General features: G+C 37.6%; 1 protein-coding gene, 1 long non-coding RNA gene and 1 other non-coding gene across 6 annotated transcripts; 2 read left to right on the top strand and 1 right to left on the bottom strand.

The window, feature by feature from the left end:
- Positions 1-18,550: 18,550 nt before the first annotated feature.
- TRNAE-CUC (transfer RNA glutamic acid (anticodon CUC)) lies at positions 18,551-18,623 on the top strand. The gene has a single exon. It is a non-coding gene; the product is annotated as a tRNA-Glu (tRNA).
- A 55-nt stretch (positions 18,624-18,678) lies between these two features.
- Positions 18,679-20,811, top strand: LOC145101948 (uncharacterized). Of its 4 annotated transcripts, none has more exons than XR_013705941.1 (4): positions 18,679-18,794; positions 18,856-18,950; positions 19,566-19,672; positions 20,494-20,811. It is a non-coding gene; the product is annotated as an uncharacterized LOC145101948 (long non-coding RNA). The 4 variants fall into 4 exon arrangements; XR_013705945.1 differs by having other exon boundaries at positions 20,451-20,811; XR_013705947.1 differs by lacking the exon at positions 20,494-20,811 and adding an exon at positions 19,858-19,887.
- A 400-nt stretch (positions 20,812-21,211) lies between these two features.
- Positions 21,212-29,018, bottom strand: LOC145101938 (Rho termination factor). The gene is made up of 3 exons (XM_079039255.1): positions 28,774-29,018; positions 25,469-25,783; positions 21,212-21,655 (listed from the first exon to the last, which is right to left on the bottom strand). The coding sequence occupies exons 1-3, from the start codon at positions 28,871-28,873 to the stop codon at positions 21,366-21,368; spliced, it is 705 nt and encodes a 234-aa protein (XP_078895381.1). The 5' UTR covers positions 28,874-29,018; the 3' UTR covers positions 21,212-21,365.
- Positions 29,019-72,089: the final 43,071 nt, after the last annotated feature.

Raw genomic sequence — 72,089 nt, 5'->3', positions numbered from 1 at the left:
TTCTTGACAAAAATCGGTGACTAGAGTGTGAGTAATAGAAGGGCTAGCCGATTTCATGAAGTGTAGATTTCTCTCAAGTTATTCCAAGTGTATTTGGTGTTGTGTGAACCATTTGAGGTGTCACACTTGGGGCACTAGGCACTCAAGCTTCATGAAGACTTTCTACATCAAAGAGGTATGTATTCTATCTTGTTACACTCATTGTTTTGTATGCTAGATTAGGATAATACCTTGGAAGTTCTTATTTGCATGTATAATAGAGAAAACATAGATCCAAGGTATTTAGGGTTGCATGTAGACTTAGGAGTGTTAGAATGCTCATAACCCAACAGTGGTATCAGAGCCTAGGCTTGCTTTCTTGTTATACTTGCAAAACTGCTTAAAAATCGAAATTGTTGCTGTCTGATCATCAGACTCGGCGAGTCCATCAGGAGATTCGGCGATTCCATGCCTAAAAAGTGATCAAATCGATCCAACTCGCCGAGTTGGTTCATGCACTCGACGAGTTGGACCCCCAGACAGCATAAATTCGACTTTTTTGGTTGGAATTGGACTAAGAACATTATCCTAAGATGTTTTTGAACTTATAAACTTGTTTTTGATTTGGTAATGTTCATGCTAATCCAATTTCAAAGATAATTGTCAATAGATTCATGTTTTGTATTAGTTTAAGGTTTAGACTAATTACATGAAAAAGTTTGATTTGAATTATCTTGTTCTTATGAGTTGCTTAGATTAATAGAAAAGTTGAGTGAAATAGTTGTTTTTAATCCAAATTAATCTAAGAGTTGATTCTAAAATGTGTTTTTGTAACTTGTCCTCAAGTTATATGAAAAGTCACATTTAAGTTTCATAAAACTCATAAAAGTTGGCAAAGGTTACAAAATGAAGAGTCTAGTTCTAATTAAATGGTGTTATGACTCCATAATTTGTCCTCAAGTTATGGAGGACCAAGAGTCTCTTCATTAAATAATAAATTAAAAAAAGTGTAACCTTAATTAATTCCATAAGCTATAAAATAAAGAAAAGTTAATTCTTTTATTAGTTTAAAGTCTTCCATAACTTGTCCTCAAGTTATGGAACTTGAAGAGTTTTTGGATTAAAACTACTTTAAACACATAAGTTATGGAATTAATTAGTTTTGAATAGTTTCAAAACTTGCCCTCAAGTTTTGGAATTTGAAAATTTTTCACTTATGAATACTTTAATTCCATGTTAGCCCTTAGAATTTTAAAGAGTTAAAATTCAACCCTTATACTTTATAATATTATAAGTTAATAATATATATATGTATAAGAGTAAAGTCAGTCTTACCGCTAGTACGCCTCATTCACGAAGTCGGTCTATAAGGTGGGTATAAGATTGTTGCCTATAAAATGGCAACTTAATGGGTGTCCACTCTCACCCACCGCTTGCTTGACTAGTGGAGGGTCGTTAGCCGAACTGGTTTGACAGGACTAGAATTCTCCCTTCATTAAAAGTATTAATAATAAATACTAAGTAACTAAACTCTTAATAATACCCAATATTAGTTACTTAGGAAAATGTGAATAAGGTGCTAATCCATGAAACTACACTTTGCACTTTTTTTAAGTCGGTTAGTGGAGCGTGTGTGGTTAACCGGCACACTAACTCGTATTTAACAAGGTAGGCAAGGGGTAACTTAATGTTTATCATAGTATCGATGGAGCGTGCGTGGTTAACAAGCACATCGATTAATAGGTAAACACTTAAGCGTACCAAGTAATTTGCATGGTTACTTCACACCTTGTTTTGTGATCCTCGGCATCCCAGTCACAAAACCTAAAGGGCACACTCGAGTTTGAAACATGTCATTGAACAGTTCAATGAATCTCAAAAGATCTAGGAGTTTCAAAACCAATTAAAACCTAATAATACATTTCGTTTATCTTGGTGGAAATTGGTGAATCGTCATTCACCTACCTTCAGATATTTTATAGCTTGGATTACGACATACCTCTTCTAAGTTATAAAATAGTTTGTTGGGTCTTAGCCTTAATATTTCATATTGGGTGTCATATTAAGGACTTAAGATCAACTATCTTGAATATCTCCCAAAAGATGTCTGCTTTAGACATTTATGATCTTCCTAAATCTCTTGAAACAAGCTTTCCTAAATGAAGATGATGTCCCTTGGAAATCATACTTCATTCACCTCCTCCAATTATTCTCCCCAACCCACAAGTTCTTGAAAAGTTCAAGGTCACTCAAGCCCTATTGGCAAGGTCTAGGTGTGATCACATCTTGGAGATGTAGTCACATATTGACAAGCCGGGAGAGTTGGGTGTCAAAGTCTTGAGAAAGTTGGTGGTTCAATCACTTTCTAAGTCACATAGTGAGTTCCTTTAGGACACCTATGAAACAGACTATGACAAGACCCTTAATGATCTTATCTATTTGTTAAGATCAACTTCCTTAAAACTTGATGGACATTGACAATAGCGACACAGGAAATCCAGAAAAGAATTCTCTTCCCAATGGAAAGGGATCGTCCATAGTCAACTCGGTTGACCAAATCGTAAAGAGAAAAGCTAAGTCTGTGATAGTCCCTATCAAAGGGTCCATATGTTTATATTGCCAAAGGAAGGGGCATTGGTTGCGAAGCTGCCAAATTTACCTAAGGAGGTTAAAGTCAATAAGTTTGACTTTACTTCAGCTAAAGTCCACTATCTAACTCTGCTAAGTTTCTAATCTGAGATTCTTGATACATGATGTGACTGGGTCACATGTTGATGTTTTAAGAATAAAAGAAAAGTAAAGAAACTTAAAGAAAGAATATGTTGAATCTGATCGCATAGATGGATTTCTATCGCGTAGTTTGAAGATTGGATTCTTGAGCTACTTCTTAGGAGTTATGAGATATTGCTTAGGAATAGATGACAACAAGTTTTCATATGGATTGTAAGGATAAGTTTTCCGCAAAGTTTAAAATAAAAGGAAAATTTTGATTTTATTTATTTTAAAATATCCTTACAATGGCATCTGTGAAAATTTTTGTTTCTTATAAGATTCCATTAATAGCAAGAGTGGAAATATGAAATTGATTCTTTCATCTGTGGTAATGTCTAAATTTACCAAATAAGGAAAGATTCTCATCACCCAAGTTTCAATTGGATCGGAACTTGGAATCATGCAAGTTGTATAGCATGATGAATGAGAACTTTCAAGTATTGGAAAATTAAGACTAACTACTTGTTCACATGGATGTGTGAGTCAAGTAACGGACTAAGGGATCGAGTACACATGCTTGTGCACTGATTAAGTCCACCACAAAAGATCGATAAGATTCTTCGTCATAATTTACTAAAGCTTAGTAAATATGATTATACTTACAAGCTTAAGTGTAACTCTGAGACATTGGAAAAAGGTTCCAATGTAAGGCAGAGCGAATAAAAAGAATCAAATTAGGCAGAACGATAAAAGTTTCTCAAATCTGAAAAGATGGGAGAGTACTTTAGTATCATTTTTGTGATCATCTTAATGATTAAGAAACCATATATCAAAGTTAGTTCTCTAAGGAAGTCTTAGTGCATTCTTATGACTAAGAAGAGGGATCTTGAATTGTTGAAATGGTTAAATCAAGAAGATGAGTCATACTTCGTTCCAATACAAGTCTTAGAGTCATACTCCAAGATTGTAATGGAACGAAGTATGACTCATCTTCTTAAAAGGGATGCCGTAATCATAATCAAATTTTAGAACGCAAATAATGGACCCATATCCTTGACTAAATGATTAAAACCTCACGATCTAAGCTTATAGATTTGAGATGAAGTATAATTTCCTCTCCCTTAATTATAGCAAAACAACTCTTTCCCAATTGAAACTTTTGTTTTCTATAATTAACATTGCTAACTTGCAATACTTATCATAATTATCATGCTCCCACTAACATGATGATTATTAGCATAACACTTATGCTCCCACTAGCTTTGACATGTACTCAGAAATCAGCTAACTTTCTTACCAAAGTTTAGATTTCTGATACTAGATTGTTTTGATAAAACTTTATCAAAATCATACACCTTCCCTTAGATAGCACACTTGTGTGTCTAAACAATTATGAAGAGGGATTCCGTAATCATAATGGTTAGACCTTTTTGCCACTTCTCACAAGTCCAGGTTAGTCTGCCGGTAAACCACACACGCTCCACTAACGACTTTGAGAATGCAAATATCACAATTGCTATCTAGCTAAAATCTACTTAGTGAAAGTGTTTCCTCACCATCGTTTTCATGAATCGGAGAGAAACCTTGAGTGACATGTCTTAAAGAAGGTTTAAAACACTTGTGAAATGTAAGAGTAAAAGTTTTCTACTCTTGTACATTTGAGATTGGTAAGTTGTGATGTTTTGGATAAAACAAAGATCAAATAAGGCCAATTGTGTGAAGTGTTTGTCCTGATTAGAATCTGCACTATCTCTTGGATGTTTGACAAGGGAGGCTTATATGTCAAGAGGACAGTGGGTGTCTTAAAGGTCTTGAAAGTCTCAAGAACTAATCAAGAATAAAACCTGAAGTTCTTCACTAGCACACGACTTGAGGTTTATAACCTATTGTGTTGACATATTCTGTGCCCATTCCAGTTAAAGTTGGCTTTGCATATGAGTTCTTAGAGTTCTCAATTAGTTGCACAACAGCTTGGAAGCAATGGCAGGCCCTTGAGCTGCCAGGTGGCAAGAAATTAAGATTGAGTTCAACCCATATGAGTTTGGATTTGTCATTATCCTTGTCTTGTGACTATGATTTTGACAATTCACATGGATAAGAACACATACACCAGCAAATCTAAGTGTCATAAGGTTTCTCTCCGATTCATGAAAACAATGGTGACGAAACACTTTCACTAAGTAGATTTTAGCTAGATAGCAATTGTGATATTTGCATTCTCAAAGTCGTTAGTGGAGCGTGTGTGGTTTACCGGCACACTAACCTGGACTTGTGAGAAGTGGCAAAAAGGTCTAACCATTATGATTACGGCATCCCTCTTCATAATTGTTTAGACACACAGGTGTGCTATCTAAGGGAAGGTGTATGATTTTGATAAAGTTTTATCAAAACAATATAGTATCAGAAATCTGAACTTTGGTAAGAAAGTCAGGTGATTTCTGAGTACATGTCAAAGCTAGTGGGAGCATAAGTGTTATGCTAATAATCATCATGTTAGTGGGAGCATGATAATTATGATTAAGTATTGCAAGTTAGCAGTGTTAATTATAGAAAACAAAAGTTTCAATTGGGAAAGAGTTGTTTTGCTATAATTAAGGGAGAGGAAATTATACTTCATCTCAAATATATAAGCTTAGATCGTGAGGTTTTAATCATTTAGTCAAGGATATGGGTCCATTATTTGCGTTCTAAAATTGGATTATGATTACGGCATCCCTTTTCATAATTTGAATTATGAAAACTTGGCAAATAGAAATGGAAATATTATAGCAAAAGACTGATTTAGTCTTTATGTGAGACATCATGAATCGTGTCCTATATGCTTCGGATATAGGATCGATTACATGTGTTATATTCATCCATTCTAAAATTTTCCAAATGCCTGGGGCATTAAGAAGGGAAAAGGTTTAGAACTGGATATGACTAAATGGATTAAACAACTGTCGAGGACAATCTAAGGTTTACCAAAGATTGGTTGCTCAAGGACAGTTGGAAGTATAGTGATAATTCTGGAAGGACCATATTGACATAGTCTGTAAGGAGGCAACTCTTGTTCAGAAGTGATAGTCAAAATGGAATCTGGAAATGTTTCAAAGTTAGAATTTTCAATCTGTGTAAGATTAAGGAAACTTAATGCAAGAAGGATGTTTCCAAGGAGTTGATCTCCTTTGGAATGATCTGTAATGTTTGTTGTCAAGTCTTTATGACTTTGTGCATAATCATTACAAGAGGATCAATGCATATAAGTTTAGAATCTAACAGATTTCAGCAAATGGCATGAATTTGGAATTCTTGCATTTGCAGTAAGGATTTGGGAGTGTGAAAAGAGAATCATTGAAGTTATGTTCAATTGATCTAGTTCACAAAGTAAAGATCATAGACAAACATAGTATGCATACTTGGTGTGTGGCATGACTAGTGTTTAGAAAACATAGTGTACGTGCTTGGAGCATGGGACGACTATTGTTTTAAATTCAAGAATAAAGTTGATAGCTGAAACAGTATACAATGAATAATGTGTAATCATATGGTGATAAATAAAAGGTGTTTTATTTATGTTCATAGGTTTTGATACCATATTGGATTCAATTATTATTGTGTTTCACTTTGCATGTTTTGACTTCCCGAATAAACTAGGTTATTCTTCCGGAATGACTAAGTTATTCAAACCATCCACAGTCGGTCATATGTTGGAAGTAGATATGAATTAAGACTGTCATGGGTTGGCTTGTAGAGGTTTAAGGTGTTGGAAAAAGGGCTACAACACTCATGAGTGCTCATAAGCTCTGAGTATTGGATTCAACCCGCGCTCATTGGAATCACTTCATGGATTTTATCACGAGTGATCATGAGACGATAATATCTTATATTCTTCAAACCTAGAGATATGAGTTGTTACTATGAGTTGATAGTACATTGATTGCACGAAAACACATTTGGTAACTCGGTGCTATAAAACGTGTCTTTGTGTATGATTCAACAAGTAGTAGAACAAGCCATATGAGTCGAAGTTTATCCTTTCCTTTTACCTTCGGGATAAAAGTGATATATGTGGGCCCCTCGATGATTTGATGATGACAAATGGAAGTGCTCGGCCGGGCCAGGACTGATTTGATTTGTTCAATTAGTCAGTCATCATAAATCGGAAATCGGGAAACAACAAATGGACAGAGAGAATGATTATAATCCATGTCTCAGTCCATATGATATCTAGAATGGAGGAATATATGATCCCTTATCTAATGGACAAGTCACTGACAAAGGTCAGAGTTCATCTACAAGGTCAGAGTTCGACAGAAGCTTTTGAGAGCTACGATTGCCAGTTGGTTCCTGAAGTCATACGCAATAATAGTTTTAGACTTATCCAAGTGGGAGATTGTTGGATTAATGTCTAAGTCCATAACTATAATTGGTAAGACTTGACCTGACCCGGCATGGTCCATTTGGGTTGCATGGCATCATGCATTTGGATAGACTATAATGAGAGAAATAAGACACTTATGGTTATTAATATATTATAAGTTCTAGTATATTAATAATAAGAATAATAAGATTATTTAATTAGTATTGATCAAGAATTAATCTATGATTAATTAAGTGATCAAAAGAAGACTAATTAAATATATGGGTTGATTGTGTAAATCATCCATACTTGTATAGTGGGCTAATGCTCCATGGATAATCAAGTTGGGCTTAAACCCATAGGATGGTCCATGGATGCTCCATGGTGTATTTGAACCCATGGATCCAAGGAAATGGAAAGTCATGACAATTAGGGTTTACCCTAATTGTAACACTATATAAAGATCTTATTCTTGACAAAAATCGGTGACTAGAGTGTGAGTAATAGAAGGGCTAGCCGATTTCATGAAGTGTAGATTTCTCTCAAGTTATTCCAAGTGTATTTGGTGTTGTGTGAACCATTTGAGGTGTCACACTTGGGGCACTAGGCACTCAAGCTTCATGAAGACTTTCTACATCAAAGAGGTATGTATTCTATCTTGTTACACTCATTGTTTTGTATGCTAGATTAGGATAATACCTTGGAAGTTCTTATTTGCATGTATAATAGAGAAAACATAGATCCAAGGTATTTAGGGTTACATGTACACTTAGGAGTGTTAGAATGCTCATAACCCAACAGTAATATCCATCTAGTCTTCCATGTCTCAAATCTCAAGAAGTGCTTATCCGATAAAACCCTAGTGATTCCCTTAGACGAGATCGAGATTAACGAAAACCTGAACTCCGTGGAGGAACCAGTCAAAATCATGGATCGAGAGATCAAACGTACAAAGCAAAGCCGCATCCCGAAAGTGAAGGTTCGCTGGAATGCCAAGCGGGGACCGAAATTCACTTGGGAGCGTGAAGACTTGATGAAACAGAAGTATCCGCATCTCTTTTCGAATCCATGATTTGTATCTTAATTTTTGAATTTCAGAACGAAATTCCCTCTAACGGGGGGATAATGTAACAACCCAAAAATTTGTACCGTTGCTTGTAATCCTTATCGTAACCTATGTCGATAATCCATTCGCCAATTTTCAATTCGTTTCCGATTTCGCCATTTAATTAAGTCATTAATTTGAAATTATCTAATATGACTTAATGGGTGTCTAAACATATTTAGAACACTTTTTAACACCCCATTTTAGTAATCGGGATATTTTTAGAATCGACCATATCAGGTTACGGCAACTTGATCGGGTGCGACCGAAAGCCCCGTCTAGCATCGGTATCGGGTAGAATTCCACTGTGTCCAAATCTCGAACACTATTTAAAGTGGTCTAAGCTTTCATTTGATGCTTTTGGCCCTCTCTCACTACTCTCTCTCTAACCTCTCTCCTCAACCAAAGATTCAAGGTCCAAAACATTGATTTAAGGCTCCAAATCTTTGAGGTAACATCCCTAACTTGTTGTTCAACCTCTTAGGCCTTCAAATACGTGTTTAAACATTGGAAAAGGACCATCTTCATGAGTTTACGGCCAAGGAGCATGCTTGGGCCGTAAACTCAAATAAAATGGGTTTTCAAGCCTTAAAACCCCTCCAAACCAACTTTGGGACTTAGATACGACTATATGGCTTACAAATTCGGACTTAGAACACCCTAAACATGAATTTTGAGGAGCAAACCTGAGTTTACTTCCCAAGAACATGCTTGGGCTCATTCATGGAGAGTAAACTCATTTTCAAGTGTTAAAAAGCCATGTAAACACACCATTGGCCTTGGAATAAATCCTAGAACAAACCAAAATTAGTTTGGGGACCTTAAACATGATGAAATCCTTCCATTTAAGAGTTTACGGCCATAACTCCCCAAGAAATAGTTCCAGGGCCGTAAACTCATAAATACATGTTAAATGGTGCCCAAAATTCATCCCAAGGCTTGGAAAAATAGTTTGAATCACATGTGATTGTCCTAGCATCACCAAATAAATCAAGGATTGAGCATGGGGGATTTTATGGCCGTAAACTCCATGTTTACTGTCGTAAACTCCAATAAATGGTCCCTAAGTGAGTTTACTCCATTCCAAAGCCTTAGATAAATTCATCCCAACATTTCCCAAGTGTTATTTGAGCATTTAGCACCATAAAACCCCAACCATGAGTTCACGGCCGTGAACTCATGTGTGTGTAGTGTATAGGGCCGTAAACTCCATGAGGAGTTTACTCTTGAAGAGTAAACTCATTTCCTAAGTCCCACACGTCCGTAGATGTCACCCGGGTCACTCCAAACACTTGATTTGAAGTGTTTTCGCTCACTGGAGTGTGTTATCATATCTAATTAGTGTTTTAAAGTATAATTAGATACATTTATATACCATTTCATATTACATAGGAACCTCTCACGTTATCAAGCCCCGAACCATCGCGTAGCATCCGAAACGTCGCGTTTTCTCGTCTGGTGAGTTCATACCCCTACCCTTTTTCACGGTTTTTCACTATTTTCAGGGGGGAATACAAGCAAAGTACAAGGGATACTTGTACTCAAAAACTTGTTTTATATGTGTGTGTTTCATATTTCATATGCTTTTAACACTGATATTCGCAACTGATAACCGTTTGAACATGCAGATCACGTAAACATATTATTTGTGAAATGGATTATAAATTGTTATGTTTTATTTATTTCACAAATGGTTTTTCCATATTTTATCAGTTAAAAGCATGACATTTGAACCTTTAACATAAAAGTTAGTACATTGTTTTGTCCACAGAGATACGCGAGTGGAGGATCATCATATTATTACTAGTAAATTTGTTAATCCTATATAATTGGAGACACGTCCTCGGTGAACACTCCACAGAGATACGCGAGTGCAGGACCACACCCGTAACCAGAATCTCTTAGATAGGGAGCGTGACTTGAGTGTATAGATCTATACGGGGCTGACTACCCCACACCTGGCTGCTAGCTACAGCCGAACCGAAAAGGTTCAAGGGTGACGAAAGTCATAAGGAGATGTGGACTACTTATTTCCATATCTAGTCTATCATATGGTTATGGAACTCGCAATTAGGATAACAAAGATTTACTTAATAGTAATAATGATTAAAGTAATTAAATTACTTTGTATATGTTAGTTTTATATATGTGTTAAAACTAATACATTTCACAAGGATAACCAGGTTTTCAGTTTACATCTTTCACATTTGGTAACCAACATTCAGGAAAATATGGGATTTTTCTGGGGAACATTTGTACATAACCAGAAAAGTGTGACAAACCAGATAACCTAACTTTACATTTCGCAAGGGTAAACATGTTTTCAGTGTACATCTTTACATTACATTTTGGGATTCAAAAACCAACTTTTAAGAAAATATGGGATTTTCTTGGTGTGTAACATTTTTAGAAACAGAAAGGAACCAGTACATTTTCACAAAACAAAACCGCTTATGAACTCACCAGCGTTATGCTGATTTTCAAACTGCTTGTATTTTCAGGTCTGCATTAGACAGGTACCCTATGATCCCTTTTGGCGAAGACGGAGTGCATGGAAGACTCGTCTCACTTTTGTTTATATATACTATGTATCACACTTGTACAACTTTACTTTTGAAACAAATGTAAACATACTTTATGTAATGTAATGGTTGTTTACTTTACTTACTATGTGCATTGGATTTGATACTCAACATGGAGTCAACCCTGGAAATGTTTCCGCCTTCAGTTTTCAGGGTGTGACACAAATCCATGAAATTAGGGTTTCTTCCAGACAGGCGGACTCGCCGAGTCCAAGAATATAGACTCATCGAGTTGCCTACTTAAACGTGCTCAAAATCCCGTCTCTACTCGACGAGTCGGGCTACTGCCTCGTCGAGTTCCTCTTGAAAACTGAAAAATACATATTTAAATTACATACCAGAAATGGGGTGTTACAACTATACTCTAGGGTCTAAGGCACCAAGGTCGGCCCTTTGGATTGGTATCTGGTTATGTTGTGCTAGTATGATCTATTAGATCGGTATCCTAGAGGGTAGGATAATATTATGTGTTATGCTAGTATGATTTTTCAGATCGGTATCCTAGAGGGTAGGATAATATTATGTGGTATGTAGTATGATCTGTTAGATCGGCATCCTGGTAGATATGATGGTGTTATGTGCTATGTGGTATGATCCATTAGATCAGTTGTTATCTATAGACTGTTATGTGATTATTTGTTATACGTGCACATGTTTGTTTGGTGGTTGAGGCTTATCTGCTTTGTGCGGAGGCCAATAGACCTGGGCATTCCAACCTGTTGGTTGTGGGCCATGAGTATCCCGAGGATGATTGAACTCATAGTACGTGGGCATTCTAACTTGTTAGTTGTGGGCCTGGGGTATTCCATCCTGAGGATGATTAGACCTATAATATGTTGGCATTCCAACCTGTTGGTAGTGGGCCTGGGTTATTACAACCCAATGGTTAACTGGACCCATAATATGTTGTTTGTGATTATACGTGTGTTGTAATATGTATGGGTATTTTGGGGGAACTCATTAAGCTTCGTGCTTACGGTTTCCTTTTATTGTTTCAGGTACTTCAGATGACTTGGCAAGGAGAAGGCATGATCGTACACATCCTCATGTTTGGACTTATGGTTTCTGGGATACTTTGTTATTAAACTATTTTGAAAACATTTTGTAATAACTAATGGCTTTTGGGTGTTTGAAAAGGTTTTAAATTGGCTTGATTTTTATGGGTGTTACACCACCTCCCTATTCACCAGAACAAACTACACACCTTCTTCCACCATCATCACCATCAAAACCGACCACCACAGTTGGGCCTTTAGCAAAACAGAACACCACCGTGAGCCATAGTCGTCATCTTTTGATAAATGAAAATTTTAGATGAAAAAATATCATTATTATTCGATGTTGAATTAATATGATCTTCATCTTTACTTAACGAATTGATTTTGGGCATCAAAAAATCAGGAAAAATCCACACTAATTCTTCTTTTATCTCACTAAAAGTATCTAAATTGTCATCTAACTCAGAATAATTTGTTTGCCTATTTTGTTGAGATTTTTAGACAAATACAATCCCATATGCATATATATATATATATATATATATATATATATATATATATATATATATATATATATATATATATATATATATATCATTTGGGACCTTATCTGATGAAATGATGTTTTCACAATCAAATACCATTTAATCAACAATGTCTTTCTTAAATGTGAGTTCGATGTTGTTCGATACAAATGACATATCAATGATATAGAGATGTTAGTTTAGCATAAAGACGTTTAGCTGTGTTACAGAAAATGTTTCTTTGTTTTAGTAACACAATGTTTTCTTTTCTTAAGGAATCTCTATCGTCTAAAATAATGGACAATCTATTCGATATCATGTCTATATTAGACTTATTTTTCTTCCAATTTATTTCTAACTTGATATAGACCAGCTTTTGCCTTCTCTGCATCACTACTCATGGAAATAAGAAGCTTATTGATGCATGAACAATTAGTTTCGATATCATCTAAAATGGATTTCTATGAAGATGAAGGGATATTAAAATATTGAAGTAGAAGAGATACCTTTTCAATTAAAGGAATTAGCATTCCTTTCTCTCATATTTTCAAAATAGTTATTGGTTCAGGTAGGTCCACGTTGTTTTGGCTCGACAACTGGACAGGTGATGGGTCTTTGGCCAGCAGGTTCCCTCTTGTCTTTGATTTGGATCAGATAAAAGGTTGTTTCAAAGGGGAGTGTTGATTAACTTTTCGGATTCTCTCCAAGTTATTTGTTAAAGATTCAAAGGGGAGTGTTGATTATTCAAGGGGAGTTCGCATTTCGAAGATGATATTTGTTTCTCTCGCTTTAAAGACCCCATGTTATGTGTAATGTCCCAAAAATACGACCCAAAAGAATTTTGTTTTAATATTACTAAAAACCATATCATCGGATATCATAAATAATAAAACCATAAAATGAGTAACACAAATGTCATAGTGACTGGGACTAAACAAAAACTGTATCAATCATAACATTATCCAAATAAAACTCCCAGGATAAAACTTAGGTTGTGGTGTGTGTGATGTCATCATCCCGAGCTCTTCCCTTTGCTTGCGGAAGTACCTGAAACCAAAACTGAAACTGTAAGCACAAAGCTTAGTGAGCTCTCCCAAACTACCACATACCATACAATAACATACAAAGCACATACTGGGCCTTGCCCACTGCATCGGACCGAAGTCCGGAAACTGCATCGGACCGAAGTCTGGAAACTGCATCGGACCGAATTCCGGAAACTAACCAGGGCCTTGCCCTCTGCATCGGACTGAATTCTGGAAACTGCATCGGATCGAAGTCTGAAACTAACTGCATCGGACCAAAGTCCGGAACTGACTGGGACCTTGTCCCCTGCATCGGACCGAAGTCCGGAACTAACTGAACATAGCATAGCATAAACACATATCAACTAGCATAAAACATATACTGCATACTGCATCGGCCTGAAGTCCAGAACACATAACACATAGACATGCTTGAATCACAAATACATCAAGCACCCTGAACTACTGCATCGGACCGAAGTCCGGAACTGACTGCTAACTAAACGGGCCGGCATTGTTGTCGTAGACCCGTTCCTACTGGAAGGAAACTCACCTCGTAGTGCTGGCTGCTGAGATGCTAACTCTAAAAGTGGCTGACTGCTGCTCTGGAACTGTCCGGCTATAAATTTCCAAAATCACTAGATTAGTTACTTGCAAATGCCCTCATGGTAAAATGACTATTTTACCCCCGGTCAAAGTCAACTCCCTGGTCAAAGTCAACTTCCAGTTGACCGGACTCGCCGAGTCAGGGCGCAGACTCGCCGAGTCCCTCCTTTACTAACTATGACTTTAACTCACCGAGTCCCTTTCCCACTTACCGATTCACCCTGAACTCTCAACTCGAAGGAAAATGGGGACTTGCGACTCGACTCGTCGAGTTCGAAGAACAACTAGCCGAGTCCTATCGTGATGATTCCATACAATCGAATTCTAATCCATTCCAGGGCATCTAACTCGTAGATCTGAGCCCTTGGGACCATCTGAACACGTAAAGTTGCTAACTTTACGTGTAACTACGAAAGAATGAAGCTATTCCACTCAAACACTACTTTTCTCGGGAAAACTCATCCGACTCGCCGAGTTGATCAAACAACTCGTCGAGTCTAAGGCAATCTTCATCGGACCCGCCGAGTTGCTCATCCAACTCGTCGAGTCCACCGCTATCTTCATATGATTCGCCGAGTCAAACTTGGGACTCGCCGAGTCCATTCAGTCCTTTTTCCATATAGACCTGATTTGAGCCATGTAGTGGCTCCAAATCACAGTTCCAAGCTTCTAGGGCATGCTTATCACGTAAACTTGCAAACTTTACGTGCATGCATGGCTTTAAAGGCTCCAAATGTCAAAACTAAGCTCTTAATGGTTCTAAGCTCAAGAGGGACCTCAATCACGACCAAGACTGAAACTTTACACTTCTAGGATGCAATGAGGGTCCAGATCTGAAGTTTCCATAAAAAGGGAAGTCCATATCTCAAGTTTGAATCATATGAGGCTCCAAAGAAGGCATAACCAGCATAAAGGAGGTTGTAATGGAGGACTACACAAGGTCATAACTTCATTACCTGAATGAAAACAGATGCAAGCTGGCTCCTGGATCTTCCTTCTCTTCTATGGACCTTCTTTCCTTCCCAAAACTTCCAAGCTATCACAAACACACTCAAATTCAACAATGGGGCTAGGGTTTACAGGGGAATTGTTCTGAGACTGATAGAGGCGAGGTTGGGGTGTATAAGTGTGTTTAAATAGGGTGCAAACCCTTAAAATTAGGGCTTCATCCAGACAGGCGGACTCGCCGAGTCTAGCATATGGACTCGTCGAGTCGCCAGCTTAACCCGCGTGATCATCTCGTCTCTACTCGACGAGTCGGGCTACAGACTCGTCGAGTACTCCTCAAGAAATGAAAAACTTTATTTAAATCACATACCAAAAATGGGGCGTTACATTATGATAAATATCACAATTTAGGGGGGAGAAGTGCCAAGAGATCGGAAATCGTGATCTTCATCAGTTTCAACATCTAGGGGGAGATTGTTGAGTATTTGAGATATTGAAACTAATTTGACATTTTTGGTTATTTAGGGAAGCATTTTTAGGGTTTTTTATTTTTGGTTAATATTTTATTTTCCCAATAAATAATCATTAGGTTAACTTGTGATGTAAGCTTTTTCCCAAAAAAATGTTTCTTTGTACATCCCATTCCAGATCAATAAGAAACAAAACCTTTGTCATGTTACTTGCATATTATGGTGATTGATTCATGATTGTTCTTCAGATTCCACATTGGTCATCTCGTCATTATTCCTAACAAATAGAGCAAAGGCCAAAATCAAAAATCACAAACAAATTCAAAGAAACATGTTTCAAGTTTGGAAATTAGATCTAAGAATAATTTCTTATCTAAAAATGAAAACGAAAGAAATTCTCCAAAAAAGTTGAAAGATTCTTGCTCTAATACCACTTGAAGAGTTACGAAATCAATTATACGAATCAAGACATGATGAAATGTAAGAATACATGAGGTAAATAATTATTTTCAGCTTAATGATAGATCAGGAAGGAAGTTAGAGTACAAAACAAGTGAGAGAAAATGAAATACATAAAGTGTGTGAAAAGCGTTAATGACCCTCTAACCTACAACATTATATATAGGCAACATGCCTAATGCCCTCAACTGATCAAAAAATATACATGTAGACTTCGACGTTTAAGTAAACACAAAGCCGCTACATGAAATAAAAAGATATACTGAAATAATGAATATTTCGATATAAACTACATGAAAAGTCTTCGATGTCATCATCACTTCAAAGATACTTTTGGCATTTTGATTCTTCACAACATAATATCCTCAAAACAAACATATATAAATTACAAAGACTCGAAAGGTAAATTGAAAAAAATTAAAGTTATCATAGTTGTAGTATTTGACATTTGGCTATTCGAGGTTGGAGATGGTACTTGAGTTTTTGAAATACCCTCCATCTCATAATACTATTTAATATGCTTATGAATTTTCTATTTTTTGATCCACTTAATCTTGATAAAGTTACTCTTTAAAAACACAAAGATATTCAAGAGTTGCATCCTCTTAACTCTTAGTAATTGAGTAGTTGTTGTCTTTAAGCACTACCAACATTTGAATGGAACCTATCGTCAATTTCAGTTCTTCTTAAATTTGTAGGATCCCATGAGATGATCGGCTTGCGGGAAATAATAAAATCTCAAATTTTAATTGATTATAATATAGATAGTGAGAGCAAAATGTTATAATGAAGAATAAAGGTTTGGAAGAGATTCCAACCATCTACCTAACCAGAGAGACTATATTTTGGAGGTGTACATAGAGTAACGACAATTCCATCTTTATTTATAGGAGATACGAGAAGCTTACAAGCACAAATTTTTTTTTTCCTAACATAGCTATCATTCATCTTTGTAGAGCATTTCCTGCTCCAACATAATTTATAATCATGCCATTAAAAGGAAAACAATTTTCTGAAGCTATGGTAATAACTTGGATTGTTAAAATATTGTGTGGCATTTTGGCTAAAACGTTAAATAACTCTTTTTGTTGCTTATCTTGCCACCATTTTACATTATTAAAGGCACTCTATTCTTGTTCTGTTATAACTTCTATATAGTTAGTGTCAATACGAATAAAGAGCTGGAATAATTGTAACATAGACAATTATGTGAAAACTAACATTCATACACTACCATTATTGTTTTCTTATACATGTTATGCTTTATATATAGTAAATAACTTTTAGAAAATATGTAGAAAAACATCGATGTCATTTTTTCTATTTTTTTCCTCATGACTTAATGCTTTAAAAATACTTTGAGTTAGGTCTATAAATATCAATGTTGTATAAAACGCTTGGTGCAGGGATTAATCAGTTAAGCACGGATTAATCGTGAGATTAATCAGGGACCCTCAATTGCTAATTCATTGAATTTAAAGAATTAAATATAATTAATATCATATATTATAACAAAATAGGTTAGTATGATTAATATAACAATAATAATTCCTCAAATAGTTTGTACTTCGCTCATTGTGTAGGCAAAAATTAATGGTTAGGTGCCTTCTAGTCACTCGTGTAGCGCCTAGGGATTAATCCGGACCTAGTCGAAATTTTTACAACGCTGATAAATATAGATTCATCTCTGAGTTTAGCTCATTGATGTTTGCGCAGGATTCGGTTCGAGCCCTTTGTTTACATCTAGGCTAAACAGAAAAATGAGTTGGAGTCGTATGTAGGGTTGTAAACGAACCGAACGAACACAAACGATGATGGTTGTTTATGTTCGTTTGTTTAAGTTAGTCGAACAAACAAACGAACACAAATCAATAAGCAAACAAGTTTTATTGTTCATGTTCGTTTGTTTAACAAATTATATTGTTCATGTTTGTTCATTTTATGTTCGTGAACATGCTAAACGAACATAAGCAAATGAAGATAAACAAACATAATTGAACATATATGAACATAAACAAAAAAATATAATATAATAATGTAATTGAACACAATTAAGCATATATATGAACATAAAATGAATTAAAATGAACTAAAATGAATGAACATAAACAAATATAAACGAACAACATAAACGAACGTTCACGAACATAAGGGTTATCTACAAAAAAGCCCCAAACTAAAAATTTCAATAAAGTCCTAAAAGTTTTTTTTTTTGAACAAAAAAGTCCTAATATTTTGACGTTTTGCCTAAATTAATGAAAAAAATCATTTTTTTATATTTGAACAGCAAATGATAGATTATATAATTTTTTCAAAATATTGAGACTTTTCTGTTAAAAAAAAACTTTTAGGACTTTATTGAAACTTTTAAAAAAAGTTTGGGACTTTTTTGTAGATAACCCCGAACATAATTGAACGAACAAACCATTGTTCATATTTGTTCATTTAACTAAACGAACGAAAATTTGTGTTCATGTTCGTTCATTTATTAAATAAACAAACTTCCTGTCGAACGGTTCACAAACAATTTGTCGAAAGTTCTGTTTGTTTACGGCCCTAGTCGTACGAGCTATGTTCAAATGCTTACAAATTGTATATTGCCTTATTTAAATGAAATATGTTATTATATTGATATTTTATAATCATTGACTAAAGGGAATTGATTCGTACAGTTTTTTTCCATACATAAAAAGTTATGTAGAGTCGTATAATATGAAATTTTAAAATATTAGGGAAAAAAAATTGTTACATACTAATCTCTTCCAGAAATAAATAACTTATGTATGATTTCAACAACAAATCCGTTGTAGTCTAGTTGGTTAGGATACTCGGCTCTCACCCGAGAGACCCGGGTTCAAGTCCCGGCAACGGAATTTTTTTTTCATTATTGCCTAAATAAAGGGTATATTTGTCATTTCGCAGTCCGAACAAAACTTAACAGACAGGCATTGTTCATCGTCTCAGACCAGTTATCTCTACCGACGCTTTTTCCCTTCCATTCTTCTTTCTGCCGCTGCCTCACATCTTTACAACAACAATCAATGGTAAGGAGTGTTTAATTCCTTCCGTAGAAACTTTGATTTTAATGAACGGAATGTATTGTAGGCTTGAGAGAGGAAGCAAGCGAATCCAATGAGGGAGATTAAGGTTCAGAAACTTGTTCTCAACATATCCGTCGGTGAAAGTGGCGTGCCGCCAAGGTCAGTCACTCTTCACCCTCGTTTTGGAGCAATTGAGTGGCCAATCGCCTGTTTTTTCCAAGGGTTATATATATATATATATATATATATATATATATATATATATATATATATATATATATATATATATTACAACTTATTTCTACTTCCTTATTGCTGCTCAATTTACATTAAGAAATCAGCGTTTGATTTGACACCGACTCTTTTTTCATCACAATGTTAAGTAATACACGTACCATAATATATTTCTAGTTTTGAGGAAGTAATTCATATCATTTTATTAAAAAGGATAAGTTATTATAAATTATAATAGCAATAAACTTTTAAGATTTTTCCTGCCTAGGTCATTGCTCTTTTTTTGTACATTCCAAAAATGTCGCTTGCTTTGTGCACAAGTTGATTTTCTTGAGTCTTCATCGAGCATTTTGGTTTTAGCATGAGTTAGTTAGTTGAAGACAACTGATTTTGTTGTTGGTTGGTTTTGATTGTTTCTAGAGATGTACAATAATGGTGTAATAATAATATAGTTGTTGGGGTTTAGCATAAAGGATGATGATATAGACATAATCTTTTACAAGTATTAGATGGATTGATAATTTGATGGTTTTTGTACAGCAAAGTACACGGTGCGATCATTTGGGATTAGGCGTAATGAGAAGATTGCGTGTTATGTCACTGTTAGGGGAGATGAAGCAATGCAGCTTTTGGAGAGTGGCTTGAAGGTCCGTTGAGTTTGCCCTTTTAGCCACCACTTGTGCTGTTTGTTTCTTTCTTTAAACAAGTTTAGGCAGGCCTCCAAAGGAATATGTTCGCCTTATCTATTTCTCATTAACCCTTTCAGTACTATTTTGTTATTTCATCATGCGTTTTTTTTTTCTTGCATTGCTAATATGTCTTCCTGTTACAGGGCAAAATGCAATTTTTCTTATTAAGATAACATTGAAATATCTGCCTAGTTTGGTTTTTTAGCCGTTTATTTTGTTTTTTAAAACCAATTTCCATTTTGCAAGAAATATACCTAGTATTTTTAATTAAATACAGTTTTTTGTTCTCACTAGTACTTTTTAAAATTTACCTAGTTAGTAATTATAGTGTTTTACTTTCGTTTTTTTTATTTTGACATTATATATATTTCTTTTTTTAAAGTATAATGCTCTAATAAGAATTAAAAGTACAATGCTACGGTAATAACAGTGTTTCCTGTTCCAATAGAACTCCTTGAATTTTGATACTGTCATCTTCCTCAACCCCTCTCCCAAATCCCGACCATTGTATCTGCGATTTAGCAATATGATCGAGACCGACCTTAACTAAGACACCACATTCTTCGGTTGCCTTCAAAGGATGAAACGTCTGATAGAGACGAAGATTGATTAAGAATTTGATTGCTAAGAATGATTTTGTTTTGTGCATTTGAACTCTACTATTGATTCTTCGTCATCCTTTGATATTGCTTTGTTAACTCTCTTTTATTGGCTGATTCTTCTTGTTTTTAAGCAGATGTTCCATTAACTTATTCAAAAGCTATGATTTGTTGGTTCAGGCCCTGTTTCACACAACAAAAACAGAGTAAAAGAGTGAGAGAAGATGCAGGGCAATTTTTTCTGTGTTTTATTCCGATACATTGATCAATCGATTACAAGGATATTTATATAAGATACTTGCAACTAATTATCCTAGAAAGACTGCCTACTAACCCACTGGAGCCAAACGTGGCTATTTACTTGGTCCTACTCCATTACTCCTAACAAAAAGACTGAATTGCCCCTGAATAAAATACATGGCTTTGACCTGGTTTGGATTAACACCAACATGATTTCTGTTTGAAAATTTTCCTTTAAAGCTCTGATTTCCGATTGAATATTGCCTTCCAAATCCTCATCTTGTGTGGTACATATCTTGTCAACTCGGGTGAATGCTCTGATACTAATTATTGTACATAGCATTTGACTGAATGATTTTATTAAAAATGAAAGAGTAGAACTAATGATTTTTAGAAATGTAAACGTGAGAGACTAGTTCCCTCCTTTGTATATAATAGTGGGCGAGCCCTAAAAAATGCATCTTTGACAAGGGATAATTTTCCTTGATTTATTTATTAAATTTTCTACTTTCCTATTACAACACTGTAACTTTAAAAATTCTACCACTATAATTAGCTCGATTTTTAAAGTATAATGTCCTATAAAACAAAATTTCAAATTATAATGTCTTAATATGAAAAAAAAAAATTAAATATGCAACACTGTAATAGAATGAAATGAAAGAAAAAGAAAATGCTATAATAAACAACAAGTAATGAAAATACATTGCCATTTCTTGCATTTAATCCTTAAAACAAACTATAAATCCAACAAAAAAAAACTAATGACCAAAATTGATCAAGAAAACTTAACATAGCAGCCAAATTTCCATTCAAACAGTCCTTAGCAAGTCGATGAGGTGAGCTTTCTTCAATTTGGAATAGCCTTTGATTCCCCTAGATTTTGCTAATTCTTTAAGATCTGCAAGTTTCATTGTCTCAAGCCTCTCACTCTCACTCTTCACCTCATCTTGCTGTACTCTTTCTATTGACGGGATCGGTGACCTCTTCGTGAAATTTGAGGGAGGGCGGCTTATTTTAGCATCGGTTGACTTAAAATCTACAATTTCCTCTTTTTTCCACTCACCCGACAACATGCTCCCTTCTCTGTTTGATGACTTTCCTGAACCACAAAATTCACTTAAAAATAGGATCTTGGATATGGGTTTTAGTCATCATCAAAACAAATATTTCAATCTTGCTATAAAAATAAAACAAACAAACAAAAAAACACTTGTACTTTCATTATTTCATCAATTTAGCTACTTAAATATTTTTGTGGTGCATGTTACAATCTTGGGATGGGTTTGTGCTAAATATTTACTCGAAAGAGCAAAATATAGAGAAAAAAAAATAGTAATTTTATCATTCTATCGATTTAGCCACTTAAAGGTTTTTTATAGTGTGATTAAATCATTACACTTCTTTCGACCGTTAAAAGAAATATTTTTCCTAGTTATCACAAAATACTAAAAACGCTACGTATTTTTACTATTTTATTGAATTATTTTTATTTATTAATTAGAGTAAATTATGCGAATGGTCCATGTGGTTTGAGGTAATCCACGGGTTTGGTCCCTAACTTTAGTTTTTACCTCGGTCAGTCCTCATAGTATGTTTTTGTTGCGTGTTTGGTCCCTATCAAAAGTAAAAAGACTTTTATGCCCTTATAGACTCTTAAGTATTTTTGATGAATAATGTATTTATTATTATATACATTAAAAAAAATCCTAAACCTACTCGTTTGACTTCATCTCCCACGTCTCCACTTCCACCCATATCAATCAACACCTCTCCCCTCCATCTTCAACCCACTGGTGCCTTCTATCTGCAACATCCCCGAGGAGTACATAGTCGCTAGTCGTCGCCACACCTTCTCTAAATCGAGAAGCAAAAGCGATTTGAAAATCAATGTTGGAAAGTGTTGTCAATAGCGATCATAGCGATTAGCGAGGCGATGGTGTGTCGCTATGTGGAAATAGCGACGTAGCGATGTGTTTTTCCCGGCAACATCGAGATCCCGTCGAATTGAAAAATTGATTGTTGAAACATGTTTTTACCGATCAGAATAGGTCCAATTCGTGATTGGGATTGCCAATTTGGCGTTTGGCATCTCCAATTTGGATAATCGATCGCCGACTTGGAAATTGGCGGGAAAACCATCAACCAACTGATAACCAACGACACTTGACATCTTATTCTACAATTTCTTTTTCGATACTTCTAATAATGCATCCCATAGAGTCAATTGATTATATATTTCACATTCTTGTATATTCCTATTCTACAATCTTTCTCTGTAAACAGTAAGGAACACAGTGCAAGAGGATTTATTTTTGAATAAGGAAGGAAAACTACAACTACGAACAGTTGCATATGATTCTCATGTATATATATAAAAAGATATAGCAACTAGACAACCATATTTGGCTTTACAGAAAAGTAGGAAGACACTAAAAGGAAAGATAACCACAACCACAAACATAAGAAGATAACAACTAGACAGCAATGAAGCAGTACTCTATATGACAACATGAGTAGTTATTTGAGCTAATAGTATTAATTTTACTGATTTTTAGCTTATTTGAGTTAATTTTATTGGTTTTTAGCATATTTATTAGTTATAATTGCTAAATAGTTGATAGTAAAGATAGTATTAATTTTTTAATAGGCAATCGCTAAAATGAAATAGCCGTAGCTATCTTAGCATATAGGTAGCTATCGCTATCGATAACACAACCCCTTGGACCCACCCACCACCGGTGCCTTCAACGTCGGTTGATTGAACAGTTCAAGAATGGCAGGAAAAAGGAAGTGAGAAGGTGGATTCTGATAGGAATTTGATAGTTAAATACCTAAAGGGGTAAAAGGGTAATTCCTAAATAGAGTTTGTTAGAGGTTTGCTAATAAATAGAGGGTAGGGTTGCTTTTGTTAGACAGCAAGAAATATCTTAGATTGGTGTTAAGTCTCTAGAGTGAGATTGGCTCATTGTCATTGGCTAGGCCTTTGAGAGAGGGATTCATCCCTGGGCAATCATCCTATCAGGAGATTGTGTTCTCTATCTTGTTTCATTCAATCATTAATTTCAATTCCAGTTTTCTCTATCAATCATATATTGTTGTTTGTTCTGTTTCAATTCCTCATCAGATTCGAATAGTTGATTGAATCTCAAGTTCTGATCTTGAGGTAAACAAAATCGAAAGAAATTAGGGATCCAAGTTTTTTAGACTCGAAAGAAGTAGGTTCGCTAGAGTAAAAACTAAGATATGCAAGGGAAGGGTCGAAGCATAAATCTTAGCAAGAAGGACGATTGTTTGAAGAAAGAGGAAGATTTGAAGAGAGGGGTAGGCGTAGAGAGAGACAGGGATAGGGATAAAGAGAAAGAGAAAGAGTGTTGGTCTCAAATAGCAGATCTTTCTTGTTTCTTTATTTTTGGTTCTGTACCTAACATTGGTGGTGGTTCTCAGAGATATGGGAGCTCGGAAAACCCCTTCAAGTTCACTTCAATCTCTTTACCTCAATCTGAAACCAATGTCGCAAGTCAATGGTCTGAAAATCGTTTTCTCAGAACGAAGCAAAGCCAATCAATTTGGGTGTTTGCAGATCTGATATTTCTTGATTTTCTAGATTTGATTCATAAGTTTTCCTTATTGTGGTAGTTGCTGATAGAAGGTGGTTGTTGGGGGTCAACGGGATGGGATTTTTTCTGGTTGCTGGAGATATGGCCAGAGATGGTGGTCGTCGGTGATGTACATGGCTGGTATTGCTGGTGATGGTGGAAGAGGATACAGTGAAGAAGGGGGTGGGGATGCAAAGGATTCTTTTGTTTTTATTTATTAATTTAATATATTAATAATATAAAAAGGATAAATAAATTAAAAAATAAATTATTAATGGCAAAATAGTCTTTTTATGTTACGTAGGGACCAACGACACAACAAAAACATACTATGAAGACAGTCTGAAAAAAAAAAGAAAAAAAAAAAAAAAAAAAAAAAAAAAAAAAAAAAAAAAAACTTAGGGACCAAACACGCAAATTATCCCAAACCACAGGGACCATCCGTGTAAATTACTCTATTAATTACTATATAATATTTCTTCAGTGGCTAAATCGATAAAAGATGGCTAAATCCATACAATGGTAAAAGGATGTCGTATTGCTTTGTATTTTGCTTTGATATGATATCAAAAGTAAAACCCACGAAAACTATTCTTATCCAAACGATCAAAAGAAGAATAATAATTTAATTCCTACCATAAAAGGGCTAATGACAAGAAAACACTATATTTTGTCACTTTTCCTGGTTTAACCACCCATTTTTGGATAAAAGGGAGCATCGACATAATGGTCGCGACAGAATTTTTATCCAAAATTGGATGGTTTTTTTAACACAAAGTAAAAATGGGTGGTTAGACCTGAAATAGTGACAAAATATAGTGCTTTTTAGGTTATTAGCCCACAGTAAAATGGTGAAAATAAGTAGTCTTTTTTTTTTTTCATATTCTTCCCTGATATTAATATCAAAATATTCTTCCCTGATATTAATATCAAAAGCGGGTAACAGGGAACAATTCTTTTAAATGATCAAAATGGTTTAATTACCAAACAAATAGTTCTGTGGCTAAATTGATTAAAAAAGCTTAATGTACATTATGTTTTTTTTGCCTACTTGAGTCTTGAGACAACAAAGTGTTATTAAGATCTTTAGTAGCATCTTGCATTACCATCTTATCGGTTTAGCCACTTAACAATATTCTATGGTGATTAAACCATTATACTTTTTTTGATGGTCAAGAAAAAAACCATTTTCCACTATTACCCGGTTTTGAAAAAAGGCCAAAATACAGAAAAAAAACAATCTAGTTTGACGATTTAGCCACCAAACTTTTACTTTATAATAAATAATAGTTCAGTGGCAAAATCGTTAAAAGTACCTTTAACTTGCTTCCGGGATTGACGTAGAACTTCTAAAACCGATTCAGCCGATGCATTGTTTGTTCTTCCCTTTGAAGCATTGGATTCTCCAGAAATTGAAGACTGTATTCTTCTAAAAAGTGCAAGAATCTCATCTTTATTATACGTTTTGCCTTCTGATGATTGAGGTGTCTTGTTATCATCACCATTTATCGATCTTCCACTATCATGATTTCTTTGTGCAAATCTTACTCTTCTATTTCCATCGGCTCTAACGTTTGATATAGGAAATTGGAGGGTGCTCGGATGTGCAAACAAGTGTCCATCTGCAAATTCTGCCAAATTTAACAAGCTGCATCAAAAGATTGTTTTCTCAGTCATAAGTTTGTATGCTAATAGCAGCAGCGTACTTGTATCTTTTTACCTGTAATAACAATGTACTTTATTTTTTTATATTCATAATAGCAACGTACTACTTAAATTTTTATTCATAATAATAGCGTACTTACGTATTGCTATCAACATCAGCAATTGACTTTATATGTTACATCTTGCTGTTGTCAATAATCAAACATACGCATGTTGCTATTACCAATAAAATATGCAAGTACATTGCTATTAGGTAAGTGCATGGTTATTGTCAGGTAAATTGCCTAATGCCTATATTGGCAAAAGTAGTAAATACATTGCTATTTCCTACATTTTGCCACTAGGAATATTATAAAATCCTAGAGGTTTGTTTACCTATCTTCATCTTTCTTACCCATAGCAGACGTGTAGTTATATCGTTTTTTGTCAATAATAGCAATGTAATTTATTTTTTACTCATAATGAAAACTTAGGTGGTGTTTGTTTTTTTTTTTTGTCAAAAAGTCTTTTTGATCTTTTATGTCTACAGGCGGAAAGACATTTCAAGAGAAGACTGTTTTTCAGAAGACAAATGACATAAAAAGGTATTTTTAGCCTCTTTTTCCGGAAGGCAAAAAATAGCTTTCGATTTTGGAAGACATTTTCTAATATCTAACCCTAATGTGATAATTCTTTTTCGCCACCTCCTCCGCCACTACCACCCTCAACCCTCCGCCGCCGCCAGTCCGCCACCACCTCCACCACCACAAACACAAACACCAACACCAACACCACCATCACTGCCGCCACCAACACCACCACCACAAAAGGTGTTTTTATGAAGAATTTAAAAAACAATCTTTTTTATGAAGACTAAGGTGGTGTTTGTTTTTTTGCCAAAACCTCTATGTCTGAGGGAGGAAAGACATTTGAGGAAAAGACTGTTTTTCAAAAGACAAAAGACATAAAAAGATCTTTTTGACATCTTTCTCCAAAAGACAAAAAAAATAGCTTCTAATTTTGGAAGACGTTTCTCTTTCGAAAAAAAGAAAAATTGGAAGACATTTTATAAGTTCTAATCCTAATGTGATATTTCTTTCTCCACCACCACTGCCTCCGCCACAACTGTCGCCGCCACCACTACCACAGCCAGCCACTGCTGCCACCACCAACACCACCTCGGCCACCACCCCCACCTCCGCCACACTACCCCACTCCTACGTACGCCACCAACACCAACACCAACATTCTTTTTTATAGAAGACTTAAAAAAACAAACAATTTTTTATGAAGACTAAAGACATGAAAAAAGACTTTTGGTCCACATCTTGTACCGCAGACATGGAAAAAGACTGAAGACATTTTACCTCCTCAAAAATAAACACCGCCTTACATCTTGCTGGTAAAGAAATGTAAGTATCTTCCTATTATGTTATGGGTAAGGAATGGTAAGTATGGGTTATTTACATATTGCTATTATTGATACAACAAATATAAGTTGTTGCTATGATGGGTAAGAAATGTAAGTTCATTGCTATTACAACTTAAAAATAAAGTACATTACCTATATTGGTAAAAAGGAGGAAAGTGCGATGTTATTTCGTACAATATGCAATTAGGGATGATATAAGATCATAGAGAGTGGAGACTTGGCCATTCTAGACATTCTTAGTAGTGCCTTGGTCTCAAACACTTTTAAATATAGCTATAAAACCATATTAGTATAAGTTTGTCTAGGACATATGAACTAATGACTTTCATAGCCACACTAGTCTCATAACTTAATGATATCACATTAAATATTTCATCTGAACTTCACACTTTGTTCTCATCTTTTATAATAACAAGGGTTAAATGCAAGAAACAACAATATACCTTCATTCAATTGTTTATTTTAGCATCCAACTTTCATTCTTCCCCTTACAACATTGAACTATAAAAAATGTACACAACTATAAAAAAATGTCATCCAGATACAAAGCAATTTGTAGTGCTTTAATTGGGTAGATTTTTCAACATCCAATGTCCTAATAAGAAAAAATGGAAAATATGATGCTCTAATTGGTATATTTTTTAAATTATGATGCTTTAATAAGAAAAAAGTTGAAAATACAATGCTTCAATAGAAAATAAATTAAAGGAAGATGCTATGATAATGAAAGTATATTGTTATTTATTAATATATCATATCTTAAAACTTGTACTCTCTGTTTCCAAGCATACCTAGGCATTGACAAGAATGCCCTCCAAAACTGTAGACTTTGGCTTTTGTATAAAAATGTGTTTTTTAGTGAAAATTTTATTGTCAGAAAACTTCAAAACAACAGTACCCTTTCCATCGTCTTCAAGATTAAAAATAAAAGACAAGGAGGAAGAATTTGAAATCCAAGAATCTAACAAAGAAAAGCATCTTCATCTTCTTCATCATAATGTAACAAATCTTCTAAGGAATCTAAATGGACTGTGTGGGATAGTGTTGTGCAAAAGACATAAATACCCTCCAAATCCTCATCACTAATAACAGCCCTAATGTTCATGTTGACAACTACTGAATTCAACCCTGAAAGAATTTTAGGGTCTTTAAATCCAATCACAACTTAACGAATACGTTATGTACTTTAAAGCTATAGGCTTTCGCGAGGATTATCAACTTCAACCACAAACTACCTCCAATGATGCTTCCTAACTACACGCTGTTTTTTTTTTCGGATTCCATCCCGAAAATGCAAAATCAACACAACGACTCCCTTAATTTTGCGGGTGTTCAAAATAAAAAAAAGGCATTCAACGAATCAGTTACTTTCCACCAAAATAATCACAGCACAAACAACCCAAATGAAAAACCCCAATCAGTACATACATGTGTAAAATATAGGCACATAAAATTGTGTATATAACGAACACAGAGATTAAAAACAGAGACCTGGTCTCAAAAAGCATATATAATTAGGGTTATAATGTAAGGAGAAAAGAGTACCTTTTAGAGAAAAACCGAGCCTTCCCAGATTCGATTTGCTAAATGCGAAAATCGGATGCAAGCCAGGTACATAGTGAGGGCACGTAATAACTGATTCCATTGTATTGTTTGCTGGGTTATTATCGGTCAGATTGGCTTTCGAATGACAAAAATGGATTAGATTCGTTCATACACAATAGGGAACATGATCCACAAACAGTATATGTAATTATGTATAGAAGTTCCAGTTTACCCTCTTGTAGTTTGAGTTGGGGGAGGGGGGCTGTTTGTCATTGCTCATTTAAGTGAGCCTTTTATTTATTTTTATTTTTTTCTCAAAATGTTGATAAATTACATATTAAGAAAAAGAGAAAGAGAGTTTGGATTAATTTATACTATCGAAAAAAAAAATTGAGAAGTTATAAAATGAAAGAGCTCGTCCAAAGATTGGTGACAAAATTGTAAAAATAGTATTTATGGTATGATTTTTTTTTATAAAAATATCCAAACTTTCAAAAAAATTAAATACACAGTCATTTTCATTAGTTTCATTATAGATTTAGTCTCTTTTAAAATTGAAATTATTTTTTTACCCTTTATATATTTATCATTCATACAATTATTAAATACATAAATGACACACACCAACACACACACACTCTCTCTCTCTCACTCACACAAACACACACACAAAGATCATCAACCATTGACTCATTTTCTGTTTGTGGCGTGTTAAAGCCCCAAAATTGGTTTCGATTCAAGGTTAAAATGTCAACTAAATGATGAAACATGGCCTTTTTCATTTCATTGTAGCTAACCTCTATCTAAGTTTCATCGTAACAATCTAGAAAACAAAACCCGATTTGGGTTTTTCACCATAGAAACATATAGGAGTAAGGGGAAAAGGTAAAAAAGAGTAAATTATAAATCTATTTTTATCTGATGAATCTATCGGCTACCTATTCCATTGTTTCAGAAACTCAAACCCAATATGGAATCGATTTCATCGACTCTCATATTCCTTCCTCAATGGCTAAAAATGGTTTTGTTGGTCTATCGAAAGGGTGTTAAAAGACCGAGAAGGATTGGATTAGGGCTGATGATTGTATGTGAAACCTACAACTTCACCTTGATGGGTTTTGGGGAGCTAAAAACGGTCTTTTTGTAAAACGATTTATAAACGGCAAATGAAAGACTTTAAAATAACTCGTTTTATTCCTAGATCATTTTAACAAAACCACCAAGAGGATCTAATTACATGAACTAGAAAGATTATGATAACGATAGGATGTTAAGAATACAACATTTGAAAACTTTGATCCCACTTAGTTTTGGGGAGTTGATGAAGATGGAAAAAACTCAAGAATAAAGTTTTTTTTTATAATGTATCCACCAAAAAGAGTAAGGCTCATAGGAATGTTAGTTCCCTTCTTGTATGAAGTACTCCTTAAGCCTTTAAATGTTTAACACAATCAAGCATTAAAGTAGCACTTCTAAGCACCAAATCTTCAATTAACTTCAAAAGACAAGAAGAAGAAGAAAAAAAAGTAATTAAACCCACAGTTCTAGAGAGAAAACAAGAAGAAGATGACTACCAAAAGTTCAAGCAACTTTAAAAGCTAGTTATTCATCTCTTTTTATAGTAACTTGCAAGTAGTAAGCACTATACCTCATAAAATGAAAGTATGGGTTGTAAATGGAAGAGACATGGGGTGTAAGAGGTTGCTTTACAAGCAACCTCACCTTCTCCACTCAAACTCACAGCTTTGACCTCAAAAAAGTCAAATCATGGGTGTCTTTCATCACTTATTATATACAAGTATGTATACCTTTTATTCATACATTATGAGTTTCTAGTTGTTGTTCTCTCTTAGAAAATATTATTTCAATAAATAATAATTCCCTAATCAAATATAAGAGTTGAATATATTTATTAATAATCATATTAATAATAAATATTCAATATGTGTCAACATACTAAAGATGTGACCCTATAGGATCATATGTTATTAGCAAACATCATTATAAAATGATTCTTAAGCATATAGATCCAGTAATCTCCTACTCGCATAAGATTCATTATAGATTGACATAGACATTGGTTGATGTATAACAACAGACCAATGCCCGCAACAACACATGAAGAGGTGTCATCCAACAGCTAGCTAATATCCAAGTAATCCAAAGCCACAATTGGTTATAAGATGTGGTATCAATTATTCCTTTGTCACAAACATCATGTTGAACATGAGATATGGATCACAATCAATCTCATGTGGTGTTCAACTTTTAGTAAGGCCTTAGATGTCTAACTCTCAACGAATAAGGTGTCCAAGCTAGTAACTAAATTGGTATATTCTTGTAATTTGAAGCAAATTCCTTTTGGGTTGCCCTCATAACTAGAACATGGTTAAAATGACATTTGTAGAGAGAGAGAGAGAGAGAGAGAGAAAGAAAGAGAGAGAAAGAGAGAGAGAGAGAGAGAGATGATGATGATTTATTAGATTATTATATGATTGATAAACTAATTGGAAATTATGAAGAAATAATTTGTTAATATAGTATGTGATTAACATATTAACTGAAAAAAGAGCATTGGTTTGTTAATTTATATGATTAATAAATTAATATGAAATCAATTACAATTAATTAATTACTAATCGGAATTAATTTGGGATTAGTTGGAATTAATTAAAGGTGCAAGGGTTGAATTGTAATTATAACACCTCGTTCTTTAAGTGTGTGACTATGAGTCCCCGAGAATTTAGAGGAAGGTTAATTCTGGTCCTTTTGCGAGAAATGAGTTTCATCCGAGAAGGTTTCGGGCTGGTATATGTGTTAGTGGTATTGGGCTTCTCGTTGCCCTCGCATGAATGTAACGTTATTTGGGAGCAGGTTTAGATTAGAGGAGTTGAGGTGTTTTGAAGTTGATCGTTGTTCATAGCCCTTTGTGTAATGAGAAGGAGATGGTCCCATGCATGCATGCTTTTGGTTTTGAAAGGTGGTTGGGTACGCCCAGCGTAAGTTGGACGTACGCCCAGCGTAAGTGTAAGAGTGATGCGCGTTGGTCGGGTGAGTACGCCCAACGTACTAGAGGTACGCCCAGCGTACTCTCAGAAACTCCAAACCCTAATTTTGGGTCAGCCACTATATAAGGAACATGTTGGTTCACCCCTCAGCCTCCTTATACTCATCTTCAACCTCAGAGAAACCCTAAATCTCGTATTCCCTCCATAGTTGAGAGTGTTTGATCTTGGGAAGCTCTTGTTCGCAAAAGAAAAGCTTGAAGGAGAAAAGGGAAGTTGTCAAGGAAGAAGAAGAACGTGTGGAGCTTGTAGATCTAAAGTAATAACACCCTTTGGAGCTGGTTTAAGGTATAAAGCTCCTTGCTTGACCTTCATATTACATAGATCTTTGTATTTTGAAGCTTTGTTATCATTCTTGTCCCAAAAGTCCTCATCTTGTTGCATAGTTCGATTTGGTCAAGATTATCTGTCCTTTCAGACCTTTGGAGAGGTATTGAATGATAAAAATGAGGTCCCAAGGGCTGTAGTTGTTTCTTGTATGAGTTATATAGGTCTTAATGGATTAAGACCTTGGATTTGGAGCTTAAGGACGTTCCAAGTGATAAAGTCTGAGACTTTATGAGTTCTATTCATATTTGGCCTATGGATCTGAAGTTTGGGCTTAAGAGCTTAAGCCATTAAGTCATTATGTGGATTTGTTGAGCATCAGGGTTACGCCCCGCGTAGCCTTAGAGTACGCCCCGCGTAGCGGGCCGATGCCCCGTTTCCCTTGCGAGTCATTGCTGTACGCGCCGCGTATCAAGGAGGGTACGCCCAGCGTACTCCTCCTGGTGGACTTTCATGTTTGGGCTTTGAGTTTGGGCCGTTGGTGGACAGTTGGTTGTTGGGCCAAGTCTGGGAATTTATGGACAGAGTGTTTTGGGCCCAATCATTGTTATGGACTTTGGTTCTAGGCCTATTTGGTGAAGTGGGCCCAATTTGGTAAATTGGGCCAATGTTGGACTTTGTGTGAGTTTTGGACTTTGGTCTGGGCCTGATTTGTGGTAGTATGTTTGACCTTATGCTTATGCTTGTTATGTTGGTTAGTTCGGGATTTGCGGTGAGTTGGTGGTTCGAGAGTCTGCTTCTTCAAGTTAGAGTATCGGCATTCACGAGGTGAGTTATCCTCACTATATCAACAGGGTCTAAGGCACCAAGGCCGGCCCTTATCGGTTGAGATCCGGGTAGTTGTTATTATGTTACTGCTTTGATATGTTTGCATCCTGTGAGTTAGGATGGTATATGTTAGAGACCTGATTGAGATCGGTATCCTGAGAGATAGGGAGATGCTATGCTAGTGACCTGTAGGGTCGATATCCTGGTTAGGATGATGATATGTTATGTGATCTGTTGATCTGCTTGTTGACTGTGAATTTCTATATGATTGTATGTATATGTGCACATGGTTGTTTGGATTGGAGTTGGGTTGAGGCGGGTCCTGCTTTGTGCTGTAGGCCAAGATACCCAGGGCGGATCGGTTGTTCCGAAGGCCCAGCGAGCGGTCCGGATAGGCTGTAGGCCCCAAGAGGGCGGACCAGACGTGCCGAGGCTCGGAGAGTGGACCAGATAGACTAAAGGCCCGGTGCGGGCGGACCAGTCACACTGTAGACTCAGAGAGTGGACCAGGTGGATTGAAGGCCCAGTGCGGGCGGACCAATCACACTGCAGACTCGATGTACATGGCTAGACACGGAGGGTGGACTGAAGGCCGATACGGCAGGCCAGTCACACAGTAGACCCGATATGCATGGTTGTTCTATGTTTTGTTATGTGTGTTATTCATGTTATGGGCCGGAAGGCAATATGTTCTGGACCGGAAGGTCGTAGCCTGGAAGGGCGTATATGTGGTTGGTATTTTGGGGGTATCTCACTAAGCTTTCGGGCTTACAGTTGTGGTTTAAATGTTTTTCAGGTTCTTCAGGAGACCGTGGCAAGGCAAAGGCGTGATCGTACCGCTCCTCATGTTTTTGGTCACGATGTGATTCTGGGAATACTTTAAATAATTTGTATTGAAAACCTTTTTGTAATGATTTTAATGAAATCGGATTGTTTTTGAAAAATTGGTTGAAATTTTTCGGTCGTTACAAGTTGGTATCAGAGCCTTGGTTTGAGTGAATTGGAGGAACACTCGTGTGACTCCAGTCTCAAATCGAGGAGAGTTTTCAAAAGAGAATTTAAAATGGTTTTCAAAATGAGTAAGGGAGGACGCGGAGGTACGATCAGCCGGAGCCAGTAAGTAACCCCAAAATACCATGCATGTTATTTGTTTTTGAGCTTTGATAGAACAACATGCTAGTGATAGGCTAGGGATCTTCAGGATTTCATGATAATGTTTCCTGATTTGTGATGCCTGTAGCCTAGGGTTCCTTATGGGAGATTTTCAGTGTTCCTTTAGTGGTGAGGGTTGAGCGTTGTTATGCATGTTTCTCTAGGGTGTTGTGGTAGTACTTCATACAAATATGGGTAGGTGTGGAAGGTAGTATGGGCCCGTACTACTGAAAGCACAGGACCCATACGCGTATCAGGGAAACCATGATCTCTAGGGTTGGGTTGAGAGAGAGTTGGATCCTAGGATAGTGGGAAGAGTCTAAGTTTTGTGTGGTTTTTTTTCAGTATGGAGATTCCGAGGCATGATGAGAGTGGATCCGGATTAGGATCGGGAGCAGGAGAGAGAGTTCCGGGCGGATCGGTACCGCCCGAGGTTATCGGTCAGATGAGCACGAGTGAGTTGGATGCGAGGATTCGTGAGATCCTGCGTGAGGAGATTGCTGAGTTGTTCCGGGCTGAGTTGCCAGAGCTTTTTGGGTCGATTAAGACCGCCATGGTTGAGTATTTCGATGAGCGCTATGCAACTCTCACAGAGACGGCTGCCGCGGCGGCTACAGCGGCTGTAGCAGCGGCAGGGGGAGGAGCTAGTTGGGGTTTTCAGTATCGGGACTTCGATAATACGAAGCCTCCCACCTTCGATGGAGTTCAGGACCCGATTGTTGCTATGAGGTGGTTATCAGACGTGGAGGGGTGTTTCTTCACGTGTTCATGCCCCGCTGATCAGAGGGTGAGGTGTGCTCTGAACCTGTTGAGGCTCGGGGCGAAGGATTGGTGGAGATTGACCACAAGGTCATATTCGGACGCGCAAAGGGCTGCGGTTTCATGGGATCAGTTCAGGGAGATGTTCAGTACTCGTTATGTTCCGCAAGTTGAGAGGGAGAGATTGGCTCAGGAGTTCTTTGAGTTGAAGCAGGGTTCGGAGTCGGTGACTGAGATCACTAGGATGTTCACTGAGAGGGCGATGTTTTGCCCAGAGTTCGCTTCGGAGCAGGCTCAGATGTCTCGATATCTGAGCATGCTCAAAAGGGACATCAGACAGTTTGTGTCTACGCAGAGGTGCGAGACCTTGTTGGAGTTGCAGGAGGCCGCCAGGCGGCGTGAGTTAGAGATTGAGTTGCAGTTGCATGAGCTGAGGCAGGCTCCGGTGCAGTCGCAGCCGGCGCCGAAACGGTCCAAGAACGTTGATGTTAGAGTGGGGGATCTGAGTGGCCACACTTGTGGGAAGTGTGGGAGGGGTCACACCAGATTTTGTAGGTCCGGTGGTGCGTGCCGCAAGTGCGGAAAGGAGGGGCACTATGCGAGGGATTGTCGGCAGTTAGCGCCGGTTCGAGATTTGAGGATTTGTTATCATTGTCACCAGGTTGGACATTTGAGGGTCAACTGTCCACAGCTTGCTGTAGGACCGGTGCAGGCTCCAGCACCGGCCACTTTGAGGATCACAGGTGGAGGTCAGGGTGGAGCAGAGCCCCCAAGGGCTCAGGGTCGTGCTTATCAACTTGCGGCAGAGGAGGTCAGAGCAGTGTCGGATGCAGCTGCAGGTATGTTTCTTTCTTGATATCTTGTTATCTTGTGATTATTGTGGTGTATTGTTTATGTGCTGGTATTTTGTTTGATTTTCAATGTGGTATTCGTCGTTTTGAGGGTTGCGGTTTGGTTATGGGCTATTGTTTTGGGAAATTCGTTGGTTATCATCCATGAGAGTTATTAGTGGGAGCCTGGCATTGGTTTGAAGGCCGGGTAGCATCTGCTTTCTGAGGAATGGTTAGATGCAGATTGAGTTTCTTTCGAGCAGGATAATCAGTGTTGATGTGGGATCTTGTTAAAGTTGTTTATGCTTGTGGGAAGCAGTCTGCGTGTAAGTGTTTTCTTTGTGCAGAGTTGTTCTGGGAGGTCGGTGATGGCGACCGATGGTTGTTAATCAGTGCTACAAATAGGGGAGAATTGGAGAATTCTCCGAGAGATCTATGAGTATTTGAGGGTGCTTAGCTGTTGGTATTCAGCAATGTTCTGTCAGCCCAGAGTACAGGCTGGTCGGAGCAAGTGTCGGGCATGCGGGGCGGGATACATACCTAGAGCATTTGATTGTGGAGGGCCTGGGAGCAGGCCAGGATCGAGCATGTGCGATTGAGACAGAGTTCGGAACCCTTATAGGGCTAGAACAGTACGCATAGGAGGATTTCCGGGAGTGATAGCTCGGAATGATGAATGCTAGTTGAGCGGTCCGGATAGACTGAAGGCCGGTAGGCATACCAGTTAGGCCGAAGGCTTGGAGAACGGTCCAGCCAAACTGAAGGCACTGAGAGCGGTCCAGATTGGCTGAAGGTTCTAAGAGTGGTCCAGATCGGTTGAAGGCCTGGTGAGGCGGTCCAGTCATGCTGAAGACTCTGCAGGTATTGTTGGATCGGTTCGAGGATATGGGTTGTGTATGTTGCAGTGTGATTGCATTAGAAGGTCTGGCCCCTGATAGTGATCTTGTCTAGTTGAGATAGTGCATGGGCTTGAGAGTCCCTGCGATGAGAGTTAGAGTAAGGGTGTTGGATGGATGGCGGATGCGCTATAAAAAGGGTGGTGTAGCATTGGGCAAGCACCGTGACACTTGTCAGAGTGACAATGTGGTCAAGTGGTCTCCTTGGAAAATGAAAAGAGAGAAGTGTGTAACTCCGAGGGGGGGGGGTGCAAGTTCACGGAAGTGAAAGCGGCAGAGCAGAGTTATGATTAGAGTAATTCGAGTATGGTTATTGAGCAGCATGTTTGCGGCAGTGGAATAGAAGCTCATCCAGTTTGGGATGTTGCTGAGATTGCGGAAGGAATTCCGCAAGTGTAGAGCCAAGAGGCTCAGAAGGGATGCAGGGAGAGAGTCTTGGGCTCTCGGTGTGATTTTGATCAGAGTATTAAGTATGTATCAGGGGTTCATCCTGGGGGAATGTTTGAGGATACCATCAGTGTATCGGGTTTTCCCAACATGAGGGTGCTAGAGCTAGTTCAGCATGTGTATATGATTGCAAGAGGAGTTGCTCAGAGATTGAAGAATGGGTCTTTCCGTCAGCATGGAATGGATAGAGTGGGATTCGGATCGGGGATCCGATGGTTCATGGTTTTCTAGCCATATGAGTTCGAGTTTCGATGGTTATGCCTTAGGGAACCTGGTTCAGTTAGGGCCAGGTGGCGCGTAGTGGGAGTATTATGAAGTAAAGTTGCTGCAGGCTTCGAGGACGAAGCCTAATTTAAGTGGGGGAGAATTGTAACACCCCGTTCTTTAAGTGTGTGACTATGAGTCCCCCAGAATTTAGAGGAAGGTTAATTCTGGTCCTTTTGCGAGAAATGAGTTTCATCCGAGAAGGTTTCGGGCTGGTATATGTGTTAGTGGTATTGGACTTCTCGTTGCCCTCGCATGAATGTAACGTTATTTGGGAGCAGGTTTAGATTAGAGGAGTTGAGGTGTTTTGAAGTTGATCGTTGTTCATAGCCCTTTGTGTAATGAGAAGGAGATGGTCCCATGCATGCATGCTTTTGGTTTTGAAAGGTGGCTGGGTACGCCCAGCGTAAGCTGGACGTACGCCCAACGTAAGTGTATGAGTGATGCGCGTTGGCCGGGTGAGTACGCCCAGCGTACTAGAGGTACGCCCAACGTACTCTCAGAAACTCCAAACCCTAATTTTGGGTCAGCCACTATATAAGGAACATGTTGGTTCACCCCTCAGCCTCCTTATACTCATCTCCAACCTTAGAGAAACCCTAAATCTCGTATTCCCTCCATAGTTGAGAGTGTTTGATCTTGGGAAGCTCTTGTTGGCAAAAGAAAAACTTGAAAGAGAAAAGGGAAGTTGTCAAGGAAGAAGAAGAACGTGTGGAGCTTGTAGATCTGAAGTAATAACACCCTTTGGAGCTGGTTTAAGGTATAAAGCTCCTTGCTTGACCTTCATATTGCATAGATCTTTGTATTTTGAAGCTTTGTTATCATTCTTGTCCCAAAAGTCCTCATCTTGTTGCATAGTTCGATTTGGTCAAGATTATCTGTCCTTTCAGACCTTTAGAGAGGTCTTGAATGATAAAAATGAGGTCCCAAGGGCTGTAGTTGTTTCTTGTATGAGTTATATAGGTCTTAATGGATTAAGACCTTGGATTTGGAGCTTAAGGACGTTCCAAGTGATAAAGTCTGAGACTTTATGAGTTCTATTCATATTTGGCCTATGGATCTGAAGTTTGGGCTTAAGAGCTTAAGCCATTAAGTCATTATGTGGATTTGTTGAGCATCAGGGTTACGCCCCGCGTAGCCTTAGAGTACGCCCCGCGTAGCGGGCCGATGCCCCGTTTCCCTTGCGAGTCATTGCTGTACGCGCCGCGTATCAAGGAGGGTACGCCCAGCGTACTCCTCCTGGTGGACTTTCATGTTTGGGCTTTGAGTTTGGGCCGTTGGTGGACAGTTGGTTGTTGGGCCAAGTCTGGGAATTTATGGACAGAGTGTTTTGGGCCCAATTATTGTTATGGACTTTGGTTCTAGGCCTATTTGGTGAAGTGGGCCCAATATGGTAAATTGGGCCAATGTTGGACTTTGTGTGAGTTTTGGACTTTGGTCTGGGCCTGATTTGTGGTAGTATGTTTGACCTTATGCTTATGCTTGTTATGTTGGTTAGTTCGGGATTTGCGGTGAGTTGGTGGTTCGAGAGTCTGCTTCTTCAAGTTAGAGTATCGGCATTCACGAGGTGAGTTATCCTCACTATATCAACAGGGTCTAAGGCACCAAGGCCGGCCCTTATCGGTTGAGATCCGGGTAGTTGTTATTATGTTACTGCTTTGATATGTTTGCATCCTGTGAGTTAGGATGGTATATGTTAGAGACCTGATTGAGATCGGTATCCTGAGAGATAGGGAGATGCTATGCTAGTGACCTGTAGGGTCGATATCCTGGTTAGGATGATGATATGTTATGTGATCTGTTGATCTGCTTGTTGACTGTGAATTTCTATATGATTGTATGTATATGTGCACATGGTTGTTTGGATTGGAGTTGGGTTGAGGCGGGTCCTGCTTTGTGCTGTAGGCCAAGATACCCAGGGCGGATCGGTTGTTCCGAAGGCCCAGCGAGCGGTCCGGATAGGCTGTAGGCCCCAAGAGGGCGGACCAGACGTGCCGAGGCTCGGAGAGTGGACCAGATAGACTAAAGGCCCGGTGCGGGCGGACCAGTCACACTGTAGACTCAGAGAGTGGACCAGGTGGATTGAAGGCCCAGTGCGGGCGGACCAATCACACTGCAGACTCGATGTACATGGCTAGACACGGAGGGTGGACTGAAGGCCGATACGGCAGGCCAGTCACACAGTAGACCCGATATGCATGGTTGTTCTATGTTTTGTTATGTGTGTTATTCATGTTATGGGCCGGAAGGCAATATGTTCTGGACCGGAAGGTCATAGCCTGGAAGGGCGTATATGTGGTTGGTATTTTGGGGGTATCTCACTAAGCTTTCGGTCTTACAGTTGTGGTTTAAATGTTTTTCAGGTTCTTTAGGAGACCGTGGCAGGGCGAAGGCGTGATCGTACCGCTCCTCATGTTTTTGGTCGCGATGTGATTCTGGGAATACTTTAAATAATTTGTATTGAAAACCTTTTTGTAATGATTTTAATGAAATCGGATTGTTTTTGAAAAATTGATTGAAATTTTTCGGTCGTTACAGTAATTATTTATATTTGAGCAACGAAAGGCAATTCTAGAGCCGACCCTCAAGGTGGAAGGTTTTGGGAACCTTTTTAGGGTTTCCAAAAGCCTCCTGATAGTAAATAAGGAAAGGATTTGAATTGAGATTAAAACCATTATTTAATCATTCAAATCTGTTTTGTCCCTAAGTTACCTAAACTATAAATAGGACCCCAAGGCCATCAATTTTCGTAATACTCTTCCTTGAAGGATTATTTGGCTGAAAATATCCTCTCTCCTCTCCCCTATTGTCTTCTAGTTCTAAGGTTTGGGTGTAAGCCATTAGAGGCACCGTCCTTTTAGTGATAAGTTTTCCAAGACCTGCACTACAAGGAGATTGAAGTGATTTGTTTACTACAAAAAATCAAGAGGTATGTAACTCTACACTTAGTAATGTTGAATTACACTAGGGTTATACTAGGTTTAGTTGTTCATTGTATGTTGTTATCAATGTGTATGACATAGATCTTTTATAGGATGCATGTGCCCTATTAAGTGTTAATTGTTTTCCGCATTGTACTATTTTGTTTTCTATAAAACTCATCATTGGTATCAGAGTTTAGGTTTGTCAAACATTGATTGCACATCAGATGAATCAAATTAAATTTTTTTTTGAAATACTGATCTCTCGACGTGAGATTTAGTGCTTACGACGTGAGCACAAATTTTCAAGATTTTCGGTAATTATCTGTTGGATTAGTGTCTAAGTCCATAACTATAATTGGTATGTACTTGACCCGACTCAGCATTGTCTATTTGGGTTGCATGGCATTGGAACATTTGGATAAACCGTTTGTGAGAAGAGGACATTTGTGACATATTAATATATTATAAGTTATAATATATTAATTTGAAATCATGTTATTTAATTAGTATTGATCAAGAATAATTTGGACTTAATTTAGTGATCAAAAGAGACTAATTAAATATATGGGGATTGATTATGTAAATCATTCATTCTTATATACGTGGGCTTATGATCCAAGATTCCTTATGTTGGGTTTAACCCATGTGGTGATCCATGGATACTCCATGGAGGTTAAAACCCATGGAGCATAAGGAATGGGTAAAGTCATGGGTTACATGGTGTAACCCTAATGTGCACACTATATAAGGACCCCTTTGGCTCATGAAATTGGCACTAGTGATACATATATGAGGGCTAGCCAATTTGAGCATGAAGTATCTTATTCTCATGGTTATTCCATGTGTTGGTGATGTTGTGTGAACCATTTGAGGTGTCACATTTTGGGCACTAGGCTCTCGAGCTTCATGGAGTCAAGCTACATCAACAAGGTATGTATTCTATCCATTTTATTACCCAAGTATGAAAAGATTATATGCTAGTTAGGGAAATACCTTGGAATATTCATATTTACATGTATAATAGAGAAAACATAGATCCAAGGTATTTAGGGTTGCATGTACACTTAGGAGTGTTAGAATGCTCATAACCCAACAGTGGTCATCAGAGCCTAGGCTTGTTTTCTTGTTATACTTGCAAAATATGCTTAAAAATCGAAGTTTTTTGCTGTCTGGGAAACGGACTCGACGAGTCCATGCCATAAAAGTGTTCAAAACGATCCAACTCGTCAAGTTGGTTCATGCACTCGACGAGTTGGACCCCCAGACAGCATATCTTCGATTGTTTTGGCTGGAAATGGACTAGGAACATTACCCTAATCTGTGTTTCAACTTATAAACCTATTTTTGATGTGGTAATGTTCATGCTAATCCAATTTCAAAGATAATTGTCAATAGATTCATGTTTTGTATTAGTTTAAGGTTTAGGCTAATTACATGAAAAAGTTTGATTTGAATTATCTTGGTCTTATGAGTTGCTTAGATTAATAGGAAAAATTATGTGAAATTGTTGTTTTCAATCCAAATTAATCTAAGAGTTGATTCTAAAATGTATTTTTTTAACTTGTCCTCAATTTATATGAAATGTCACATTTAAGGTTCATAAAACTCATAAATATTTCCATAGGTTATGAATAAAGAAAAGTCACATTCTTTTAATAGTTTAAAGTCTTCCATAACGTGTCCTCAAGTTATGGAACTTGAAGAGTTTTTGGATTAAAACTACTTTAAACACATAAGTTATGGAAATTGAATAGTTTTGAATAGTTTCAAAACTTTCCCTCAAGTTTTGGAATTTGAAAAGTTTTCCCTTATGAATACTATAATTCCAAGTTAAGCCTTAGAATTTTAAAAGTTAAAATTCAATCATTATACTTTATAATATTATAAGTTAATAATATTTATATATATGTATAAGAGCAAGTTGTCTTACCATTAGTAGGCCTCATTCACGAAGCCGGTCTATAAGGGGGGTATAAGGTTACTGCCTATAAAATGGCAGTTTAATGGGTGTCCACTCTCACCCACCGCTTCCTTGACTGGTGGAGGGTCGTTAGCCGAACAGGTAGGACAAGGACTATAATTCTCCCTTCATTAAAAGTATTAATGATAAATACTAAGTAACTAAAATCTTATTAATACCCAATCTTAGTTACTTAGGAAAATGTGAATAAGGTGCTAATCCATGAAATTACACTTTGCACTTTGCTTAAGTCAGTTAGTGGAGCGTGTGTGGTTAACTGGCACACTAGCTTGATTTAACAAGGTAGGCAAAGGGTAATTTAATATTCATCATAGTATCGGTGGAGCGCGTGTGACAACTGTCAACTTCCAGTCAAGTCAAAGTCAACTAAAGTCAACAAGTCAAACCGGTCGACTCAATTAACCCTTGTGTACTAGGTCTTACGTTAGGTAATTACTATACAACTCGCTATTCTAATGAGAAATCATCAATTGAAAAGTTCATATATCTAGATTTCCTTAACCTAAAACTGTGGTAAGTAATGAACCAAACCGAAAAAACAATGTTGCATACTTATCGGGAGTGTGTAAGATCCTTAAACATGGCTTAACGAGGTTTACGAACCTTGCGTTGCGAATCCAAACACTCAAAAAGGTCACAAAATAAGCCTCTCCCAATCTCTTTCACTCTATCTCTCTCTATTTAAAATATCTCTCAAATCTCTCCCAAATCTCTCTAAGTATGTGAAATCTCTCCCAAATATCTCTAAGTATGAAAAATCTCTCCAAGTATGTGAAATCTCTCCCAAATCTCTCTCAAAAGTTCCTTTAACTTTTTATAGTCTTTCGGGCCATCCCGACCCTTAACTGGGTCAAAAACCGCTTGAAACGGGGTAAAAACGAGTAAAATAGCCTTAAGGACCCGAAACCCCTCTTTAAGAACCGAAGCCTGCTGACCCGAACCCGAACCCTTCTGAACCGAATCCAAACCTCGCCTTCGCTTCTGACCTTCGCCTTCGGCCCATTTCGTCTTCGGGTCCAAGCTGTTGAGGACCGAACTTCGGCCCCCATGCGAGAAGCCTCACAGAAAGGCCATTTCTTCCCGGTTTTCGACTACGACTTCGTTTTAGGCCCGTTTTTCATCATTTTAACGCGGGATTTTCACCCAAGACTTTATTTTAACAATTAAAGCCTCAAATTTCATTAATCCCCACATTTTTAGTGCCAATCATATCCAAGATTTAGTGGTTGAAGTACAATGGGGTGGAGTGTTGACTTTTCTTTGATTTATGACACAAGCAACCACCCATACCCACTCTATGACCAACCCACACCCCTCCCCACCATACCTAGTCACTTCCTTGTACTTTTCCATCAATCTCCAGCCATTCCCACGTCCTAAGAGCTGGAAAACTCACCCTCTCTCCTCATTTTCACTCATTTCTCTCATTTTCCACCCAAAGAGCAAACACTTTTCTCTCAACTTCTCTCTTTCAATTCCGAGATTTTCAAGGCTTTTTACAAGAATTTTCTTCTTCATTTGGTAAGTATCATCATATTTCATATGATTATTACACTTCTTCACTCAAATCATGAGTTCCTTACAAAAATACCGTCATATTTGTTGATTAGATCTTCGAAATCTTCAAGCATCATCTAAGTGTTCTTGAGTTGAACACTTCTTTACTTCATCATCATCTTCTGAAATCACTCAAGGTGAGTTCATACCCCTACATTTTCATGTTTTCTTCAAGTTTTAGGGGGGGGGGGGAGGGGGAATACAAGTTAAAACACAAAGAACACAACTAAACTCAAACAACAACTTTCATCAGAAAAGTTGAGTCTTATTCACGGACTGTTTTGACTATCTTAAACTTAATATATTTCAAAACTGTTTAATATTCAAATAGTTCAGGTTCATACCTTTAAAATGACTACTTGAACATCTCCATACGAGTTTTCTACGATTTATGGTTATTTTTACAAAACTGCCTATCATTTTAGAAACGAATTTGGACCAGTCTGTGAATATGAACATTTTAACACAAGTTAAAGACTTCCAAAAATCATAATAAAAATTATGAATAAACTAGACACATTTTATGAACTCTCAGAATTTACGGATTCAGTTTTCGACTTTGTATGATTTTTCTAAAGCAGTGCAGAAAGGTTAAAAACTAGTTAACAACTTATAACTTTCATAACACTTTGTATTATGTTGAGCAAAGTGTATAACAATAAGTTCTAAATATTGAATTTGTTTTCTTGTTATTTTATCATCATAAACTGAAATTTAGTCATTCATGATAAGATTCTTCATTCATTTAGAACACATATAATAAGCTATGATAAACATAGTTTATGGATTCACAGCACTAATGTATTTTCATAAAAGAGTTCTTTTACATTACAAACGTTTTGGATAAACTATAATAGGTATATGTATCATTTACATTTCAAACTTATTTACCAAAGGTTTTCAGTTTAGTTCACGTAAATCTGTTAATGAATAAATTTTTGATACATTCCCTTCATGTTACCTTCATGGTAACGAAGTCAAAAGTCCTGTAAATTGTAACCAGAGTCTCTTGTAGGGAGAGCATGATAGTTGTGTATAGATCTATATTGGGTCTGACAAGCCCGCACCTGAGCTGCTTGCAACAGCTAGACCGGCAGGTCTGAGATGACAAGTGTCATTTAACTTGCGACGCCTGAAGAACGTCGTATTACGAGGCCGTCTGAGTCTTAGCATGGTTATAATAGCTCACATGTGGTATTAACAAATCATAAGATTTACGGGTTCTACTTTTAAATTAGTGAGTTATGTCGATTTAACTCACAGGAATTACTTTAAGTATGGAAAAATACTTGTACACTTTTATATCAAAAAGGGTTTTATGCCGATTTAAAATCACTTTTATATCTGTAAGTATGGAAAAATACTTGTTTATTTTCAGTCCTGGGATTTAGGACTACCTAACTTTTATAAGGGAAATATTGGATTTTCTATGGAACATATTTCTATTAAAACTACATAAAGCTAGAATTGTTAGACTTCAGCTATAATCGCTAAGTATATATGCTAGGGTTATATAAGAATCTAGTCACAATCGACTTAGAATTAGTGGGCCCGCCTCATCTCATGTTCCTTGTTTGGTTGTGGACCTAGGGCAGACCCATTATATTCAACAGTTTATTTAACTTGAATCTTATATAATTTATATACGTTGGGTGATTATAGAAGGAATCTATAGAACCTTCTAGGGTTCATTATCGCATAACATAGAAGCATTCATTCCACACTTAATAAAGAAAATATTGGGTTTTCTGGAAACATACTTTGTCGCTTTTACAAGGAAAACGTTTTCTTTATCAAACAAAACTCTTATGAACTCACCAAATTAATTGTTGACACTTTTCAAAACTACTTGTATTCTCAGGAAATCAGTGAATCAGGAAAACATCAGCATTTTGAGGATGGGACATTAAATCGTCAAACAGTTCATTTTGTCATCATAATGTAATTGATTTTGAAACATGTAAACTTACTATGATGTAACTTTTTCAATTATATTTATGATGGTTGTATTTACTTTGAGCACTATTATACTCGTTGTTGTGATACTATACATGAAGTCCTCCACCCCCGGACGTTTCCGCCATCCTTGGTTTAGGGGTGTGACAACGCGTGTGGTTAACCGACACATCGATTAAGGGGTAAATATTAAGGGTACCAAGTAATTTGCAAGGTTACTTCACACCTTGTTTTGTGATCCTCGACATCCCAGTCATAAAAACCGAAGGGCACTCTCGAGATTGAAACATGCCATTGAACAGATCAATGAATCTCAAAAGATCTAGGAGTTTCAAATCCAAGTAAAACCTAATTAAATTATTTCGTTTTCATGGTGGAAATTGGTGATACGTCATTCTCCTACCTTCAAGTACTTTATTGCTTGGATTACGGCATCCCTCTTTCTAGTTATAAAATATTGTGTTGGGTCCTAGCCTTAATATTTCATATTGGGTGTTATATTAAGGACTTTAGCTCAACTATCTTGAATATCTCCCAAAAGATGTCTAGTTCAGACATCTATGATCTTCCCAAATCTCTTGGAACTTCACTTCCTCCACCTCCCTAATTATTCTCCCTAACCCACAAGTTCAAGGTCACTCTAGCCCTATTGGCTAGCAAGGTCTATGTGTGCTCACATCTTGGAGATGAAGTCACATATTGACAAGCCGAGAGAGTTGGGTGTCAAAGTCTTAAGAAAGTTGGATTTTCAATCACTTTCTAAGTCACATAGTGAGTTCCTTTGGGACTACTATGAAACAGACTATGACATGACCCTTAATGATCTTATCTATTTGCTTGGTGCTGCTGAATCAGAAATTATTTGAGGACTAGTAAAGCAAATTTGATTAGGAGATCAACTTCCCAATGGACATTGACAATGGAAACATTGGATATCTAGAAAAGCCTTCTCTTCCCATGGAAAGGGATTGACCATAGTCAACTCGGTTGACCAAATGGTAAAGAGAAAGGCAAGTCTGCGATAGTCTCATGTACCATTTGTTGGATTTTGAGCATTCTAACACTCCTAAGTGTACATGCAACCCTAAATACCTTGGATCTATGTTTTCTCTATTATACATACAAATAAGAACATCCAAGGTATAATCCTAATCTAGCATACAAAACAATGAGTGTAACAAGCTAGAATACATACCTCTTTGATGTAGAAAGTCTTCATGAAGCTTGAGTGCCTAGCCCCAATAGTGTGGAAGCCTCAAATGGAATCACAATCACCAAAACACTTAGAATAACTTGAGAGAATTCTACAACTTATGAAATCGGCTAGCCCTTTTCACTTCACACTTGTGCCGATTTGGTCAAGAATAAGATGCTTATATAGTTAGGGTTACACCATGTAAACCCTAATTGACATGGCCTTTCATTTCCATGATCCATGGGTACAAATACACCATGGAGCATCCATGGATCATCCTATGGGTTTTAGCCCAACTTGATTATCCATGGAGCATTAGCCCACTATACAAGTATGGATGATTTACACAATCAACCCATATATTTAATTAGTCTTCTTTTGATCACTTAATTAATCCTAGATTAATTCTTGATCAATACTAATTAAATAATCTTATTATTCTTATTATTAATATACTAGAACTTATAATATATTAATAACCATAAGTATCTTATTTCTCTCATTATAGTCTATCCAAGTGCATGATGGTATGCAACCCAAATGGACCATGCTGGGTCGGGTCAAGTCTTACCAATTATAGTTATGGACTTAGACATTAATCCAACACCATTTCCAAAGAGTCCATATGTTTCTCTTGCCAGAGGAAGGGGCATTGATTGCGAAGCTGGCTCTTTTACCTGAAAGATCATAAGGTTGATGAAGTCCAGAAGTTTGACTCTACTTCAGGTAAAGCCTACTATCTAACTCTGTTAAGTTTCTATTATGAGATTCTTATTACATGATGTGACTGGGTCACATGTTGATGTTTGAAGAATCAAAGAAAAATTGAAGGAAACTTAAAGAAAGAGTATGTTGAATCTGACTGCAAAGATGGATTTCTATTGCTTGATTGAAGATCGAATTCTTGAGCAACTCTTAGGAGTTATGATAAATTGCTAGGAAACATGTAATAGCATAGTTTTCATTTAAAGTTGCATTGTAAGGAAAAGTTTTTTCTGCATTTTATAAATAAATAAAAGTTTGTTTTACTTTATTTTATATCTCCTTGCAATGGCATTTATGAAAACTTGATGTTTGTATGTTTCTACCAATATTGAAAATATAAAGAAAAATGGTCCCTGTGGTTTTCATAAATATCAAGTTTAGTCCCTAAGTTCATAAAACCTCACAGATGGTCCCTGTGGTTTCAAAACTTTTAATAAATGGTCCTTTTCGCGAACTCCGTTAACTTTTGACCGTTAAGTGAAGGGTTTTCAGTCATTTCACAACTACAGGGACCATTTATGAAGTTTTGCCTTAATTTTTTTTAAAAAAGAAAAATAAATATAATTATTTAATATTAAAGGGTCTCTCTCTCTCTCTCTCTCTCTCTCTCCAACCAAACCACTGATTGACAAAAAAACAAAAATGTTTCAATGCTCATATGGGCTTACTCTTCCAGATCCTTCGATTCCTTCCTCCGGTCACCGCCAACCACCACCAGATTCACCTGTTAATATAGTTGCTCGTTTTGTCGCATACCACTCCACAAGTTCAGTCAAGTTCTTCGCGTTTTCCAGTTGATCCATTGTGAATGATGCATAACCATAAAATGATGGGAGAATACGGGATTTTCAGTTCCAAAGACGATAGACGACAATAATGCTTGGTTGTGATGGTTGTTGATCAAGATGGGTAAAGAAGGTGGAGAAGACGATGAACAGTAGCTGTAAGGACTATTTTTGACAATTCTGATAAATGAAACAAGGGTCGTCTTCTTCATCAGATAGGTAAGAAAACGGACGATAGTTCGCTGGTAGGGAATTGGTGGTTCGGTGGTGGCAATCGATCATAAAGGGCAAAACAAGAGGCTGATTATCAATAACTATAAATGGGGGAAAAGGATCTTTGATTCTTAGTCTTCTCCTTCATCTGATCAGGAAGGAAAGAAACGAGCGAGGCGAACGATTGGATTCTCCGACACTGGCTGGAAATCGTGAGGAGGGGTGGCGTCGATCTCCGACGAGCCCTCTTTCACTGTTACTTTTCCCGATCCGACATCAAAACACACATGGGACGGAGGCAGCTACAATCACCAATGAAAGGGATTGTCACAGGTGCTCAATCGGACCGATGAAGGAGGAATAAGATCTGAAGCAGCAAGGGCTGCTTAAGCATTGACCTGCGAAGGAGAAGGATGGAAGGAAGATCCGAGGGAAACGGGTAAGCTGCACCTGCAACTTCGGTGAGGAAAGGTGTGAAGGGAGGGGGGAGATGTGATGAACGACCGGAGGAGGTGGCGAGGCTGCTCCCCGACGAGCCTCATCGTGGTTTCTTCCTTGTCACCGATAGCAATGATTCGGAAGGGAATTGGAGCAGCTGCAGCAACAACAATTGAGGTGGGGTGTTTGGGGTTGAGCTCCAACGAAGCTAAGGAGGTAAAGTGGTGGGGATGAATTCTTTTTCCGGTGAGCCTTCCTCGGTCCTTTTGCCTCGTCTCCGACAATAATTCTCAACAGAAAAGTAGCAGCAGCAGGGGCGTTCGGATGGAGCTTCTCAGACACGAGTGTGTTGCAGTCAATTGAAGAAGAAAATGGAAGATGGAGAGAGAGAGAGAGCCTTTAATATTAAATAATTATATTTATTTTTCTTTTTTTTAAAAAATTAAGGCAAAACTTCATAAATGGTCCCTATGGTTGTGAAATGACTGAAATACCCTTCACTTAACGGTCAAAAGTTAACGGAGTTAGCGAAAAGGACCATTTGTTAAAAATTTTGAAACCACAAGGACCATCTGTGAGGTTTTTTGAACTTAGGGACTAAACTTGATATTTTTGAAAACCACAGGGACCATTTTTGAAGTTTTGTCAAATATAAATTTGATTCTTTCATTTGTGGTAGTGTCTAATTTTACCAAATAAGGAAAGCTTCTCATCACCCAAGATTTCAGTTGGATAGAAACTTGGAATCATACAAGTTGTACAGTCTGATGAATGAGAACTTTCAGCTTTGGAAAATTAAGACTAGTTCCTTGTTCACATGTATATGTGAGTCAAGTGAAGGAATAAGGGATCGAGTACACATTCTTGTGCATTGGTCAAGTCCACCATAAAAGATCGATAAGACTATTCGTCATGATTACTAAAGCTTAGTATATATGGTTATACTTACAAGTTTAAGTATAATTATGAAACATTGGAAAAATGTCGATGTATGGCAGAAAAGATAAAAGTTTCTCAAATCTGAAAAGATGGGAGAATACTTTAGTATCAGGTTTTGTGATCATCTTAATAATTTAGAAATCATACCACAATTAGTCCTCTAAGGAAATCTTAGTGCATTCTTATGACTAAGAAGAGGAATCTTGAATTATTGGAATGGTTAAATCAAGAAGATAAGTTATACTTCGTTCCAAAACAAGTCTTAGAGTCATATTCCAAGATTGTAACTTGAGTGACATATCTTAAAGGAAGGTTTCTTAACACTAGTCAAATGTAAGAGTAAATGTATCCTACTCTTGTACATTTGAAATTGGTAAGTTGTGATGTTTTAGATAAAACAAAGACCAACTATGACCAATTGTGTGAAGTGTTTGTCATGATAAAGAATCCAAACTATCTCTTGAATACTTGGCAAGACAGTCTTATATGTCAAGAGGACAGTGGGAGTCTTAAAGATCCTGGAAGAATTTCAAGATCTAATCAAGAATAAAAACTTGTAGTTTAACACAAGCACACAACGTGAGGTTTATAACCTATCATGTTGACATATTTCTATTTATGTGCCCATTCTAGTTAAAGTTGGCTTTGCATATGAGTTCTTAGAGTTCTTAATTGGTTGCATAACAACTTAGAAGCAATGGCAGGCCCTTGGGCTGCCAGGTGGCAAGAAATTCAGATTGAGTTCAGTCTATATGAGTTTGTATTTGTCATTAACCATGTCTTGTGATTATGGTTTTGACAAATTCACATGGGTAAGAGCACATACACCATAAAATCTAAGGGTCATAAGGTTTCTCTCCGATTCATAAAAATGATGGTGACGAAACACTTCCACCAAGTAGATTTGAACCAGATGGCAAAAGGTCTAAACAATTGAGACTATGATTACGACATCCCTTTTCATAGTTCTGAAATTGTTTAGACACACATGTGAGCTATCTAAGGAAAGGTGTGTGATATTGATAAAGTTTTATCAAAGCATCTCATATTAGAATTCTGAATTTTGGTAAGAAAGTTAATAAAGTATTGATTTCTAGAAGTCCAGCTAATTTTTGAGTACATGTCAAAGCTAGTGGGAGCATGAGTGTATTGCTAATAATCATCATGTTAGTGGGAGCATGATAATTATGATAAAGGATTCAAGTTAGCAATGTTAATTATAGAAAACAAAAGTTTCAATTCGTGGAGTTGTAGGGGTTGAAAAGTTGTTTTGCTATAATTAAGGGAGAGGAAATTATACTTCATTTCAATTCTAAAAGCTTAGATTGAGGTTTTAATCATCTTTAGTCAAGGATATATATGAGTTTTGTGTTGGAATGGCTCAACATAAGGAAATTCTATATGTGGGTCTATTATTTGTGTTCTAAAATTCGATTATGATCACAACATCCCTTTTCATAATCTGAATTATGAGAACTTGGCAAATAGAAATATTATAGAAAAAGGACTGGTCTAGTATCATGTCTTTATGTGAGACATCATGAATCGTGTCCCATATGCTTCGAATTTAGGATCGTTGCATGTGCTATAATATTCATCATTTCTAAAATTTTCCAAATGACTGGGGCATTAAGAAGGGAAAAGGTCTAGAATTAGATATGACTAACAATCTAAGGTTTACCAAAGATTGGTTGCTCAGGGACAGGTGGAAGTATAGTGTTAATTTTGGAAGGACCATATTGACATATTCTGAAAAGAGGTAACTCTTGTTCAAGAGTAATAGTCAAAAGGGGAATATGGAAATGTTCCTTTAGGTGGAAGTTATTCATTAAATCTATGAAAGATTAGGAAACTTAATGCAAGAAGAATGTTTAAAGGCAATGAACTTTGAATATGAGACTTCAGTTCCATGGAGTTGGTCTCCATTGGAATACTCTGTAATGTTTGTTGACAAGTCTTTGTGACTTTGTGCATAATCATTATAAGAGGACCAATGCATATAAGTTTAAAATCTAACAGATTTAGGTAAATGACAGGAATTCAGAATTCTTGCATTTACGGTAAGGAATTGGGATTGTGAAATGAGAACCATTGGAATTATGTTCAATTGATCTATTTCACAAAGTAAAGATCATAGGAAAACATAGTGTGCATACTTGGTGTATGGCATGACTAGTGTTTAGAAAAACATAGTGTACATGCTTAGAGCATGGGACAACTATTGTTTTAATTCAAGTATAAAGTTGATAGTTTGAAACAATATGTAATAAATAATGTGTAATCAATATGGTGATAAATAAAAGGTGTTTTATTTATATTCATAAGTTCTGAGACCATATTTGGATTTGATTATTCTTGTGTTTCACTTTGCATGTTTTGACTTCCAAAATAACTAGGTCGTTCTTCCTGAATGACTAAGTTATTTAAACCATCCATAGTCGGTCATATGTTGGAAGTAGATATGAATCAAGACTGTCAGGGGTTGGATTGTAGAGGTCTAAGATGTTGGACAAAGTGGTGCTACAACACTCATGAGTGCTCATAAGTTCTTAGTATTGGGTTCAACCCACGCTCATTGGAATCACTTCATGGATTTTATCACGAGTGATCATGAGACGATAATATCTTATATTCTTCAAACCTAGAGATATGAGTTGTTACTATGAGTTGGTTATACATTGATTGCACGAAACCACATTGGTAACTCGATGTTATAAAACGTGCCTTCGTGTATGATTCAACAAGTAGTAGAACAAGCCATATGAGTCAAAGTTTATCCATTCCTTTTACCTTCTGGATAGAAGCGATATCTGTAGGCCCCTCGATGATTTAGTCATGACACCCCGGAGTGCTTGGCCAAGCCAAGACTGATTTGATATGTTCAATCAGTCAGTCATCATGAATCAGAAATCAGGAAACAACAAATGGATAGAGAGAATGATTTATAATCCATGTCTCAGTCCATATGATATCTAGAATGGAGGAATATATGATCCATTATCTAATGGACAAGTCATTGACAAAGGTCAGAGTTCATCGACAAGGTCGGAGTTCGACAGCGGCTTTTGAGAGCTACGATTGCCAGTTAGGTTTTGAAGTCATACTCAATAATATTTTTAGACTTATCCAAGTGGGAGACTGTTGGATTAGTGTCTAATTCCATAACTATAATTGGTATGTACATGACCCGACTTGGCATGGTCCATTTGGGTTGCATGGCATCAGAACATTTGGATAGACCGTTTGTGAGAAGAGGACATTTGTGACATAATAATATATTTTAAGTTCTAATATATTAATATGAAATCATGGTATTTAATTAGTATTGATCAAGAATAATTTGGACTTAATTTAGTGATCAAAAGAGACTAATTAAATATATGGGGATTGATTATGTAAATCATTCATTCTTATATATGTGGGCTTATGATCCAAGATTCCTTATGTTGAGTTTAACCCATGTGGTGATCCATGGATACTCCATGGATGTTAATGTTGGAATAGTGTCTAAGGCTGCAACTATATTAGGCAAGTATTTGACCCGGTTGTGCATGGTCCTTTTGGGTTGCCTTCACCATAGCAACTTGACATGATGATTTATTATGAGAGAATAAATATTATTAATATATTATGAGAATAATATAAGGAATAATAATATTATTATTTGATTAATATAAGTCATAAATTAATTAGGAATTAATTTGGCGACTTAAAGAGATTAATTAAATAAAGGGGTATAAACTGTCAATTGTATGATAGTTTGACTTTGGGCTATAAATCCCTTAAGGATAAGGGGGGACGAATTCTAGGGCTTTGGATAGGCTTAGATTTCGTCCAAGGGCTTATCTATTAGGGTATTGGATTGCTTAGGGCCTAAGTTATCCAATTAGGGTTTAAGGATGAAACCCTAGGAGCCTTACAAGTATAAATAGACCCTAAGGGTTAAGGAAATCAGCACTTGTGCTTAGAGAAGAAACCCTGGCCGATTTCTCTTCCCTCTCCTCTCTCCTAAATCATCTCCTTGCTAGTTGGTGTTTGTAAGCCATTAGAGGAGTGATAATTGTGACTCTAAAGCTCCAAGAACAAGAAGATCAAGCAAGTGATTCAAGGTAAACTTCTAATTCTGATTTCATATTGCTATTATAGTCTATTATCCATTAGAAGTCTTGGATTGAATGCAAATTTAATTAGAGAAACCTAGATCCAAGCATTAGGGTTGCATGTGCACATAGGAATGTTCATATGGCCAAAACCCATCAGTGGTATCAGAGCCTAGATTGGTTTCTATTGAATTGATGCATTGGTTGCTTGTTTGATGCCTTCAAATTCGATTTTTATGTTTCTGTCTGATGGACTCGACGAGTCCCATAGTGGACTCGGCGAGTAGGCTCGACTCGGCGAGTCCATTGGGGTACTCGGCGACTCCAAGCGTCAGAAAGAGGAAACTTCGGGATTTCTTGTTGTTTATCTTTAAGATACTTGCCTTAATCATACTAGATCTATATAAATCTGATTTTATGATATATATGAGTATATTCTTGACCTAATTGAAGATATTTATCAATTAATTAAATATTTATTTCCTTATATGATAATTGATTAATTATTTTAATTTAATTGGTAAATTGTTTTGCAAGAAATCATTAAATAAATCAAATATGGATAATTATGTGATTAATTGTTAATTTAGATTATTTGTTATTTGATCCCCTATGTTTTGAAAAAGTTTGAAACTTGCCCTCAAGTTTTGAAATTTATGTTTTGTGATTAAAAGTTTAATTTAGACAATTTAAATTTCAAACCCTAGAATATTACAAGTTTAAAATTCAACCCTATACTAATATAATATTACAAGATTAATATATATATATATATATATATATATATATATATATATATATATATATATATATATATATTAAAATGCTAGTCTTACCGTTAGTAGGCCTCATTCACAAAGTCGGTCTATAAGGTGGGTATAAGGTTGCTGCCTATAAAATGACGCTTAATGGGTGTACACTCACACCCATCGCTAGCTTGATCGGTGGAGGGTCGTTAGCCGAACGGGTTGGATAGGGCAACCTCATCTCTTCATTAAAAGTATAATATGAAATACAAAGTAACTACATGTTTTTTTCAAAAATTTCCCAATCTTAGTTACTTTAGGAAAAGTGAATTGATGCAATCCCATGAAATTACACTTTGCACCCTTGCTAAGAAGTTAGTGGAGTGTGTGTGGTTTACCAGCACACTAATTGGTTCTAAGCAAAGGTGGCAAAGGGTGATTTATTGTTTATCATAGTTCGATGGAGCGTGTGTGGTTTACCGGCACATCGAATAGGTGATTGTTACAATGAAGGCACCATGTGAATTTGCATGGTAATTCACACCCACTTTGTGATCCTCGGTATCCCAGTCACAAACGAGAGGGGAATATCGAGATTTAAACATTCCATTGAAAAGTTTCAATGAATCTCATCCAAACCTAGGAATTCTCAATACATTTAGAACTTAAAGTTATGTTTTCATGGCGGAGAATTAGTGAATCGTCATTCACTTACCTTCATATTATTTGCATGTTGGATTACGGCATCTCTTTTCTAATATGTAAATATTGTTGTTGGATAAGATACATTCGCACAATTGCTCGCTATGAGGACAAGGAGTATGTCCTAGATGAGAAGCTCGAGAAAATCAACCCAGAAATCGCTACTCCGGCTGAAATGACTGCTTTTGAAACTCATGAACGTGATGCAACGAAGGTACATTGCATCATGATAGCCACCATGAATGCCGAATTCCAAAAGTCCTATTAGGACATGTATCCATACGAAATGCACCAAGACTTCTTGGAGAGATACCACCAAAACGCGAGGCAAGAGCGTTATGAGATTTTCAGTAACATGATTTCTGCCAAAATGGGTCATGGAGAATCTCTTACCGTGCACCTGCAAAAGATGCAAAGGTATGTCGACCGTCTTCGCAAGTTGAATGTTGACTTTGGGGAAGACTTGGCGATCGACATGGTGCTTCACTCTTTGCCTCCGTGTTACAATAAATTTAGGATGACCTACCACATGAATAAATAAGAGGTCACCCTAAGTAAGCTCCAAGGTCTCCTTAGGGTTGCTGAAAGCAACCTCAAGGACAAGTCTGTTGCACCCACTCCCAATCCACCCGCTGCTCCTGTTTTGGCCATTGGGCAAGGAAGAGGCAAGAAGAGGAAGGCTCCGTCTAAGAGCCACCGCAAGGGAAAGTCTCGAGATGGTTCCTCTTCTAGTGGGACCAAAGTTGATCCTGCTAAACCCTGTCCTAACCCTAAGGAGGCAGAGTGCCATCATTTCCATAAAATAGGGCATTGGAAGAGAAGCTGCCCAGACTACCTGCAAGTCATCAGGGAAGGAAAGATCAAGCCATCTTTCGCAGGTATATATACAATTAAATCTAATGACTCATCTCATGCTATTTCTTGGGTCCTTGATACCGGTTGTGGTTACCACATTTGTTCTGAATTGCAGGGACTAAGAAGAAATAGGGATGTGGAGCATGGAAGAATAAATCTAATCATGGGGAACAGAAGATCGTCGCCTGTGACCAAGATTGGAGTGTATTCTTTAGTGATTAGGAATGGTTTATCTTTATATTTGAACAATTGTTGCTGTTCGCCAGAAATGGCTAGAAACATCATTTCATTTCATGGTTTGTTTAGACAAGGTTTTAGATTTTTCTTTTAATAATGAGAATGGTTCTATTCTTGCTTATCTAAATGGTGTGTGTAATGGAATTTATGAAACTGTTATGATTGTAGATAACTTAGGAAATGATGTTTTATGCATGGATTCTTCCAATGGTATGGATAGAGCATCCTTGTGGCATTGTCGTCTTGGACATGTCAACAAGAAGCGCATAGCCCAACTCCAAAAGGATGGAGTGTTGGAGTCATTTGACCTTAGGGAAGATGACACATGCGAGTCTTGTTTGCTTGGAAAGATGACTAAGTCGCCCTTCACAAGTACGTGTGAAAGGGGTGAGGGTCTATTGGACCTAATACATACCGATGTATGTGGACCGTTTAGATCAACCACGAAGGATGAGAATCACTTCTATGTGACTTTTACCGATGACTATAGTAGATATGGGTATATCTACTTAATCAAGCAAAAGTCAGAAACTTTTGAAAAGTTCAAAGAGTTCAAAAATGAAGTGGAGAATCAATTGGGCAGGAAAATCAAGATGCTTCGATCCGATCGAGGAGGAGAGTACCTAAGTCTTGAATTCCACGACTATCTCAAGGAGTGTGAAATAGTTTCACAATTGACGCCACCTAGGACACCGCAGTTAAATGGTGTGGCAGAAAGGCGTAATCGAACCTTGTTGGACATGGTTCACTCTATGATGAGTCGTGCTTCACTACCTATCTCTTTTTGGGGGTATGCCTTAGAGACTGCCGCCCATATCCTTAACCGAGTCCCTACTAAGAAGGTTGCCAAAACACCTCACGAGATGTGGACAGGGAAAGCTCCCTCATTGGCACATATCAAGGTTTGGGGTTGTGAGGCTTTCGTAAGACGAGATACTCACGACAAGCTCGAACCTCGTAGTGAGCGATGTATTTTCATCGGCTACCCGCAGAAATCCTTTGGATATCTCTTCTATAGACGGAAGGACAATGTTGTCTTTGTTGCGAGGATAGGAGTTTTCTGAGAGCGAGAAATCATAAGCCAAGGAGACAGTGGGAGGAAAATCGAGCTTGAAGAGATTCAAGAGTCGATAGATGAAGGAACCTCTACCGCTGGCACTCAACCCAAGGAGGAAACTCCGGTTGAGCCGATTGACGAGTCCTTACCTCTTAGACGTTCCGAAAGAGTTAGAGTTCAACCCCAGTTTTATGGTTTTCATATTACTACCGAAGGGGATACGTATATTAGTGATGGTACACTAATAAATCTAGATGAACCTAATAGCTATAAGGAAGCCATGGCAGGCTCGGAGTCTGTGAAATGGAAAGAGGCAATGGACAGCAAGATCCAGTCCATGTATGACAACCAAGTTTGGAATTTGGTTGATAATGTGCCCGGACCTAAGACAGTTGGGTGCAAATGGATCTTCAAGAAGAAGACCGACGTGGATGGAAAAGTACACACATATAAGGCGCGATTGGTTGCGAAGGGCTTTACTCAAACTCCCGGAGTTGACTATGATGAGACCTTCTCACCAGTTGCGAAGATAAAGTCTATTAGAGTGATGCTAGCCATTGTCGCATTTCATGATTATGAGATTTGGCAAATGGATGTCAAGACCGCTTTCCTTAATGGGAAGTTGGATGAGGATGTTTACATGGCTCAGCCAGAGGGATTTGTGGATCCGAAGCATCCGAATAGAGTGTGTAAGCTTGAGAAGTCCATTTACGGACTTAAGCAAGCGTCTCGCAGATGGAATCTTTGCTTCGATGAGAAAGTCAAAGAGTTTGGATTTGTACGAAGCGAAGATGAATGGTGTGTATATGTCAAAGCCAGTGGGAGTATAGTAAGCTTCCTTGTTCTGCATGTCGATGACATACTACTCATAGGAAACGACGTCCCGACTCTGCAGGAGGTTAAATCCTGGCTCGGGAGGTGCTTCGCTATGAAGAACCTCGGAGAGGCTTCCTATATTTTGGGAATAAGGATAGTAAGAGAACTAAGTAAGAGACTAATTGGACTTAGTCAGAACACTTACTTAGATAAGGTACTAAAACGTTTTAGTATGGAAAACTCGAAGAAGGGAGAATTACCGATACAAAGTAATGCCAAATCGAGTAAGACTCAAAGTCCGAGTACTGAAGCTGAAATAGCAGAAATGAGCCGAGTACCATACGCTTCCGCAGTTGGCTCAATCATGTATGCTATGACTTGCACTCGCCCTGATGTAGCCTTTGCTTTGAGCATGGTTAGCAGATATCAAGGGAACCATGGCAGAGCCCATTGGATTGTGGTTAAAAATATCCTTAAGTACCTTCGGAGGACGAAGGAATGGTTCTTAGTCCTCAGAGGAAGTGATGACTTGAAGGTGTGTGGGTATAGTGACGCCAGCTTTCAGACCGACAGGGACAACTACCGTTCGCAGTCGGGCTAGGTCTTTACCCTGAATGGAGGAGCAGTGACTTGGAAAAGTTCCAAGCAGGAAACCGTAGCTGATTCAACATGCGAATCAGAGTACATTGCAGAGAGCGAAGCGTCGAAGGAGGCAATATGGTTAAAGAACTTCATCAGTGATCTTGGAGTTGTACCTGCCATAAAGGAGCCCATGGAGATTTTCTGTGATAATGAAGGAGCGGTTGCCTTGACTAAGGAACCGAGTGATCATGGTAGATCTCAACATATCGAAAGAAAATATCTCTTTATTAGACATCGTGTAGAAGAAGGACAACTCGTAGTGAAGAGGATATCATCAGAAGATAACCCAGCAGATCCGCTTACGAAGGGACTGAGTAGGGTTAAGCACTTGCAGCATGCTAGGAGTATTGGGCTGAAGGATGATATTAGAATAGATTAGATAGTAGTAGAAACGTGTAATAGATAAATGTAATTAACATTTGATGATTAAATAAAAGAGTATTATTTATGAGTAATGTTACTGTCTTATGTTAATTGTTTAACTATTGTTTCATTTTGCATGTTTTGACTTCCAAAATAATTGAGTTTACTAAGAATAATCGAATTGTTCAAATTGTCCACAATCGTTCATATGTTGGAAGTAGATATGATTGAAGATTGTCATGAATTGGTGTGTAGATTGTCTAAATGGTATTAGACATAGCAAAAGTTTGCTGCAACATTCATGAGTGCTTATGAACTAGTTTTGAGCATTGGAACAAACCCACGCTTGCTGGAATCACCTTATGGAATGTGATAAAAAGGGTGATCGCAAGACGATAATATCATATGGTCTTAAAACCTAGATATATGGTTTGTTATTTGTTATTTGGTTGTACATTGATAATGCGAAACCGCATCAGTAACTTGATGTTATAAAACGCATTGTTGTGTATAATTGATTAATGAATAAGTAAATGCATATAAGTCGAAGTTTATTTGTTACTTTTATCCTAAGAAGGTAAAAGCGATATCTCGGCCGCTCGATGATTTGATTTGACTTATGTGCCGGGCCCGGTCAGAACTAAATTGATGTGTTCGATTAAGTTCTATGTCAAATAAATCGGAGATCGAGAAACCAAATGCTAGACAAATTACTTCCATAGAACTGTCAGCATGATATCTAAACAGAGGACTGTACGATCCCTTATCTGAAGGACAAGATTGATTAGATCAGAGTTTGACAACGTCTTTGAGAGCTACGATTGCTAATCGGAATATACTTGTATATAGTTACTAGACTTATCCAAGTGAGAGACTGTTGGAATAGTGTCTACGGCTGCAACTATATTAGGCAAGTATTTGACCCGGTTGTGCATGGTCCTTTTGGGTTGCCTTCACCATAGCAACTTGACAGGATGATTTATTATGAGAGAAGAAATATTATTAATATATTATGAGACTAACATAAGGAATAATAATATTATTATTTGATTAATATAAGTCATAAATTAATTAGGAATTAATTTGGTGACTTAAAGAGATTAATTAAATAAAGGGGTATAAACTGTCAATTGTATGATAGTTTGACTTTGGGCTATAAATCCCTTAAGGATAAGGGGGCACGAATTCTAGGGCTTTAGATAGGCTTAGATTTCGTCCAAGGGCATATCTATTAGGGTATTGGATTGCTTAGGGCCTAAGTTATCCAATTAGGGTTTAAGGATGAAACCCTAGGAGCCTCACAAGTATAAATAGACCCCAAGGGTTAAGGAAATCAGCACTTGTGCTTAGAGAAGAAACCCTGGCTGATTTCTCTTCCCTCTCCTCTCTCCTAAATCATCTCCTTGCTAGTTGGTGTTTGTAAGCCATTAGAGGAGTGATAATTGTGACTCTAAAGCTCCAAGAACAAGAAGATCAAGCAAGTGATTCAAGGTAAACTTCTAATTCTGATTTCATATTGCTATTATAGTCTATTAACCATTAGAAGTCTTGGATTGAATGCATGTTTAATTAGAGAAACCTAGATCCAAGCATTAGGGTTGCATGTGCACACATGAATGTTCATATGGCCAAAACCCATCAGTTAAAACCCATGGAGCATAAGGAATGGGTAAAGTCATGAGTTACATGGTGTAACCCTAATGTGCACACTATATAAGGACCCTTTTGGCTCATGAAATTGGCACTAGTGATACATATATGAGGGCTAGCCAATTTGAGCATGAAGTGTCTTATTCTCATGGTTATTCCATGTGTTGGTGATGTTGTGTGAACCATTTGAGGTGTCATATTTGGGGCACTAGGCTCTCGAGCTTCATGGAGTCAAGCTACATCAACAAGGTATGTATTCTATCCATTTTATTACCCAAGTATGAAAAGATTGTATGCTAGTTAGGGTAATACCTTGGAATATTCATATCTGCATGTATAATAGAGAAAACATAGATCCAAGGTATTTAGGGTTGCATGTACACTTAAGAGTGTTAGAATGATCATAACCCAACATTATCTTCCTAATCTGCTTGATGGTGTTATTTATAGTAATTATCCAGTATTGATTCTGTTAGATTTCGAATTTTGGACACTGCAGTTAAACTTAGATAGTTATGTAATCATGTATGGAATAAATATAGCCTAATCAACTATATTTATTTGAGACACAACCAACATGTTTGGGAGTGACTGTGGTGTTGCAGCAAGCCTAAAACTTACCAAACTCTATACAAAAAGGGAATAATAAAACGGAACACACGACCTAAAATATTATAGAAGTATTTTATCTAGAGCCAAACTCAGTGTAAAGATTCAATCCAAGTGTTGCTACTTATTTCTTTTCTAGCGATAGTTTACTTGTAATGATAGCCTTCCTTTGTATATCGCTTAGTAGAACACTTTATCTATCAAGTTGAGATATATCTTGTTCAATATCACCTGAATCAGAACCATCCTCGTCTCCTTTATTATTTTAGAGAAAGATGCCTCCGAAGAAGAGACCCAACAGAAAGAACAACAATCCTCCGACAAATCCACCGCCACCACCTCCTTACTATGATCCAGTTGTTTTTCAAGCAGCAGTGACAACCGTGTGGCTGCCGATATGCCCTAACTCAACACCAGTGGTACAAGTGGGGCGGGTAGTGGTGCCACTACATCCAACCTCGGTGACAGTCATGGTCACACAAAAGAGTGTACGTACAAGGATTTCACAAATGCCAAGCAGCGTTCTTTCGATGGCATTGGAGGTGCCATTGCCTTAACTCGATGGTTTGAGAAGACCGAATCAATCTTTGAGATATGTGCTTGCACGGAATCTAGCAAGGTGAAGTTTGCAGTGTGCACCTTCACCGACAGAGCACTAACTTGGTGGAATCGCCAAGTCAAATCCGTAACTCTTCTGATGGCTAATGCCATGATTTGGAATGATCTGAAAGAACTGATGCTCATTGAGTACTTCCCACAGGGTGAGATGAAAAAGTTGGAGCAGGAGCTCTAGAGCCTAAAGATGAAGGGCTCCGACATTGTTGCTTACACTGAGAGGTTCGGTGATCTTGCTCTTCTCTGCCCGGGGATGGTCACCCCAGAGAGCAAGAAGGTAGAGAGATTCATATGGGAATTAACACCCCCAAATCAAAGGAATATGATGGTCACCAATCAGCTAACTTTTGATAGTTCCAAACGATTGGCACAGACATTGATTGACCATGGGGATCATCAAGATCCTGAGCCAGCTGCCCACGAACCACCCAAGGAGAATGGTGGGAAGAAAAAGTTCTGGAACAAGCGCAAGGGCAAGTCTTCGCAGGAGCCCTCCAAGAAGCAACAAATAGTGGCAGTTCATGTTGCTACCACTCCTGTTGCTGCCCCCACAACTCAAGCACCTACCAGTAGATATGCTGGAACCCTCCCAAGGCGCGACAAGTGTAACTTCCACCATCACGGACAATGCCGTGATATGAAATTCAACATCTGTGGCAAAAGGGGCATACAACCCATTTTTGCAAGACCCAAGTCCAACCAACCAATCAGGCTCCTGGAGCTATAGTAAGCCAAGCCTGTTATGGATGTGGTGAAATCCGACACTTCAAGAGGAATTGACCAAAAGCAACGACAGCTGGCAACACAGGGAGAGTGCTAGTTATGGGCCAGGAGGAGGCAGTTGCTGATCCTACCGTAGTAACGGGTACGTTCCTCCTCGACAACTCTTATGCATGCATTCTTTTTTATAGTGGTGCGGAGAGGAGTTTTGTTAGTCATGTATTGAAGCACCTACTCATGCATAAATTCGAACCTCTAACCGAAACATTCACCGTCGAGATGGCTAACAGAAAGAAAGAGAGCACTAACGACGTATTCATAGGTTGTACCCTTAGCTTGAAAGATTATTCCTTTCTCATCGATCTTATGCCGGTCTCCATTAAGAGTTTCGATGTCATCATCGGCATGGACTGGTTAAGTCTTCATCGTGCGGATATTCTTTGTTTCGAAAAAGTCATTCGCCTCAATCTGCCAAATGGCGAAGCCCTCATCATCTATGGCGATAAACTCAGCACAAACCTTTGTATCATTTCATGCATCAAAGCCTAAAAATATATGCGAAAGGAGTGTCAGGCATTCCTATGCCATGTTGTTAATGAAAAGCAGGAAGTTAAAGACCTCGAGAGCATCCCCGAAGTCTGCAACTTTAATGATATCTTCCCCGAAGATCTTCCAGGAATTCCTCCCGAATGCCAAGTCGAGTTCCGAATCGACTTAATCCCCGGAGCTACCCCTATAGCCAAATCCCCATACAGTCTAGCGCTAGTAGAAATGCAAGAGTTATCCAGCCAGCTCAATGAACTACTCAACAAGGGATTCATTAGACCAAGCTTCTCACCCTGGGGAGCCCCAGTCTTATTTGTGAAAAAGAAGGATGCATCCTTCCGAATGTGTATAGATTACCGTGAACTAAACAAGCTTACTATCAAGAATCGCTACCCTCTTCCCCGAATCGACGACCTCTTAGATCAACTCCAAGGAGCCAGCTACTACTCAAAGATAGACCTGAGATCAGGGTACCATCAATTACGAGTCCATGAGGGTGAAATTCCTAAGACAACATTTCAGACTCGATATGGTCACTACGAGTTTGTAGGGATGCCCTCTGGTCTAACCAACGCACCTTGGTATTCATGGATCCGATGAATCGGGTGTGCCCCCTTCTTAGACAAGTTCGTGATAGTATTCATAGATGATATACTTGTCTATTCTCGGAGTAAGGAATATCATAGATACCACTTGAGGCAAGTGCTAGAAACTTTAAGGGCGGAGAAACTATATGAAAAATTCTCAAAGTGTGAGTTCTGGATCAGAAAAGTAACTTTCCTCGATCACGTGGTTAGCGAAGAAGGCATTCACATGGACCCTTCCAAATTAAAGCGATCGAGAATTGGTCAGCACCGAAGACACCCACAAAAATCCATCAATTTTTGGGTCTTGCTGGCTACAATCGTAGGTTTATCCAGAATTTCTCCAGAATTGATAAGCCTCTTACCACCCTGACTCAGAAAGATGTAACCTTTAGTTGGGGAGAAAAACAAGACACTCCGTTCCAAACATTGAAGCATGCCTTATGCAGCGCACCTATCTTGTCTCTTCCAGAAGGGATGGAGGACTTCGTTGTCTACTACGATGCATCCAATCAGGTCCTAGGCTGTGTGCTCATGCAACGGGGAAAAGTTATTGCTTATGCCTCGAGACAGCTGAAGGCACACTAAGTCAATTATACAACTCACGATCTGGAGTTGGGAGAAGTGGTCTTCGCATTAAAGATATAGAGACATTACCTCTACGGAACCAAGTGCACCATCTTCACCGACCACAAAAGCCTCCAGCATATTTTTGATCAGAAGGAGCTAAACATGAGGTAACAACGATGGGTAGAGTGACTCAATGATTAAGAGTGTGAAATACGCTATCATCATGGTAAGGCCAATGTGGTAGCGAATGATCTCAGCCGGAAAGAGTACTCAGGTCGCAGAGTGAAGGCACTGACAATGACAATCCATTCCCATCTATCCGCCCAAATCAGAGAGGCTCAGCTAGAAGAATTGAAACTAGGGAGCATGTAGGATGAAGCCTTGATAGGAATGGAAAAGAACTTAGAGATCAAGGGAGACAAAGTTTACTATTTCATGAACCAGAGCTGGACCCCAAAGCTCGGTGGTTAGAGGGAGGTTGTCATCAACGAAGCTCATAGGAGTCGATACTCCGTTCACCCAGGTTCATATAAGATGTATATGGATCTCAAGAAGCTCTAGTGGTGGCCAAACATGAAAGCCGAAATTGCTACCTTCATGGGCAAGTGACTGACTTGTGCCCAGGTGAAGGTGGAGTATCAAAAGCCCTCAGGTCTATGTCAACAACCATAAATACCTAAGTGGAAGTGGGAACGAATTACGATGGACTTCATCACCAAATTACCATAGACCCCAAGTAGCTATGAGATTATCTGGGTAATCGTCGATAGACTGACTTAGTCTGCCCACTTCCTGCCAATCAAAAAAACATTCAAGATGGAGAGACTGACCCGAACCTACATCTAAGAGATAGTTCGACTGCACGGTGTGCCTGTGTCTATTATCTCGGATAGAGATAATAGATTCATCTTGAGATTTTAGCAGTCACTGCAGAAGGCCCTTGAAACTAAGCTGGATATGAGCACAATTTACCATCCACAAACCGACGGGAAGTGTGAGAGGACCATTCAGAAGTTGGAAGACATGTTGAAAGCATGTGTTATAGACTTTGGCAAGTCGTGGGACACCCATTTGCCCGTGGTTGAGTTTTCTTACAACAACAACTATCATACCAGTATCGAGGCTGCTCCATTTGAAGCCCTCTATGGTCGTAAGTGCAGATCCCCTTTTGTGTTGGGGTGAAGTAGGTGACACGCAGCTAGCTAAGGGACAAATCCCCGACAGCACTCTCACTGGCCCATAAATCATTCAATAAACCACCGAAAAGATCGTACAAATCCGAGAACGACTAAAAGCCTCCAGAGATTGAAAAAAGAGCTATGCCGACAGAAGATGAAAATCCTTGGAATTCCAGGCGGGTGACCGCATTCTATTGAAGGTCTCACCATGGAAGGGCATGATACGCTTCGGAGAGCGTGGAAAGCTGAATCCGAGATACATTGGACCATTCGAGATCCTCGCTAGGATCGGTCCCGTAGCTTACAAACTCTGGTTACCCCAAGAACTTAGCAACATTCATCCCGTCTTCCATGTGTCGAACCTTAAAAAGTGCCTATCCGATGAAACCCTTGTGATCCCACTCGATGAAATCGAGATTAATGAGAATCTTAACTTTGTGGAAGAACCAATCGAAATCATGGATCGGGAAGTCAAACGAATGAAACAAAGTCGCATATCGATAGTGAAGGTTTGCTGGAATGCCAAGCGGGGACCTGAATTCACTTGGGAGCAAGAAGACCAAATGCAATAGAAGTACCCGCATCTTTTTCCTAGTCCATGATTGTATTCTATAAATAGAATTTCGGGACAAAATTCCATCTATCGGGCGGATGATGTGACAACCCAAACCTTTTTCAGTCAACGAAAGTCAAATCCCGTTAAATAAAATTTTGAATTTTATTTGTTCTGTTAAATTCTTGTGGGTTAGAAATCATTTAAATAAAGTATATATAAGAGTCGGAACCAAAAACACGCGAAAAACCCAAGTTTTCCTTCAAAAATCAGCAAAATCCCGTCCAACCTTGCGTTTACGGCCGCAAACCCCTGACCGTAAACCCTGGGCGGTAAACCCATTTACGGCCGAGAACTCATTTCCTGACCGTAAACCCAACCGGTATAAAGGTTTTTCCCGGAGAGATTTCTCATTTTTCATCTTTTTCACCCAAAAACTCTCCCAAGTGCTCCCAAGAACATTCATATCATCAAGATCAAACCCTCAAATCTTCAAGTTTTTCACCAAGAACACCAAGAACAGCCTTCAAATCTTCAAAGGCTGCACACCATTCACAGCCGAAAACCGTTCACGGCCGCAAACCCTGTTCACGGCCGTAACTCGAGATTTCAACTACAAACAGCTTTGAACCGTGAACCTTAGCTGAAAACCCACTTTTACCATTTCAAACAAGTATCAGTAACATTCCTAAACCAAAAACAAGTGTTTTCCAACACTATAACTAATGGTTTCACTAATTAAAATACAATCATCTATTTAATTATCATTAGGATACTGTTAATACCGCGTACTACAATTCAAGGATCACCTTTCCGGTTTTGCTGTTGAGCACATGCACACAATCAACTGTGAGTTCATACCCCTATGCTTTTACTGTTTTTAACGTTTTCAGGGGGAATACAAGCCAAATACAAAGAATTTTTGTGTTCTTATACAAAGGATTTCAATTAAATTAAAACTTATGTGATTGTGTAACACCCCAAAACCAACAACGGCGGAAACGTTCTGGGGCGGAGGACGTCATGTAAAGTATCACAACAATGCTGCAAAGTAGTAAACAAGCAACAACATCATCCATTACGTTAATAGTATAATTTTAAGTACAAGTGTGTTCTTTCATAGAATAAAACAACATAATGAATAATCAAAATAAAAGACGAGTCTTGACTGCTCCGTCTTCACAAAACCTGGTCGTCGTACCTGTCTACTGATGACCTGAGAATACAAGTTATTTTGAAAGCGAGTATTAGCTTAAAGCTGGTGAATTCATAAGTATTTTAGTGTCATTGATTTGTAAAAACTTGTAATAAAAGACCTGTAATAGTTTGAGAAAAAGATGTGTATAAGTATGAAAAACCCTAGAAAATCCCATATTTACTATTAGTATAAAAAGTAGTCTTCTACCAAGACTCGACTGTTTTGTAAGTATGCATTATTGTAAAAATGACGTTTTTTCCCTTGTATAACTATTATTATAAAAATATAGTCTACCTCTTCGTTTATGTGAATGTGTTACAAAGTAAAGGTAATAAGGAAAATTGTATAATCCTTATGAATGTATCCATTTGCATAGGATAAATACGGCGTGGTAACTTACCGAACAGTACAACCGAGAACATCCGTAGATGGACACACCTTCTGTTGCAAGCAGCCAAGTGTAGGATGGTCAGTCCCGTATCGTATGTAATAGTATCTATGAACTAGTATCTATGTAATAGTATCTATGTGTACAGTATGTATTAGTGTCTCTTCCTACAATATGTATTAGTGTCTCATCCTATAGTATGTATTAGTGTCTCTTCCTACAGTATGTATTAGTGTAGTGTATGTATTAGTGTAGTGTATGCATTAGTGTAGTGTATGTAATGTTTATAGTATGCATTGACTCATGTATGAACTTGACTCTTTGTGTGATTTATTGTACTAGGAATAGAAATTAGTATCTCCTAACTATACCTATTATAGTTACTAGTAATATATGTGTATAACTGAAAGTAAGCCTTTGCTACCCAAAGGTACTGAATTGACTGATAGAACCTTTATGTCTATATATGTATACATAATATATAACTAATATTTAGATGACATTCGGACGAATACGCAATACCCTAGGGACACATCCAAACAAGGAAAAGGAATTAAAGTGAGCTAGCAGTCCTAAGTCCTTTAAACATTACATATATAACTATACATATATAGGCATGCATTTGACAATATAAAAGTTGAAAAGAAGTTTTGTAAAACATTTGAACAGTTTAATATTAAGAATTGATGACTTGATGTCAAACCATAAAACGGTTTAAAAGCAGTTTAATTGATATAAAAAGTTTAAAGTATAAGAAATCTTTTGTCTGAAACACAGTTTGAAATACATGAAAACCTTTGTTTGAAACTGTTGGTTTTTGAGCATTCTAACACTCCTATGGTGTACATGCAACCCTATAAACCTTGGATCTATGTTTTCTCTATAATACATGCAAATAAGAACTTTCCAAGGCTTTAATCCTAACTAGCATATTATGAAGTTCTTATACTACAAAGTACTAGTTAGATGACATACCTTTTGATGTAGCTTGATGTCCTCAAGCTTTAAGAGCTTAGCCCCAATAGTGTGGAAGCCTCAAATGGAATCACAAATCACCAAAACACCTTGGAAGACTTTAGAGAATATGGATACTTGGTTCTCTCTTGTGAAATCGGCTAGCCCTTCTTAGTGTACCCACTCTAGTGCCAATTTCACCAACCAAGGACATATTTACATAGTGTGGAGGATTAGGGTTAAACCCTAATACCCATGACCTTTCATTTCCTAGGATCCATGGGTTAAACACTCCATGGACTATCCATGAAAGCTTAGCCCAACCTAAATGAACTTGGCCCATTCCATATATATAAGAGTCCATATTTAATTAGCTCCTTTTGATCACTTAATTAATTATAAATTAATTCTTGATCAATACTAATTAAATAATATGATTCCATATTAATATATTAGAACTTATAATATATTAATATTAATCATAAACATACTATTCTCAAAAGATTATCCATATAAATTGTGTCGGTGAAGTGCAACCCAAATGGACCATGCCGGGTCGGGTCAAGTACATACCAAATATAGTTATGGACTTAGACATTAATCCAACAGTCTCCCACTTGGATAAGTCTAAAACTATTATTGCGTATGACTTCAAACCTAACTAGCAATCATAGCTCTTAAAGCCGCTTTTGAACTCTGATCTTGTCAACGAACTTGTCCATTAGATAAGGGATCATATATTCCTCCATTCTAGATATCATATGGACTGAGACATGGATTATAATCATTCTCTCTGTCCATTTGTTGTTTCCCGATTTCCGATTTATGACGACTGACTAATTGAACAAATCAAATCAGTCCTGGCCCGGCCGAGCACTTCCATTTGTCATCATCAAATCATCGAGGGGCCCATAAATATCGCTTTTATCCCGAAGTTAAAAGGAATGGATAAACTTCGACTCATATGGCTTGTTCTACTATTTGTTGAATCATACACAAAGGCACATTTTATAACACCGAGTTACCAAATGCGTTTTCGTGCAATCAATGTACTATCAACTCATAGTAACAACTCATATCTCTAGGTTTGAAGAACATAAGATATTATCGTCTCATGATCACTCATGATAAAATCCATGAAGTGATTCCAATGAGCGCGGGTTGAATCCAATACTCAGAGCTTATGAGCACTCATGAGTGTTGTAGCCCTTTGTCCAACACCTTAGACCTCTACAAGCCAACCCATGACAGTCTTAATTCATGTCTACTTCCAACATATGACCGACTGTGGATGGTTTGAATAACTTAGTCATTCCGGAAGATCAACCTAGTTTATTCGGGAAGTCAAAACATGCAAAATGAAACACAAGAATAATTGAATCCAATATGGTATCAAAACCTATGAACATAAATAAAACACCTTTTATTTATCACCATATGATTACACATTATTCATTGTATACTGTTTCAGCTATCAACTTTATTCTTGAATTTAAAACAATAGTTGTCCCATGCTCCAAGCATGTACACTATGTTTTCTAAACACTAGTCATGCCACACACCAAGTATGCATACTATGTTTGTCTATGATCTTTACTTTGTGAACTAGTTCAATTGGACATAACTTCAATGATTCTCTTTTCACACTCCCAAATCCTTACTGCAAATGCAAGAATTCCAAATTCATGCCATTTACTGAAATCCGTCAGATTCTAAACTTATATGCATTGAACCTCTTGTAATGATTATGCACAAAGTCAGAAGGACTTGACAACAACCATTACAGACCATTCCAAAGGAGACCAGCTCCTTGGGAACATCCTTCTTGCATTAAGTTTCCTAATCTTAAACAGATTGAAAATTCTAACTTGGAAACATTTCCAGATTCCATTTTGACTATCACTTCTGAACAAGAGTTGCATCCTTACAGATTATGTCAATATGTGTGACAACTCGAAATTTCCATTCTGAACAACCCATATCAAGACAATAGAGCTTAGCACAGTTTTAGGGAAATTCTAGACTTCGGGTATAAGTTTGGCAGTTTTCAGGATTTACACTTAAGGAGATATCAGGAGAGTGGTTGCACTAGGGTTTTGTGCAACACTGTTATTCCAACACTCTGTTATATGAGAAATCATTTCAGGAATAAAAATATTTTCTGCCAAAAATATCTCAGGACTATAAATAGAATTCTGAACCAAATTCATTCATTATTCGCATTTCCAACTAGAGAAAAGCCATTTTCTCTCTCACGGATCTTCGGGTTTTTATCCCAAATCGCGAGTACCCCTCTCTAGTAGTGTTATATAGCTTTAAATGTGTTCATAACATAGATTTCATAGCTAAATCACTAGATTTAGGAGTTTACTCCCCAAGGTGTTCTTGGGCGGTAAACTCCCGAAACCGAGCCTAGCTTGTTCCTTGTGTTATGCTACTGCCTTAGACTCAATTGTAGGTGTATTAAGGACAAGAAAACAATCAAAGAACACAACCAAATGATAGTTTACGGCCCAAGTGTATCTTAGGCCGTAAACTCCATAGAAATGGACCAAAGGGTGTTTTTACGACACCTAAAGCCCTAGACCTTTACACGAAATTGATCCCCACTTAATTGAAGGACCAAATCACATCAAAATCACTTATCAAAGTGAGTTTACGGCCAAGACTTTGTTCTTGGGCCGTAAACATGAAAGAATGGCACCAAAGTGTGACTAATGCCTTCATATGCTTGGAATAAAAGCCTAGAACCTATACCACATGTGCAAGAGACTTGAAAGCATCAAAATCACCTCTTGAAGTGAGTTTACGGCCTTGGTAATGCTCCTAGGCCGTAAATACCCAACAAGGGCACCAAAGTCTGCCTAGGGTCCCCAATTGCTTTAAACAAATGTCTAGAACCTATCCTTCAAACGCATGAGGTTTGAAAACAACAAGAACACCATTCCAATGGAGTTTACGGCCGTAAACTC

This window comes from Lactuca serriola, chromosome 1, assembly GCF_051521515.1.
Source record: "Lactuca serriola cultivar US96UC23 chromosome 1, Lser_US96UC23_V15, whole genome shotgun sequence".
Lineage (NCBI taxonomy): Eukaryota > Viridiplantae > Streptophyta > Magnoliopsida > Asterales > Asteraceae > Lactuca > Lactuca serriola.
The sequence above is the reverse complement of the archived record's forward strand: the minus strand, read 5'-3'. Positions and strand labels throughout refer to the sequence as shown.

Bases quoted from the DNA above. Each gene is read 5' to 3' on its own strand.
- LOC145101938 (XM_079039255.1), bottom strand. From the start codon at position 28,873: ATGGAATCAGTTATTACGTGCCCTCACTATGTACCTGGCTTGCATCCG. The intron at 25,784-28,773 runs GTACTCTTTTCT...TAAATTTGGCAG, and splicing joins GCTCGGTTTTTCTCTAAAAG to AATTTGCAGATGGACACTTG. The intron at 21,656-25,468 runs GTACTTTTAACG...TTTGTGGTTCAG, and splicing joins ATCCCGGAAGCAAGTTAAAG to GAAAGTCATCAAACAGAGAA.